The sequence below is a fragment of the Chelonia mydas genome, chromosome 22 (genome assembly GCF_015237465.2).
Source record: "Chelonia mydas isolate rCheMyd1 chromosome 22, rCheMyd1.pri.v2, whole genome shotgun sequence".
Taxonomy (NCBI): domain Eukaryota; kingdom Metazoa; phylum Chordata; order Testudines; family Cheloniidae; genus Chelonia; species Chelonia mydas.
In genome coordinates, this window is record NC_051262.2 from 7,532,768 (window position 1) to 7,604,699 (window position 71,932).

A 71,932-nucleotide genomic window follows, 5' to 3' on the forward strand; every position below is an offset into this window, starting at 1 on the left:
CGCCCAAAGGAATCCCGAATAGGTATCAATGGAAACATGTAAAAACGAATAGGGGCGGAATTGTGGCACGTGAGTGACATCCATTTGCCACAGCTGATTCGCTGCGGTACCTCTGGGGTTAACGGCATAAGAAAAGTTAGGGGGGGCAGCAGCGGCACAGTGTGGGCAGGAACGAACAATGGAACGGGCACGATCAGCAGGAATGTGAAACTGTCGGGCCAAAACAGAGGCAGACTGATGACAAAAGGAATAGCTTTCAATGGGGTCAGAAAAAAGGGAATTTACCTGACCACGTAACGCGCGATCGGCACGCGCATTGCCCTCAGTGAGTAGCCCAGGCAACAAAATAAGGGAAATTACGAGTGATGAGGAGATACTGTAAGGACAGAAACAGGCGGAGGAGGTCCGCATCGACCTGAGGGGTAATGAGGGCAAGGGGTAAATGATCAATTACCTGATAAACATAATGCGTGTCCACGATCAAATTAAAGGGACAATCAGCAAAAAATTGAAAGGCCAAAATAACAGCAGCTAATTCCAAGGACTAATAAAGCTCTCCAAGCGCTGTGCATGCAAATATTGTCGTACAAGTGAATGAAGCGCTTTCAGCTTTTCTAGAGGGAGGGGCCACTGGTCAATCCATACGGGCTCTAAGGATTGCCATACCAATGGTAATGCGGATGGCAAGGTGGGTGAGGGAGGATTTTGGGCCATTATATATTAATATCGAGGGTGGTGTCCAGCTTTGTAAGTAAATCACGGCCCCAAATATTGAGGTGGACAGGGAGCACAAAAGGGCGGATTGTAGCAAGGGCACGGCCTCCTGGTTTAGAGACCGTGACCCAAGACAAACTTTGGCGCCCGGGTTTGCTACCCCCGATCCCCCACAACTCTTTAGAAGGAACTGTTGGCCAACCGACCAGCCACTCCGGATCACGAATCACCGTAACGTCAGCTCCAGTGTCCACCAGCCCTGTAAAAGGAACATTATTTAAGAGAAGTGTTAACTGAGGTTTCGAGGGGCGGACCGACATTGTCAAAGCAACAAGTGGAGAGGACGTGTTGTGAGACGGCAAGTGAGACAGCGTTGATCCAAAGCCGCCTCCGCCCCGGGTTTGATCCTCTGCGGCTGGCACCTGATAGGGGACTAAAATCAATTGCGCAATTGACCGTCCACGCGGGAGCGACTGCGGAAGATGGGTCCACACCTGAACCTTAATAACGCCGGTGTAATCGGCGTCAATGACCCCTCGGATGACAAAAAAACCCTGTTTCCCAGCGTGTGAGCGAGGGAGAACCAGACCCACAAATCCAGCAGGGAGAGGTCCCGTCACCTGCGTAGGTATGGCGTAGACCTCCCCCGGCAACTGAAAATCAGCATCCTCCTGCATAATCAAATCAAGCCCTGCACTTCCAGCAGTCGCCGCCCTCATGGAGTCTACGGATTGTAAGGCAGAGGAACAGTTGTCTGAGTGGGAAACACCCCCGTTTGGCCCTGGGTGCGGGGGGGGGACCCGTCGTGCGGTTTCCCGACCCGCTACGACACTGATTAGCCCAGTGATAGCCCTTCCGACACTTGGGACACTTCTTTGAGGGGCGGGCGGGCGCCGTCGATGAGCGGCACTCCCGCTGAAAGTGACCCTCTTTACCACAGCGGTAACAACGCTTCCCCTCCTTCCCGGTTTTCCGCAGGGCGGCAGCCAGAACTCCAGCCTTATGGGCTTGTGTTCCAATGTTTTGGCACGCCCGCAGCATGTCCGACAGCTCTAGAATTCCAGAGGCTTGTGCCGCCTGGAGAGCACGGCGGCAATCCTCGTTCGCATTTTCAACCGCCATTTTTAACAGGATCTCCTGAGCTGCCGCAGGGCTATCCACCTGTCGGAGGATAGCCTCCTGCAATCTGTTGGTAAAATCCATAAAGGACTCTGATGCACCCTGACGGATACTCGCAAAGCTTTTGGTAGGCTTGCCTGAATCCGGGACCTTCCGGAAAGCATGCTGGGCGCAGGTGGAAATAATGGGGAAGACGGCCTGAGGGAGTTGAGACTGCAGCTGAACAGTAGCAAACTGGCCCTCCCCTGCCAATTGCTCATAAATGATACCTTGCTCTCTATAAACCTGGGCCTGGCGTTCCGCCATCTGCCGATACTCACTAAGCCAAATAACATACTGACTGGGTGTCAGCATCATGCGCAACAGCGCCTTCCAATCTTCAGGGATCAGGGTGTACCCAGTACCTAGCCCTTCAAGGAGACCACGCACATACATACTAGTGAGGCCGAACTCACGAATCGCTTTCTTTATCTCTCTGATCACCGAGTAAGGCAAACTGACCCAGTTTGCAACCTGGTTGCCCTGGCCATCATCCTGCCAGGTCACCGGACAAACTGAGACCAGATCAGCCAGCTCCTCTGCTGTAATATCTGAGCGAGTCTTCGCTGCGTGAACCATTTGTTGCACCAGCGAAAGCCCCTGAGCAGACGCGGACGACCCCCTGGGGGGCCCCGGAGCATGGGGCCCCACGGGCGGAGGGTGATCACACACCGGCTCCGGTGGGGAGGGCAAGGGAGGCGGTGGTAATAGAGGCACTGGGGGCGAAGCAGGGGGAGGGATGGCTGCAGGAGCAGACGGGGGTGGCGAGATCGGCATCCCCTCTGTTGGCGCGGGAGAGGGCCTTTCCGAGGCGACACACTGTGTCACATCGCTAGGAGGGGGGATGGCTGCAGGAGCGGACGGGCGTGGCGAGATCACCAGCCTCTTGAGGGAGGGCCTGTCCGAGGCGACACACTGTATCGCGTCGCGGCAGAGGTGCCAGGCATGTAAAGCCTGCACGGACGCCCGAGGCTCTTTGTGCAATGTCTGGCCCATCCGCTCCCAGTCCGCTAGCTTAAGGGTTCCGGCTTCAGGGTACCATGGGCACTGGGCACTCACCTCCTGTAGCAGGAGAGTGAGTTCTCGAGTGGGGCAGACATGCTGAGCCTTACGCAGCAAATACTGTAGCTCAGTGCGATGTTGCACTTGCAAAGCAGAGAGGGAGCTTCCCATACTTACCACAATGAAAAATACTCACCTGGATCCACGAAGCGGATGAGTGACGCATCTGAAACCCTTGCCGGGCGAGCTGAGTGCTGAGGGCCCCACGTTTGGGCGCCTGTTGTGGCGGTTCAATGACAAGACGGAACACAGCTTTTAGCGAGCAAGCGGCTCGTCTGCTAACAGGCTGCTGCCTGTCAGCTTTCCACCTTCCCCTTTATTCTCTCTCTCCCCCCGCGCATTACATTCTCCAACCGCAGAAGGCATCAACAAAGGAAATAATATGACTTTGATTAATATTCTTATTTACCAGCCTTTATCTACTACAATCCTAGTTCTCAGGCCTTGAGCCCAGGCCAAGGAAGCTTCCCACGGTTACTGTCCTTTAATTGACTTCCCATGGTCCATGTCCTTGGACAGAGCAATGTGTGCATTACTCCTACACAACAGTCAGGGTGTGCCCTGGCTGTTTCCAGGTGCATGAACGCTACATGAACCCTTCAGGGGAGGAGCCATTTAAGAATCTAGCCAGATAGAGATTCAACACCCTTCCTAAAGTTTAGGAGGTTGGCTTGAACGCTGTGCTATTCCTGGGGGAGCTATGGAGATGGCACAAATACCAATGGAATGGAAACACAACAGCCATAAGGGCTTATGCTGTGATCCTAGTGTGACCAAATAGCAAATGTGAAAAATCAGGACCAGGGTGGGGGCAGTAATAGGCACCTATATAAAACAAAGCCCCGAATATCAGGACTGTCCCTATAAAATCGGGACATCTGGTCACCCTATGTGATCCTGATGGATCTTGTAAACCAAGCAGGGTTAGGCGGCCAGGTCACGAGGTGGGTAGGAGACCCCTACAATGACACATCAGTGGTGCAAGGAGTGGCGTTTGTGATTTAGACCTAGATCCTCAGAGTTATCTGGGCAATTAAGTGCCATTGAAATCAATGGGAGTTAGGAACCTAAATTCCTTTTAGGATCTGGGCCTTAGATGCTGATCCAGCAAAGACACATTCACAGTGTGTAAAAATTAGATGTGTTTTTGCAGGATCTGGTCCTTCGTAGGCACATTTTCCCACTGAGTTGACTCTAAATCAGCTCCCCAGCATGCTCTTAGGGGGAGCTGTACTGGCATTCAGATGAACTATATAAAACAAGGCCCTAACTGTTGATCAGCTTTAAAAACGTCATGGTGCTTTACATTAAACAGCAGCGTTAACCCTGGTGCCTTAGCCAAATTCCTAGCTGGGTAATTACACTCTGCCTGCCTAAAGGTGGGCGCAGGGTTCCCAGGATTCAGGGACACCCCCAGAAACCAATAACAAATACTAATGAAACATAAACTGTTGTGCAGTGATGCTGTGCGGTGTTAAACAGCTGCTGAGTTTCACCCCAGAACTTGCCGCATGACGATGATGATGAGAAAAGGGAGGCCATTCCAAACCTGAGCGATCTCGCGGGTTTGGCATGTGGCTGAATGAATGTTTGTAAAGCACTGTGAGATCCCTGGATAACAGGCCCTGGAGCAGTGCCAAAGAAGAGCAAAGAAATTAAATTAGCCACATTATTAGTAGTCGTATGGGAATTCCTAGAGTGATTTGTACCCCAGCGTCCCAGGCACTGTGCAAACATAGAGTGAGCGATAGTGCCGGCCCAACACAGCTTACAATGCAAATAGAGGGTCAGTGTGGGGGAAGGATGGCTCAGTGGTTTGAGCATTGGCCTGCTAAACCCAGCGTTGGAAGCTCAATCCTCGAGGGGGCCATTTAGGGATCTAGGGCAAAAATTGGGGATTGGTCCTGCTTTGAGCAGGGGGTTGGACTAGATGACCTTCTGAGGTCCCTTCCAACCCTGATATTCTATGAAACTGAGGCACAGAGCAGGGAAGTGACTTGCCCAAGATCACACAGCAGGTCAAGTCAGAAACAGATCAGATCACATCGGCTCTCTTGAGTCACAGCCCAGTCCCCTAATCATTAGCCGCACTGCTTCCCAATTTGCTAGCAGATATTTCTTTTGAATAGACAGAATTGTCTCCTGCCTGCTGTCGGCCCACCGTTTTCCATTGTGCTGCAGAGCTCGGAGCCCACTCGCCAAAGCCAGGCCCTCAGCTGCTCCTAGCTAACATTTCAAGAGGGCACCTCTCTCACCTCCTGTGCATGTACGAGGAAGCAATTTATCAGAGCAATTTTTATCCTCATTAAGGCAAATTAAGCCCACAGAGCTGGCAACCGAGGGGGAGAGAAAAAATTGGCATTCATGAAATATTTATTAAAAACAGCCATTGTAATAAATATTTGAAACCCGGTTATTATCATTAAATCACACCAGTGTCAAGTGCACGTTCCACATCGTCTGTTCTGCTAATTGGGTGCAGGGGTCAGGAAGCCCCACTCTCAAAGCAGGTCACCCGGAGCGGGTTACCCAGCAGCTGTAATAGGCCTGGCGACGTATGAGCACTGGAGGGGTTCTAACAATGGTGCCTCTTTGCTGTCTGGGGAAAGGATGAGGTCTAGCGTTAAGGAGCAGAGTTAAAAAGAATCCAGAGGTTTGCAATAGAGATGGATCCAAATACAACAACCCTCTGCATGGGTCATGAGTAGAGCATGAATGCAGGACCAGCACAACTCAGACCTCTCCTGCTTAAGCGAAAGGGTTAACTCCATTAGCTGGTAATAGTCGTAGACCGTTATCTTCCATCAGAAGAGGGTACAGCACCTCTACAAGCACCCTGGACTTCAGGGAAGGGACCTCTTGCTTAGATGTGGAGGAAATTTGGGGTGAGGGAAAGAGAGAGTGGAGACCCCGTGTGTTCTGGAAGGGAGGACAGGTTTGCTAGATCCCTGTGTCTGCCTGTGAGAAGGGAACATCCCTGTGTTGTTTAAATGATCTCTGCTCCCTGGTAGCTGCTGCTACTGATTAGCCACCTGTGGCTCTTCCAATCTGTCCCAGCTGGGCTCAGCCTCTCCCCAGAATGTGCCCATTTGCTTCACCACCTCAGGCTGGGAATCCACTTTTTTCAGCCTTTTCCTCGGGGTTGACCTAGTGGCCCGGAGGGGACTTTGCCATTTTTGCCACTTCCTAAGAGCTCTGAACAGGCCACACCAAGCATGGACCTTGTTGCTACTAGGCATGAGGACATCTCAGATACAGGCCAGCCAGCCTACGCCCTCGGATGGGGCAATAACAGGGGAAGTGAAAGCAGGAGAGTCTTGCTGTACTATCAGAAAGGAGAGGTGAGTCCTGGCATTAGCCCATCACGTTCCTACCTGGGTGGGTTCCAGGGGAGCAGGGATGGGAATAAAAGGGGGAACAGCCTCTTCCTCTCCTCCTCAGGGCCTGGAATACCCAGCTCCCTCTGTAGGAATGCCACTCTCAGGCCCTGCAGACAGGGATGTGGCAAGAACTTCTCCTCCTTGCTCTAATTATCCCCTGGGAGTTGTTTTCTCACCATGACAAAGACCCAAAAGGCCAAGAAAAGAAGGAAGAGTTCTGTCCAGGATTGCCCATCCCAGGACAAAGGCTGAGAGCCATGGGGCCTGTACACCTGAGGGGTAGGGGCTGGCTACATGACAGACCTGGCCCCCAGATAGTAGATCTGCAGGGGGCCACATTGCTCCGGAGCCTTGGCTTTCTCCTGCAGCTCAGGAACCTGCAATTGCTCTGCTGTGCTCTGTAATAATAAACCAAACCACTTGGCTGCGGAGAGGTGGGAGGGAGGGAAGCCCAATGATTTCTCAGTGTAATATAAGCACCGTGATTTGCCACTGGGGCAAGATAATTACTCTGTGATGGGCTAAAACGAGGGCTTGTGCTATAAACCACAATCTGCACAAAAACAAGAAAATAGATTCCCAAATGGGGTAATAACGCAGATAGTAAAATCAATATTGATGATTGGGACAGGGGACAAGAAGGCAGTCAAAGCCTGAGAGCCAAAGGTGAGATCATGCCAAATGGCTGTCGTTTAGGTACTGAGTATGCTGCAGGAATAGGGCTCCGGGGTTCTGGAGTATTCTTGTCGGTAATGGCACTTCGCTTTCTTTTGTTCAGTGTGGTCTAATGGTTAGAGCAGGGAGATGGGACTCCTGATTTGGACAGTGACCCCTGTGATGTCAGGCAAGTCACTGCCCAGTGCTGTGCCTCAGTTTCCCCATTTGTAAGGGATAATCGATCTCTCCCAACCTGCTGTGGGGATAATGCAATAATCTGTAAAGTGTTTGTAGAGGTGACAGTCAGTAGCGTAAGCTGCGCTAGTTAGAGATCTGGAAACCCAAGAGAACAGCAAGATCTACCTGTATCCAGCAGCCTCCCTCTGTATTTGTGACAGATCGCCTCTCGGTAGCGGGGGACACTACAGAAGGCACAATAGGAAGCCAAAGCACTATTATAAGAATAGTGTGAGAAGTACAGTAATATCAAAACCTGAGACAGCTAGAATGCAGCACCATGCTGGCCTGAGAGAGGCTCCAGTTTAACCGAGATTTGTTAATTTCTTTGCTGTGCTTGCCAGCCTCCCACGCCTGCTTAGCCATCACTGCTGGAGGCAGTATCTCCCGTCAGTCACTGATAGGAATTGCTGCTTCTGGAACAGCTGACTCAGCACATGAGGGGGAGGGGGGAAGAAAAGGAAAACTATTCGCTATAGGCAGCTGAGGGAGCATTGCCTTTAAAGGGCTTTGTAGGAATTTAAATGGCAAGGGGCGGGGAAGGGAAGAGAGGGGGCAAGCTGGAGAGGTTTTGACTCCTGGGAAGATGCAGGTGCCTACAGACAGGGGCCTTAGTTGCTGATTCAGGTCCAGGCTGCAGGTCGTAGAGCTGTCTGCAGTAGCTCATCTCTGTCTGCAAAGCAAAGCAGCCTTTCTGAGCAGCCAACAGCAGGGCAATCCAGCATGTGATGGATAGGATCAGGGTATGCCCTATACCTTTGGCTCGCCAGAGCGAGGGCTCAGGGTAGGGGGGTGGGTAGACAAGGTGTTCTTATTCCTAGCCCTGAGCGGGTGGCATGGGAACTTGCCCGCCATTGTGTGAGTGGTGGGGGGCGGTGTCTATCTTGGAAAGCCAGGTGGATACTCACCGTCTTGCTGGATAAAACATAGAAATGATCAGATCAGACCAGAGAGGTCCATTTAGTTCAGTGTCCTGTCCTAACAGTGGACAGAACCAGCTGCTCAGAGGCAGGTGCAAGAAACCTCTAACAGCTGCTATTTACCCCTGGATCTGGGTACTTGCAAGTCAGTATTTACTCCATTCCCCATATGGAAGGCACGGTGTTTATCCCCTGTTCTGGAAAATTACCCCCTGCTTTAGCTAAGTGGAGTGTGGTATTTTTGGCACTTGTACAGGGTAGTTAGAGGACAGGGTAAATATCCACCCCAAGTAGTAGTGGTACTTACTGCTTGTCCTTGCAATGTGTCTCACAACATCCTCTTATGACTGGTCCGTTAGAGTGCAACTACCTGCTGCTGCTATCAGCGAATGGAGTTGCCCCGTTGGCTGTACTGGTAGAGATCTGTGCTGCTGTGCAGGAGAAATGCAGTGTTATCCCTAGATCTATTTCCATCCTCGAGCACTGTGGGAAGGATATAATCCCATACCAGCACTCTGTATTTTGACACAACAGTCACCGTCACATCTGCTGGAGATATAATTCTGTATCCTTGCTAATATGGCACCCTCTGGACACCCTAGTTTAGGGTCATGGCCCCATTATGCCAGGCATTGTACCTTGGGCATGTGCGGATGTTTGTTTCATTGTGGACTAGTGGTTAGAACAGGGAGACCGGACTCTTGGATTGTTTCCAATTTTGTACCTGACTTGCAGTGAGACCTCAGCCGAGTCACTTCCTAGTGCTGTGCTGCCTCAGTTTCCCCATGTATAAGGGAGAATTGGAATTTCCCTGCTTGCTGTGAGCTTTACTGCATTAATCTATAAATCATTTTGAGAGCTTCTGGTGGAGAAAGTTTGACAGTCAGCAGCATAGGCTGTGTTACTCAGTATGGCATCTGGAAGGCCAGAGAGAACCAAGGGTTGGTCTGTGACGAGCAGCTGAGTTCCTCTATATTCATCACAGCAGAGTCCTGCTTCTTCTCTACTATGAGGGACCCTATACAGGGACAAACTGTTCTGATTGTTACATGATAAATACTCGCAAAAAGGACAGGAGTACTTGTGGCACCTTAGAGACTGACAAATTTATTTGAGCATAAGCTTTCGTGAGCTACAGCTCACTTCATTGGATGCATCTGATGAAGTGGGTTTTAGCCCACAAAAGCTTATGCTCAAATAAATTTGTCAGTCTCTAAGGTGCCACAAGTACTCCTGTTCTTTTTGCGATTGCAGACTAACACGGCTGCTACTCTGAAACATGATAAATACTCTGTGTGTGAACTAGAGCTGTGTGAAATGTTTTGACCAGAACTTTTTTTGGCCAAAAAATGCAGATTTGGTGAGAGAACACCATTGTGAATTTGTGTCAATTCCACTGAATTGTTCTGCTGGGGGGAAGATTGCAAAAATAAAAACAATTCAGAATGATTCATTTCAACATTTTTGAAACAATGTTTTGTTTCTTCCGATTTGAAATGAAAAGTTTGTTTTAAAAGTCCCTTTAATTTAAGTTTAAAAATTAAAAAGTTTACAATCCAAACCAAAAATATTGTTGGATCAAACAAAATGTTTAATTTGACTTAAATTATTATTATTATTTATTATTGTTTAACTTTTAGATTCACTGAAAAATTTGAAAAATGTTTTTGGTTCATCCAGCAATGAATTGCCAAAAATATCTGTTGTTTGCCCTGCTCTAGTTTTTCACTCTTGTGGCCATGGACAATACACCACAAAAAGCTTATTTGAAGAAGCCATGTTAATTCTATGCCATTACCAACAACTTCACACCGTTTTTTCAAATGCCATTTAGAAAAATATATTTACCAACTAACCACTCTGAGCAATAAACTAGTAATTTAGACCAAGATTTGGCCAAGCCTCCCATAAAAGCTGATGTAAACCAGATTTACAACATCGCACTGAGATGCTTTTATGTGAAACTGAGCTTCAGAGGAGAAAACATCCATCAGGAGCTGGAGTGAATGAGATTTAAAAGGTGGCCTCTTCTTGTTCCATAATAGCTTACACACTTCAGAGTAAAGTGGGGAGGGAAGAATCAGAAAGTGTTAGAATGATATTTGTAATGGCAACATTACACACCTATTTTGGTTATCGGTTTTAAACACTTAAGAAGGAGAATCCTCTTATGTTTCGTGTGGTTTTCTCCCTTGTAAATGTATCAGTCAGGGATGACTGTGCTGAAGCGTGCTAGCAAACTGCCGTGGATTGGTAGGCCCAGGATCCTAATTAGTTTGGAGACCATGTGTTTCCACAGATCACAAATCTCCTCTAATAAACTGTTGCTAATTTCACTTTGCTTTGGGTTTTTTAAAACTCAGAATAGACGTAACACTGAGGATTAACCCTAGATATCTCTTCTCTTTCTCGACCACGCTCTGCATGGGCTATCGGAGTGCCAGCATGGGTCCCAGAGCTCTTTATACATTTAAACTGAAATCCAGATGATGTGCGCTCTTGTGCCATTAAAATGCAGCTGCTTCTGGGGTACAACACGGTAGCTGTTTAACAGCCCACAGGAAGTTTAGGAAAGGATGTGAAGAATAGTGTACCCAACTGAAACTGCAGGAGGATTTCGGAAAGCTGGCATTTAATGAGAGCCTGAGGTTAACCCCCTTGCTCTCGCAGAAAGTGCTGTGAGATCTTTAACACCCACAAATGATCAATGCCGCCATTTTATGTTGCATGCAAAAGGCGGCACCCAATAATATGCTGATGCATTGCTTTATAAGTGCCGTGAGGGAGGGGCGCCATCTAGTGAATTGCCAGCACCACCTCCTGTGGCAGGGGGTCTTTGGCAGTCTCCCATTCAATCCTGCCTTTTGCTTCTGGCAAAGCCTCCTCAACTGACTGCTGTAAAAAGGTGATTTATGTTGACCCTTTCCCGAAACTGGTTCTCTTGGCTTTCATAACTGGAGCCATAACAATAACAACAATTTCAATTTATATAGCTTCTTTCACCCTGATGGATCCCAAAGTGCTTTACAGACCACAGATGTAGGCATTGCTTCGTCACGTTGACTTGCAGCTACCTCTGGGATGGAGTGCAGCCGTCATTAGATGCCAGTAACGCTGCAGAGCGGTGTCACATGAGGGGTAGCTCATACCAATGCTAAAGGGGTAACTATTTAGATAGGCAGATGGCTTGGAATTTGGTTAGGCCACTGGGTTTAATAACCCTATCTGTGTGCAGATGACCCTGAGGTATTTTAGTCATTCAGCCCTCCACTTAATGTTCCACCGAGGAGATGGCACCTCCTATGACTACATTGGTTCAATATGGACTCAGAGAGAATTATTGAATTTCCAACACTGCTCCCGGCAATAAGTTGCTTTCCCTAGAGGTCTCCATTCCAACTTTCCTCTCAATCTAACCAGTGGGAAGTACTGACTGGTATGGTCATGCCATGCCCTCAGTGGCTGGCCCATGGAGCAAAGCTAAGCAATCGATTACTACTGCCAACAAAGAGAGATGCTTCTTTTAGCTCAGGATGGGTAGAGGTTTCTCCTAATCACCATTCTGTAATCCGTACGTAAGAAAAGGCCAGTTTGCTGTAGGGAGCTGTCTGCTATCCCTTTGTCCCATTAAGATTTCTGAGATCAAGGAAATAGAACCACTGAATAAGGGTAAACAAACTAGTGTGGGTAAAATAAAAACCTCTCTTTCCTGGAGCCTTCAGCCTAACATTTCAGTCAAGCCAAATGAAACCTGTATTGAAATCTGAAAAGGTTTAGCTCAAAACCTTTATCTTTCCCTTTTGCTGCCTTGACCTTCCAGGTTCTGGTCAGAAAACCAAGGTGCCAAAATACTCCTATCTGGCCATTCCTGTCCTCGTGATGTATTGAATCAGTCTCCCTTAAACAAGAGATGGAAGTTAAATAGCTATAACTTTAGGACAAAATTTCAACACAGCTTGAGTTCCAACTTTGCCTCTCTTGTTTACCGGGGACTACTCCCTCACTGGGACTACGTACTCACAGACGTCTAGTAGCTAAATAATATACTACAAGGAAACATGCCATGACATTTCCAGTAGGGTAGAGCAGGCTGGGTATCTTTAGATTGAACATCTTTTGTTGGAAAATGCCAATTTTTCAAGAAACAAAACTTTCCACGGAAACATGTCTCTGTCTCTCTCTGGGCAAACGACTATTTAATTATTTATACAAAGTGGAACAGCTCTAACTGGAGTGACTGAGAGAGCAAGACTCTGACTTTATATTCTGGTGGTTAGAGGACTCATCTGGGATACGCAGGAAGCAGTTTGCCTAATTCCAGGCAGGGACTTGAATGTGGGTCTGAATCTCCTCTAATAAATTGTTAATTTCACTTTGCTTTTCTTATTAAACTAATAAACATAACGAGTAATAATCCTAGAAATCGCTCCTCTCTCTCTCTCTATGTGCCATACGGGGTATCAGAGCATCTCCATGGCCCCCAGAGTTCTTCACAGATTTAAACTTCAATCCAGATGAGATTCAGGGATTGCTTCTTGCTCTGCTAAAATGCAGCCACTTCTGGAGCAGAATGTGGTAGCTGTTCTCCAATGTTACAGAATCGAGAGGTTCAAATAATTCACGTGTGCTTTGGAGAAGTATCTGAATTTTGAATGCATGTTTGAATCTAAGCCAAACCCTGAGCCGCCTGGAGTTTTGCCTTCTGCCTACACACACAGGTTCAAAGAGGAGGATGAGCTGCAAAGTCTGGATTCAGAGCCTTATTTGAATTGCCACAAAGTTCAGGGTGTTCTGATCGAGGATCTTGTCTTGGAGGCAGTGCATACATTTAAATTTAAATTATATTTATCTGAAAGGGTCTCATTAGCAATAACTCTCTGTGCTTTTCATCCATAGATCTCAAAGATCACTATCCCCATTTTACAGATGGGGAAGCAAAGGGCAGAGAGATGATCTAATTTCCCAACAAATCGCAGGCGGAGCTGGCCATTTTAACCACTGGACTGGGACTTGAGGAAATCTGGATTCAGTTCCTGGTTCTGCAAATCAGTTAGAAGCCAGACTTTCAGAGTTCTTTACAAAGGAGCTCAGCAGAGTGGGAACTGGGGTCTGGCAATTCTAGCCAGGAGTGTCACAATGGGGGCTGCTAAATGCTGAGCCCTTATGAAAATCCAGACCCAGTTTCCCCATCTATTAAATGGTGATGATCATTCCTTTCTCCCACTCTGTCTATTTAGATTGTAAGCTCCTTAGGGCCAGGAATGTCTCTTGTCAAGGCCTTGTCGGTGTCCAGCATGGTCCATTCCCCCACTTAACCTCTCTGCTCAGCTTCACCAGCAAGGCCTGCTCACTTACATCCCTGAGCCCTGCCTGTGCATTTGGTCAAGTGCCTGGCACAAGGGGGCCCTGATGTTGTGGTTGTTTGTTGTAGAGGCCTCCCTGTGCTGTGTTAATATAAATAATGGCCCTAGAGCTCAGGTCACCCGACCCCGTGCTCTAACCACTAGACCCAATCGCCCCCTCTGTGTGAAGCAACCTTTGTAATAATCTGTCAGAGTTGATGACAAACTAAGTATAGCGCTTAGCATTTGGCTGCTAGTCTAGCAGCCCAGCAAGCAGCTGCAGCCCTTGGTATATAACAAAGTTCAGGGAACAATTTATGCAGGGATGGGGTGGCACACAGGAGTAATTGCTCCTAGAAACACGCTGTGAAGAATTCCATTCATTTCTCCGCCTGACACAGCCCTGGTCCATGCCTCTGGCTCCTGGGGACTGCTCCCTCCGCAGCCTCTCCGCCTTTTGATGGATGCCAAGTCCTCCGCACAGAGCATTCGGTACTCCCACCAGGTGTCTGTCAGCTCTCTGGCTGCCACGTTGGCGCTGTATTTCTGGCGTGCTGATAGAGTGCATTGTTCATCTTCTGAAGGAGGGATGTGGGGGAGGATGATCCCATCTGAGCAAGCTGCTACTGGCCTGATCGCCTGTTTTCTTGGTAGCCGCACAGGGGGCTCGGCTCACTCCATCGCAGGGATGGCCTTGAGCTCCCCCTTCCTGTGACTGGGAGGCGCTAGCGCTGGGGCCTGCCCTGGCATTCCTGAGAGCTAGGATGGGGGCTGCTGGGCCAGGGGAAATAAGAACTGACCCAAATCTTGGGTCCGAACTCGCACCGAACCCACAATGGCCTGAAAAGCCCAGTCAAGTTCCCCTCCCCTGCCTCTCTGAGGGAGATGAGGAGACTCCTACCTGTTAACCAGGCCTTGCTGGTGAATCGGAGCAGAGGCTATGTGGGGGAACGGGCCACTTCCAGTGAGGCCAACAGGAGGGCAGCCTTAAGAACCTTGTTATCGCCTCTTCTCCTTGTTCAAGGCCACTGGGAGTGAAGGATGTGGGCCTCTCCATCCCCTGGGAGCCTTCCAGATGCAGACAGTGATGTCCCCTAGAGGCACCCCCTGGCGCCGAATGGGGAAAGGAGGCAGATATGGGGCATCACGCAGGCTAAGAAGAGGACCCTTCGCTCCATGCAGTAGGCACTGGAATTGGCCTGTGCAGCTTTAGCCGCTAGGGTCAGCAGGAGCCCTGTGGCTGAGTCATTGCAGCAAAGGGGTGGGGATCATCCATTTTTAAAGCCTCATGTTTGGAGCATGGTAGTCAGAGCTCTGGACGATTATTCTTATCCTCTAGCAGACATACCGTATCTCCTTCCTCCCCTGCATTCACGTAAAGGTGATTTGTAATTTCATTTGCGTTTGCTATGGGCCTTCTCCCCTGGTAATTCCAGCCTACCAGAGGGTCTCAGTGTAAAAATCATTGGATTTAATCTCTGCAGGGAAAGGGAGAGAGCGAGAGGAAGGGAGGGCCATTTAAAAAAATAAAAAAAGGACCAGATGAATGAGAGAATGTGGAAGAGGGAAAGTAGGAGTGCAAAGTAGACTGGGAGAGAATGCAAGACAGGCAGACAGCGCAATAGAGCCTGAGCGTGAAAGAACAAAGGAAAGGAGGAAGGGGATGAGCGACAGGTGAGTGAGAGAAGGCAGAGCACGGGTAATGGCTTGTGCTCTGAGCTGGGAGCCCACTGGGACCTCTCTGTTTGGTTGGCACTTCAAGCCACTGCCTCACTATGTTATGGTAGCAGAGCGGCTGCCGGTCAAGCCCCTAGAGCAGGCCTGAGCTCCACAGATGTTGACTTCAGCTGCTCCCGGGGCACGTGGGAAAGCCTCAAGCTTACCCGGAGGGTGGTGAAGTCCCAGCTCAGCTCCCTGTGTGGGTGGCAGCTGCAGCTTCCCATTGTGATCCTGCCTCAGTCGCGGGTGCCGAACTATGACCTCATGAGGCTGCCCTGGCTCAAGCATGCAGGTGGTGTCCGGTGCTGCAGCGGGGCTATTTCCCCACGGGCAGATACAAAGCAGGCCAGCGCACTTGGCTGGAGGAAGAGGTGGCCTCTGCGCTGGGGCTCAGGAGAGCTGGGTTCTGTTCCCTGTTCTGCCATGGACTTGCTGGGTGACCTTTTGTAAGTCCCTTGTCTCTATGTCTCAGTTCCCCATCTGTAGAAAGGGGTCTCTTTGGATTGTAAGCTCTTTGGGGCAGAGCTTTGTATCTGCATACCTCCCAGCACAACTGGGCCCTGAATTCAGCTGGAGCCCTTGGATGTTACTGTGCCGCTCCTTTGACTGGTGATCTGTTGGGGCCTCAGTCACCGCAGCTGTAAACCCTTGTATAAGCTGCACTGATCCAACAAACATGGCTAAAACTGGAGCTATTTATCCAGAGTCACAGCAGCACCCAGCTTTTTTGAGGTTGCATCCAAACAAGCTCTGGTTCAAACCATTCAGCGAGACTGCTCAGAACCCAAACCCAGCCTGCCGTGTCTTCCTCTGCTAATAAATGGATCTTGTATCAGCAGGTCTGTCTGTTATCCCAGCTGTCCTCCTCCTTCCCACATGGCAGTCTCAGCCCTTCAGAGGAACCTCATTGAAAATCAGCCAGATCCTCCATTGGCCAGAATAGCAACATGGATCTTTAATTAAACCAAACCTCAAGAACCCTGCCAAAACAAGATATTCCACTGCACGCATTGCTCCCCTGGGGAGAAGACAAAGACGTAACTAGAGCAAGGAAACCTTTTTGGTTTGAAAATGCTGATTTGTCAAAACTAAAACTTTTCTCAGAAGTGTATTGGTTTTTACAAAAATTTAGCTAGGAAAGTTTCAGGGCAGCTCCAGGATGAAATTTCGGGGCGAGGGGTGAAAGGACAAGACAGCGAGAAATGGGTGTCTCTCTCTCTCTTTTTTTTTTTTTTCCTCCAAAAATTTCAAAGCATTCCTTATTCTGATGAGGAATACAAAAAAATTCCAAAACCTCAGTCTTTTGCAACACAGAATTCTTGCTTTCCTACATGTGCCCGGTGTTAGTGATGTCACTTAACGCACTGCTGGAAGGTGCTTGGACACTCTGGTGAGGAGCGTGGTATAAGAACCTATCTAGAATTGTTCTCCTGTTGAAGATTTCTCTTGCCATGGAATTGGCTTCTTCAGAGACCAAAGGGATTCTTGTTTTAGATCAGAGGCACAGACCCTGGCAGCCTTGGGAATGAGCACTGAACGTTTAAAGGATATGATGTCAACCTTTATAAGTCCTCTCTGTATTGTGTCGTCTAATAAAGACATCAATTTAAACCGCTTTCAAGTGGCAATTACCTGACTAAAATGCAGTAAGGATCTTCAAACTTGGCATTAAAATTAACATGACTGGGTTTTAATTAATAGCCCAGGCCTGAAAGGATATTGTACCTTTTAAGCCAGAGGAGTGGCAGTACAATCACACATGCAGATAGGACAAGATTAGGGTAGTCAATTAGCCACTGAGGTATGGCTACACTGACTGCAGTTATGCCCCTCTCCCCGCAGCTGGCCCTTGTCAGGTGACTCGGGTTGACGGGGGGGGGGGGGGGGGGTGGGCTGTAAAATCGTAACACATGCAACCCGAGCCCGAATGTCTGCGCTGCAATTTTACAGCCCCACAAGCCCGAGTCAGCTGACATAGGCCAACTGCAGGGTTTAATTACAGTGTGGACATAACCGGGGGTAGCAGGGAGTTCCCAGCCTGCTGATGGGATGCAGGGCTCTCCGGGCTCAAAGCATTTTCTCTCTCTCAGGTGTTTTGGCTGGCTGGTTCTTGTTCACTTGCTCAGGGACTAACTGGTTGCTGTATCTGAGGTCAGGAAGGAATTTTCCCCCTGTGTCTGGTTGGCAGCGACCTTGGGGTATTTTTTGCTCTCCTCTGCAGCCTGTGCTGTGGGTCACTTGCTAGGATTATCTGGCTCTCTCTCGCCTAATCAATGCTCTGCCATTGTAGGGGCCTCAGGCACGGGTGTACCTCGGCTGCGCCTGTTCTGTGTGTGTGGCACGTCATCGTCTGGTCTCCTGCGGGCTGCAGTACTTTGGTTTGAGTGCCTGGTGGTTGGGCTCAGTGCAGAGGTGGCTGGGTGCAGTTGAAGAGGCTGCCATACACAGGAGGGCGGAACGGACTCTAACTGGAGCATTGCCCTGTAGAGACCTAACCCTCACGATGCGGCTCCCAGTTAAACAGGGGGCAGCCTCAGTCTGCCAGGGTGCCCGTGGCTTTGGAACCAGTGGGTGAACTCTGCGCTGACAGATGCGAGGCCTGTTGACCTGTCTATCGATGCCGAGCAAGGAACGTGGTGGAGAGCAGCAGTAAAAACCACCACCACCTGCTGCCCTCCTGGAGGGAATGGAGGGGTCTTTCTCTACACCATCTGCTTCGGGCCGAGCAGTGCCCATTGCAGCCGTGGCCCTGTCAAGAATTGAGCTGAGAACCCTCCATATCCCCTTTGGCAGGCCCTTTCCAGGCTTGGCTTAGATCATTTGTAGGTTCTCCTGGGAGCAGCCTGCAGGGCTCTTGCAAAGCTGGCTTGTCACACCACACGTCTTTCTCCTCGGTCCCCTATTCCCTGACTACTCAGCCTGCCCTCCTGTGCATGCATGGCTTGAGGCTTGCCGGCAAGCTGCTTTTCGGCAGCCGAGGAGCCAAGCGTCTGACCCCTATCTGGGAGTATGGCGTGTGGGGGGCGGGGGGACACTGCACTGGCAAAGACAAAGGATGCCTGGAGCATTTCTCAGGAGGGCATCTCCATCAGAGGCCGCCTGGAGGGAAAGCCACAAAGGTGTGGAGAGTGTCTTTCATCAGGAGTGGGGGAAGAGACACAGGCTGAGAGCAATTTACATTTAACCACGGCAAAACAAAATCCTGCATTCAACAAGAGCCAATTTCCCTTCAGACTGGGGCTGGGGGAAGAAAAAAATGCACTTCAAATTGGTGCTTCCGGTGCCAATTTTATTGACAAAATAAAATAAAAAGTCCCTTTTATTTTATGTATTTGTTATGGTTGGGAGGGAGGGAGGGAATAAAACGCCCTGTGGATTTTTATTCCGCAAACGGAGATGGCTGGGTAATGACAAGAATTCATAAACTCGCCAGGGCTTGTAAGACCCTTCGGTTTCTTGTGTAACCTCTTAGGGTAAGTTTACATTGCAGCTAGGAGGTGTCTTGCTTGGACAGATATACGGGCACTACCTCTGCTTGAGCTAGCACCAAAATTAGCAGTGGTCCCAGTGGCCGCTCAAGTCCAATCCCACCCAACCCTGTGTGTACAGGGAGAGCCCCCCACCCAGGCTTCCGCCACTCAACTGCTAATTTTAACCCCGCCCTCCAGCAGAGCCATCTACCGGAGCTACCCACGTCCCGCAGGGGATCGGCGTCGGAGCTGCAGTTAGAACTTTGGCCTCCCTGGTTGCCCGGCTGCTCTCTTCGCAGGTCTCCCCGCCCCTCGCCACCCCCTTTTCCAATGCTGCATTGGCAGACCGCGGAATCATAAAATCTGCAGTGGTACAGTGAAGGCAGCAGCCCTTCATAAAGTGTCACTGATGTGGAAATACAGGATCAAATGAGTAGCAATTCGTAAGTCATCGCTTGACAGAACAAAACCCTATACCGAGGAATTAAAACCATAAATATCCTACAGGGCCCTTTCCGGTTAACATGCTCCTGACATCTGGAATGGCAGCTCTCTGGAACCTATCTGCTATCAAAGAGCTGTTGCAATTAAGTCGTGCGTGCAAATGGGAGAAGGGGGAAAACAATTTTTTAAGTGACTTGGCAGGTGATGAAAAACCAGAATACCTTTTTTCTATTAACGCTGGCAAATTTACCTTAAAAGGACTGGGTTAGAAACGAAGTTAATTGTCGGAGTCGCTCAGCTGGCTCCTCTTCTCCTTGGGGGCAGAGTAGTGGTGGAAGTTCTATGGTTGAGTTCCCACTTAGCTTTCCTTCGAAGTTCTGCCACTGTAATATTTAACACTTTCCAGGGGCCCGCTTCACCCCAAAGTCCTTCGCAAGCTGTGGAGACAACACTAGAGCTGGGCAAATAGCTGTTTGTTGGGGTTTTTTGGGGGGGGGGGAGGGGGGTGTTCCACTGGCAAGTCCAAAGAATCAACAACATTTCGGCTTGACCACAATGTTTCATTTCCATTTTCAGCATTTTATTTTTTTTATTGTTTAATAAAATTGATGCAAATTTTGAAAGGAAAAGTTTCTAGTTGAATTGAAACATTTTGACTTTGAAACTTTTTTGGAGGGTGGGTGGGAGAGTTCATAGAATCATAGAATATCAGGGTTGGAAGGGACCTCAGAGGTTATCTAGTCTAACCCCCTGCTCAAAGCAGGACCAATCCCCAACTAAATCATCCCAGCCAGGGCTTTGTCAAGCCTGACCTTAAAAACTTCTAAGGAAGGAGATTCCACCACCTCCCCTAAGGTAACGCATTCCAGTGTTTCATCACCCTCCTAGTGAAAAAGTTTTTCCTAATATCCAACCTAAACCTCCCCCACTGTAACTTGAGACCATTACTCCTCATTCTGTCATCAGCTACCACTGAGAACAGTCTAGATCCATCCTCTTTGGAACCCCCTTTCAGGTAGTTGAAAGCAGCTATCAAATCCCCCCTCATTCTTCTCTTCCGCAGACTAAACAATCCCAGTTCCTTCAGCCTCTCCTCGTAAGTCATGTGTTCCTGTCCCCTAATCATTTTTGTTGCCCTCCGCTGGACGTTTTCCAATTTTTCCACAACTTCTTGTAGTGTGGGGCCCAAAACTGGACACAGTACTCCAGATGAGGCCTCACCAATGTCGAATAGAGGGGAACGATCACGTCCCTCGATCTGCTGGCAATGTTCCTACTTATACAGCCCCAAATGCCATTGGTCTTCTTGGCAACAAGGGCACACTGTTGACTCATATCCAGCTTCTCGTCCACTGTCACCCCTAGGTCCTTTTCTGCAGAACTGCTGCCGAGCCATTCAGTCCCCAGTCTGTAGTGGTGCATGGGATTCTTCCGTCCTAAGTGCAGGACTCTGCACTTGTCCTTGTTGAACCTCATCAGATTTCTTTTGGCCCAATCCTCCAATTTGTCTAGGTCCCTCTGTATCCTATCCCTACCCTCCAGCGTATCTACCTCTCCTCCCAGTTTAGTGTCATCTGCAAACTTGCTGAGGGTGCAATCCACACCATCCTCCAGATCATTAATGAAGATATTGAACAAAACCGGCCCGAGGACCGACCCTTGGGGCTCTCCACTTGATACCGGCTGCCAACTAGACGTGGAGCCATTGATCACTACCCGTTGATCCCGACTATCTAGCCAGCTTTCTATCCACCTTATAGTCCATTCATCCAGCCCATACTTCTTTAACTTGCTGGCAAGAATACTGTGGGAGACCGTGTCAAAAGCTTTGCTAAAGTCAAGGAACAACACATCCACCGCTTTCCCCTCATCCACAGAGCCAGTTATCTCGTCATAGAAGGCAATTATATTAGTCAGGCACGACTTGCCCTTGGTGAATCCATGCTGACTGTTAACGCAAACATTTTGGCAAAACCAGTATGACTCTGCAAAACAGTTTGGTGTCACCAAATCTGTATTTTTTTGCTGGAAAAAAAAATCACCCAACTCTATGCAACGCTACTGAAATGCAGCCATCTCTGGGGAGCAAACGAGACATTTGGCAAGGCACTGCAGGGATTTTGTGTTCATCCAGGAGGGACAGGACCTGGTTTGGCTTTTGTTTTACTTAGAAGTTTGTCTAAGAGATCCAGTGAGGGCACTTTCTGTTTTCTTATGCTGGAAAGATGAAGGATGGAGGCAGCCTCATCTGGATTTGAACCTGTGGACCCAAGACAAGTGGATATTTCCTACACTTGAAAATTAATGCAGATCAAGGTAGGGTGTGAATTTAAAGTGCTATGGCTGCTCCTAAATAACTCAGGAGTGTCCACACTTTGCTTCCTATTTATCGAAGCACGCTGTTATGCTGGAATAAGGCTGTCCGCCCATGGAATTAAGCAGGAACAACCCTATGTAGACAATTCTATCATGTACCAGAGGGGAAAGGACAGCACTTTAGTGATGTCAAATGTGGCCCTATCCAATAATGCAATGACAGAACTTCGTGCTCCCATCACCGCTTCCATCTGAGGGGTCTCCAAGTGCATGGCAGATGTTAACTTCTTCACAGAGGCATGGAGAAAGGAAGTGACTTGCCAAGGTTGTGCAGGAGGCCAGTGGCAGAGGAAAGAGCATAATCTAGAACATTTATTTCTGTGTGCTAGCTGCAGTTTCCCTCCTTCAAATCTGCTGGTATTCTCCACCGCTTGCCCAGGCTGGGAACTGGCAAAACAGCCTGCCCTCGAACCATCTCCCCTCTTCATCCGCCCCACCCCTTAACCTGAAGAATTCAGACACCTCCGTGAGCCATGGCTAACGGTGGTTCGGAGCTCTTTAAAATTCCACCTGCCCTGCAGCATGAATTCCATTGACTAACACTGAGCTCCTGTCTAAATGGAGAAAAGCATGCTTGAACATATGCCCACGCACTTCCTGCAGGGCAGGTGGAATTATAAGGCTACAGGACTGTAGACAGCGTCTGCATTTCCTCGACATAGGCAAGCTGATGATTTAATTGGGGATTGGTCCTGCTTTGAGCAGGGGGTAGGACTAGATGACCTCCTGAGGTCCCTTCCAACCCTGATATTCTATGACTCTATGATTCTAAGCGCTGCAGAAATGTTTGCAAACGTTCATTTGAATTCCTGTGTCTGTCTGGCGCTGTCATATCCGTTCTCCTTTCTTTGCTGTTCGCACGGGTGGCACGTGTCTCAATGCAATTTGGAATTTTTTTGATTTACTGGCAGTGGCTTCCATGTTACAGAGCAAAGAAACACACACTCTGTGCTCTTAAGGAGATGACTTCTGTTGTGGTGGGTTTTTTTGTTTTTTGTTTTTAATTTCCCCCCTTAATCTAAATGCAGAAGTCAGCCAGAATGAATGCTGTGCAAGTGGAGAAACAGAATTACGTGTGGGGGGGGGGGAGTTGTTTGCACCAATACTTGACTAGTTTCCATATGAATGTGTATTTTCAGCCAAATAATTGTATGTGGTGATTGCAATTCATTGTTCTCCTCAATCGTCTAATCGGAAGGCAGAAGTAATACCATGTGACTTAATTCAGGTTTCAGAGTAGCAGCCATGTTAGTCTGTATCTGTAAAAAGAAAAGGAGGATTTGTGGCACCTTAGAGACTAACAAATTTATTAGAGCCTAAGCTTTCGTGAGCTACAGCCCACTTCATCGGATGCACACCGATGAAGTGGGCTGTAGCTCACGAAAGCTTAGGCTCTAATAAATTTGTTAGTCTCTAAGGTGCCACAAGTCCTCCTTTTCTTTTTTCATGTGACTTAAGCAACCAATCAAATTCAGGAATGATGACTAGCAGACAGTCAATCTCTGCCCAAGATTTTCAAAAGTGCTTTAAGGACTTTGGGTGCCTCTGTGTTTGAGTGTCCAACCTGAGATGCCTTAAAGGGGCCTGATTTTCAGAGAGCAGGTGCTGAGCACTTCCTGCAAATTGGGTCCTTTTTCAAGGCAACCTAAGCAGGGCCCCCCAAAACCACTAGTCGCTTTTGGCCAAGATTTTTTTTTTTTAAGCGAATCATTTGCGATCCCACCAGCAGTGACTTCTTCATCCAGGCTGTTCAGTGAATCCTTATGAGTAATTTGCAAGAGTGGAAAGGATGGGCTAAATCCATGGGCTAACTTGCGGTGCCAAATCAGAGTCGCTCAAGGGTTTACTTCCCAGCCCATGTGCTATCTGTATGATAATACTGGCCCGCTCTTTTCTCTCGAGTCTAGCGGATTCCTGCTCTTAAGGGCCATTCCTGCTCACCTGGCCATGAGCACAGTCGGGGCCCGATGGTCTAAAGGCAGCCTCCCTTCCTGTCTCCTTGCTGTGAACTGACAGCGTCATTCAAGGAGAACCAAGGAGACTCCTGGTGCAGAGATAAAGGCAGTAACAGATGAGCCGTCGTTTCTGGCAGAGATGGGCATTTGGAGTCCACAAGATCATCATTCAGCATAAGAAATCTCTTGCCAGTGGCTTTATGGGTTTCTTGCAGCCCAGATAAGCCTGAGACCATCCTAGGAACAAATGAAGGGCTGCAGTATCGATCTGAATTCACACTGAGCTGGTTCTTTCCATTCCCATCGGGGGCAGCTCCCCCTGGCCTGTCTCCCCTCAGCCTTGCTTTCAGCAATGGAGAACTACAACCAAAATGCCTGGGGGGTGGGGAGGGTCAGCCATTTCCCCTGTTAGACTTAGCTAATCAGTTCTGCCTCTTTAAGGGAGGCTGCCGCAGCCTCTTCCTCCTGCCCAGGTTGCTACAGTAGATACCAAAACACATGAGCCTTTGCATAGGAAGCTTTCAGATGAAAGCCAAGTCCTGCCCAAGTCTCTCAGGTGCTTAGTGCTTTCCCCTTTGCAGATGGGGAAACTGAGGCACAGAAGTGGTTTGTCTGAGGTCACCTGACAAGATGCTGGCCAGGCAGGGAGTCAAACTCCGGAGTCCTGATTTTCAGCTTCTTGGCCTTGCCACTAGACCACCTGAAGCAGATGAGTGAAGTGTGCAGATATGGGGCCAGGAGTGTCCTTATTTATTGTAATGATATTAAAGCCCTGCTCAAGGATAGCAACACCACTAGCTAATACCCAAGCTGTTCCTCTGTGGCTGTGTCTCTGTGCTTCTCACAAGAACAAGTGCTAACCATCTACTGCACTCGGGCAGGATTTCGTTTCCTTTGTAAATACTAGTATGCTTCAGCATTGACAATAGCCCCACCTAGCTTGTCAAGGGTGTTAGTGTTCCGTTATTCTGGGTAACTGTTTTGTTTCTCTTTGGCCTGAAATCACTGACCAGGCTATCTGCAGAGGTGAGGTGGTGGGAGATGAGTTTGAATCCTAAACTCTGCCTGTAGCTCACTTCAGGTTGGAACCTCATGGGGGATGTTGCTCAGCTCACAGCAGGCAAAATTCCCCTAGCCCTTTCCACGTATCTTACTAGCCTGGGTGAGAGCATCCTACAGTGAGCTCTCAAGGAAGATCCATTCTGCTCTCCAAGCCAGTTGCAAGAAACCATCACCTCCAGATTTAGCAGGGACATCGGTGCTCACTTTGTAAATGAGCAAAGAGACCAACTCCACCTTCCAGTAAATGTCTGGGATCCCTTCTAGTCTAGAACCAAGCTTTGGCCAGCCATAGCATGTCAGAGGTTTTAATAGCTGTTAACAAGGAGACCGCCTTATTCGGGGATGGGATGACTTGAGCGAGGGGGCTACTGCTGTGTGTCACGAGAGTGGAATTTAATAGATTGAAGCCCTGCTTTTAGGTGAAGGTCCATCTGCTTTATGAAACTAACTGGTCCTCTCCCCAGCATTCCCCCAGTCCTGTCTCCCTAGTCTTGTGCAAAGCCTGTCCCAGGGCTTTCCCTCCCTCGCTTGTTTCAAAGCTCTGATCAGGAGTACCGAGGTGGACCTAGGAAGCTGCAGCAGTGATCGTGGTGCACGTGCCCATCCCGTGGAGATCCAGCTTGAAATGCTTGTGAGGCAAAAAACATTCCCACAACTTGACATACAGTTTGGGTCACCTCCTAGCCCCTCGGCGGTTTGCATTGCAGAGTGCAGCAGATCAAGAATTGGTAACCTCTGCAAAAGAACCCGGACTACAGTGGGTCAGGACTGAAATATCTTGGCAGAGCTATACCCTCATGTTTATTGCACTGTGCCTCGTTATTTATAGAGTGCTATAAATCTCTTACATGCTACTAAATGTACCCAATATTCCTTCTGAAAGTGACTGTTCAGCTGCATACCAGCACTCCCCACAAAGTACTGCCTGTCTGTCTACTATTCCTAAACATCGATTGTGGTAGATGGGAGGGGGGAAGGGATAGCTCAGTGGTTTGAGCATTGGCCTGCTAAACCCAGGGTTGTGAGTTCAATCCTTGAGGGGGCCATTTGGGATCTGGGGCAAAAATTGGGGATTGGTCCTGCTTTGAGCAGGGGGTTGGACTAGATGACCTCCTGAGGTCTCTTCCAACCCTGATATTCTATGATGGGAACAGCCAGGACCTGTAATTCTCCCCAGGTGTGGCTCCCACAGAAGTAGCCATGATGGAAGCCTTAGATAGGGCTCAGGAGGTATCTCACTATCATGACGTCTACCCTGCTCCAAGAGATCTCGAGCTTTCCTGTGCCAAGCTTCAAAATCCAAGGGCCCACCTCCGCTGAATGCTTTTCCTAAGAGCTCTTCTCAGATGCAGGGCCCTGGCTTTCGTGAGCAGGAAGCAGTGCGTGGGCTGCAAAAAAAGCTGCCCTCACGAGCTGTTGGTGGCGTGTCACATCTGGGAGCTCGCGCTCTCTCTCTCTCTCTCCAGGCTGCAGCTTAATATGTGCGAGAAGCTTCTGAACAGCAGCCGCATCTGTTCCTGGAAGTTTATGGGTGTCCTACAGCAAATGGGCTCCCCTGGGAAAGATGGCTGTGCAGATGGAGGCACTTTGGTTGGAATGACTGGAATACTGCGACAACAGTTATGATGAAAGGAATAAACAGCATTGATGGTTTTGTCTTATTTAATGCTGACATCCTGAGGTCAAATTGTTGATCTCCGAGGAATACGCAAAAGCATTAGTCAAATGCAGAATCTTCTGCCTTGTAGTTCTGCTGCATGATTTATAAACCACGGGGGTAAAAAAGAAGTTTTCTCTCCTCTCTAACTGCTAGAGAATATTTAGACCTCCTTTCTCACTGTGTTCCCCTGTGCATTTTAACTTGAGTTTTCTGTGAACATGAAAGCACTGATGCTTTGTCCACTTGGGGAGCAGAAGGACTGGGGGCTTTCTGAGCATTATGTAGGATTTGCCATGCTGCATCGTACCGTATCTGCTTGCTAGCTGTTCCAATAGTGTGGATGTGTTTACTTGCAATATATTACTCAGGCACTAGGTGTGTCTATGCAGCACGGAGTTCCAGGCAGGTAGTGGTCCCTGGTAAACAAAGCAGACCAAGCTGGAACTCAAACTGTGTGGAAGCCTATTTGTGTGCTTCTAGTTTCCATTATTCAGCATCTCCTGTTTGATAGACTGTGGTTCCATGTATTGTAACAAATACCTGATCTTTCATGAGAAAGATGGGAAAATACTTACGAGGGATCCAGTAAGTTGTGCAACACTACATAGGAGGCAAATATTCCTTCTTAAACCCACAAGGCAATCAGCTTAGCCTGAAGCATGAGCTTTGATTTTTTTTTCCCCCTCTCTCTTCCCTCACTACCCCACCTTTAACTTCCATGGCTACAATGTTGCTAGAGGTGGGACCATGTTGTCAAATTCAGATCTAGATTTTAAGCCTTCATTTCTGAAGGTGTGGGGTGTTTGGACCATTATAAGAGATCGAGGCTAATGCTGACATTCAGATACTGATCAAGGTTTGGATTTTGTATCCCCTGCTTCCGCATAGAGTTTGAAAGAGGTTTGGATGCAGCATTTTTAGTCAGGCCCATCTCCGTTATTGTCATGGAAATCTCCAGTCTTCTTAGAAATCCACATCATGGCAAGCTCTCCTCAAGCTCCCTCCCCACCTACTGTATACTCCCCATCGCCACATCTCTATCCCCCGCTTGGGCCACGTGCAGCCTGCCTGTCTGCCTTTGCCAGCTTACGGCCGAAGGAGTTCATGCAGCTCTCCGGTCCCCATTGAGCTGGTTTAGGACAGGGCAGCTGAGCAGTTACTCTTTGCTACAGCCTGCCGGGATCATAGTCTGACAGGACCAGAGACAGAGAATCTTTCAAAGGACTAAAGCTACCGCTGGCATTTGGAAGGGAGACTTGGATTGTCTTTCCCCACGGCGGCCAAACAACCAGGATCCAGAAGGGTGCAAGGTGCTGTAGCTAATATTGACATGTCCCATTTTCACTCAGCGACCTAACTTTGTTCACTGTGGTTGTATTGGGGAACATAGGCCAGTGTCGTTTACTGAAAGCCCAGTTTTTGGTAAATTATACAGCGTTGACAAATCTGAAATAGTGGTTTGTTTTTGTGTTTTTTTTTTTTTTTTAAGTACTACAGTTTTGTTTTCCCTCCTCCCAACCCATCCACTCCCAAGAAGAGAGGTGACCGACTGTGGCTTAGAGCATCTGTTTTTCCATGTGTGTACCGTGCTTAGTGCAATGAGGTCTTGTACCACGACTGGGATTTCCCTCTGCAATATTCCCCATGTAAATATTAATAAGCACAGTGTAAACTGCAAGGTGGCTTTCCAAGTGTGTAACAGTTGGGCAGACTCTGTTAGCCCTCTGTGTCCAGAACATTTTAAAATTCAGATTTAGCCCCATCCCCTTTGGAGAGAGAGCTTGACGTTTTGACTTTCCTGGGGCCTGAAATTAGGGTGACCAGACAGCAAATGTGAAAAATTGGGACAGGGGGTGGGGGTAATAGGAGCCTATATAAGAAAAAGACCCAAAAATCGGAACTGTCCCTATAACATCGGGACATCTGGTCACCCTACCTGTAATGATCCATGTGAGGCGTTATCTCTGGCTGAATCTTCGCTTAACACCCATCTTTGTGGTCGTTTGCTGCTGATGTCGCTCACAAGTTGTTAATGATCGAGAAGGGTTCAGGACTTTGTGTTCCCCACATGGTCTGGGCACCACACCTGTCGGCTTGGGCTTTTAAAAAATTCTTAATAATTTGTGATCAGGAGACCATTTCTTGCTCATAAAAGTCACTGACTGCACTGGCTGGCCACAGGCATCATGAGAGCATGTGCTAGGTACGTTTTCCTAATGCAGGGCTGCCAATGTACCTCTGATCTGCTCTTGAGTGCTCCTTGCCAGTGTATTCACAGCCCCTCTTCTACCCCCAAAACAGCTCTGCCAATGCAACTCAGTTCAGACCTGCAGTGTCCCCTGCTAGTCTAGTCCTGGGCTCCTCATGCAGTTCTACCAAGGCATTTAAATTGTATCTGTAGTATGATTCTCCCCCACTTCCCATCCAACCCTTGCTGAGGTGACTATGGAGCTGAATTTCAGGTGACCCTGGGCTTGCTTCTGGTTTTGGATGGGGACCAGACAAAGCCAAGAAACTTTGAACTGGAGACAGGTAAAACTCTCTTGTTTCAGCTGAGTGTCACTTATAATGTGGGGTTCCTTTGAACCCAGATTCAAAGTAAGGAACCTCATGCAAACTAGAACTTGGAGACAGGTTCATGGAGGTCCCTGACAACCTCGGCTGCTGAGTTTTATCTGGGTCTAACCAGCTGGTTTTTATGGACAGATAAAAGCAGGTAAATCTGTCTCACTCGATCCTCTTTTTTTTTTTACCTTCTGCTGCTGCCTAACTCCAGTCTTCGATGAGACAAAACTGTTTTATATTCAGTAATCAATCTCTTTTTGGAATGCGTTGTCCTTGATTTCCTTTGCAACCTGTTCTGTTTTGGACAAATGAAGCAGAAAACAGGTTTAAAAACTCGGAAATACAGCAGTTGCACAAGTTAATAATCCATAATATGCCAATGGAGGGCTTGAACCAAAACTCTGGTTCCAAATCCACCTAGGCCTGGGAAAAATTTGGATTGAGAACTGGGGAGGGGGGTGGTCTGAATTTTATGGCTTTCCTCTTTAACCACTATGGCTTAAGGGCAATGTTTATCTTAGTAAACATGTTTGCAGGTGTTTTTGCAAAGTGTTTCTCTTCCCTTTTGAATCTTGTTGGATTTAAGTTATACAATAGAACCCAGCAGCTCAGTCTGAGACAAGGGCCCATCTGCTCAGTGCCCTATGTATACAATTGGGTTTGTTTATACTACACTTTTTAAAAAAAAAACCCTACCAAATGTTTGTTCCAGGTTGCAAATAATTAAACAAGAGTCAAACTGGAAGAGAGACACTTTTGTAAGGACCTGCAAACCTTTTTATTAAGGAGGTGAGCACGTGGAGAGCTGACCTGGTGTTTTTCAGCAAAGAAACATCCCATTTTTTTCACCACAAATGCGGATTCATGAAACCGTTTGTTTGCAAAATAGGGTGGGTGTTGACAAATCTCCTGATGCAAGAAATTACTTGGCGGGAATTTAAATGTCCCTGGTTTTATGGTTTTGAACCAGAAATTGTCAGGGTTATTTGAGTCAAAACAACTTTTTTGTTTCAAAACTGAAGTAAAGTTAAACTAAAAACATTTTGAAACGTCAAATCAAAGCATTGGCCCAAATAAAAATATTTCACAAACCAACGGACTGGGAGGGCAAAAAGTGGGATTTAGACTTTTCAGCCCAATTTGAGATGGGGAATTTTTTTTTTTTAATTTTTATATTGAAAGTTCTTGGGGGCTGGGAAATCCATTTCCCAACCAGGCCTTCACCTGGCATGGACACTGGTGGAGTATCTGCCCATGAACTCAAAGTACTTTTCTGTCCTTCAACTCAAAGTACAAACTCGAGTCTAGATTAACTCACAGCTATGATCAGTCCCGGCAAATGGTGGGGAATTGAGGCAGAGAGAGACTACGGGATGTGCCCAGTGTCACACAGAAAATTGTGGCAGAGCTGGGATCTGACCCTGTCCCTTAACCACAGCGTGTTCCTTCCTCCACAATGGCTGCTATTGTCTTTTGCAGGACCCTCTCCAGTGCCTTTTTAAATGCCTTTAAATGTGTGTTAGTTTCCTGGCTTTGGTGTTGTCGGTTATAGGATGGCTGTAGTGATGGTTGGGGGTTTCCTTTTTATTCTGATTGTATTTTGAATAATCATATAGCTCCCAGAGGAGCACTTTATAACTGGAATATATTTATTATTTTATTGATAGTCTCAAACCAGGCACCCAGATCAGAAACTCCTTTTCTTCCCCTAACCCCTTGAATTTATTGGAAATTCAGATCTGGCTTCCTCTATACAACAGACATAGAGCAGATCAGCAAATCCCGGCAGCCCTAAGGTTTGAAGAACTCCATTTTCTGATCAGAAACTGGCTCTGAATTCTAATTATTATGATTATCAGTGTTTACATTCCTCTGCATTTTCTAGCATCCATCCACATTAAATGTCCCTTGCAAAGCTGACAACAAGGGTGTGGAAGATCTGACAGTTGCTTCCATTCAGTAACATAATAATCAGCTTCCCCGCCGTGCGAGATGCATCTCCTGCAGCGAAGGAAGCGACTGCAGGAACCCACACACAGCTGTGATGCCCTGGCATACAGCAGAGCCAGAGACAATGTGGGCAGGTGGGGGTGCCTAGCACAGAGTTGCGCTTGAGGGACAGGCCAGCTACTGAAGTGGTTTGGTAGAGCTGATCGGAAAAGGGAGCTTTCATGTGTTGAAAATGTCAACTTTTTATTACAAAAAGAGACTCCTTTTCTGTGGGAACTGAAAAAGTTGGGTTTTTTTTGTTTATTTGTTTTTTTCCCCTAACGAAAAACTGGAAATTGGTGAGAAATTTCTGCCAAAAGTTTCACTTGCTCGAAGCCCCCAACTTTCTGGTTTGGGGCAGTTTCAGCAGACTTTCCTGCCACTCCTAGAGTTCAGTCGGTTATGACCAGTCTGTTCTCATGGAAGATCCCTGGGACTCAGTTGTACGTTCTTAAAGATAACGCCTGGCCCTGCAAAGGAGGTTTAGGCCAAGCATATCCAAGTTATGGTGCTAATCCGACCCCTTGGAGCAAAAGGGAAATCCGATCTCCCTTCAGACACTCCAATTGTTATAATGGTTTGTGAGGCTGATTCAAAACTCGCTGAAGTTGATGGAAAGTGTTGGTTTGGATCAGGCCCTTAGTGAGATAGAAATGCACCAGAGCCCCACCAAACTCATTGCACACAAGTCACCTGGCAGCGGAGAGATGGTAATTCAGTCCCTAATAGGACTGACTCTGTATCGCCTCTGCCAGGCAGCCTCTCTCGAGCTCTGATCTCAATAACTTGCATTCAACACCAGCATTCCTTGTGTCTGTCACCTTCCACGTCCAATAATAATGTACTGCGCCGCTCGGGAAAATCCCAGCAGAACGATGGACTTTCTGCCCTGCTATGAGGCTTCATGGCTGGTCTGAACCCACTGGTGAAGGAATTCTCGGGGGGGGGGCGGCTATTGTCCAGAGGCTGGAAGTGGACAGCAGCAAGCAGGAAATCGAAAGCTGTATCCCAGAGGGAGGGTGAGCAGTAGGTACATGGGATCTGAAGGAGCAAGGATAGATTTCAGTGAAGTGCACACACTGACCTAGAGAGCAGTGGTTTTCAAACTGCGGGACACAACCCAGGACTGGGTCAAGGAATGGAAGGCACTGGGTCGCGGCAGCTCTAGTCAGCACCACCGACCAGGCCATTGGTGGTGCTGTCCAACTAAGGTAGGCTAGTCCCTACCTGTTCTGACCCCACGCTGCACCCCAGAAGTAGCCAGCAGCAGGTCCGGCTCCTAGGCCGGGGGGCCACAGGGCTCTGCTCGCTGCCCCCGCCCCAAGCACTGGCTCCACTCTGTGCTAGGACAGGTGGGAAGCCTGCCTCTGCACCTCGGCTGCACTGCTGACCGGGAACCGCCGGAGGTAAGCCCCTGCCGCAATCCCCTGCCCCAGCCCTGAGCCCTGCCCCCAAACCCAGAGCCCCTTCCTGCACCCCCAGCCCAGAGCCCTGACCCCCTCCTGCATCCCAAACTCCTGCCCCAGCCCAGAGCCCTGTCCCACACCCTTAACCCCTCATTCCCGGCCCCACCCCACCGCCCTCACCCCTGCAGCCCCACCCTCTGCCCCAGCCCTGAGCCCCTTCCACACCCCAAACCCCTCATCCCCAGCTCCGTTGGGTCACGGGCATCAACAATTTTCTTCAACTGGGTGCCAGAAAAAAAGTTTGAAAACCACTGGTCTAGAGGAAATGGTGCCATGTGTATGGAAAGTGGCTTAGAGCCAGGCAGGGCAGGGGTCGGAGTGGGGGAGGGACTTCAGGGGGATAAAGACAGAGATTTCCAGCCCTTCCAGGAGGGATGCCAGGGATCGAGGCCAGAAATCCAGGGAACAGGGCCAGGACAGGGTTATTGTAATCCCTTGAAGGATTCATTTGCCAGCTACAAAAGCGAAAGAAAGCAGCACCCTGAAATGGAGACTAGCTATTTTGAAGCAATTAGCTGTTGGTGCCGGCTTCTGCTGTTGGAGGCGATCCAAGGCAGAGCAGAGGCAGGGGGAGGACAGGCGCCCAGGTTGTTTCTGGGTAGGGTTGCTTCATCAGACATCGGAGCTGGAGTTCTCTGGGATTCATGCAGGATCTTCTCTGAATGCTGTCCAGGCCAGCAAATTCCCTGGGATGGAGGGGCCAGTTGTGTCTCATCTCTAATGCACCTAGTACAATGAATTGTTTGGTTGTTGCCTGCCTCAAGCATCGGGATCAGACCGCAGGTCCATCTAATCCACCTAGTGGTAGCCGTATCTTCCCAACGGGGCAGGGGGAGTGCATCCAAAATCAGAGGGACCCTGAAATAAATACACTGGATTGGCTTTAGTGAATGGGAGCTGCACAGTTTTGCATCCAGATCCAAAAGCCAAACATCCTTGGGGTGTGTGGGTCCTGGCCCATCTCCCGTCCTGCCCCGGAATGAAGTGGGCCCCCTGAGAAAAGCTGGGAGGTTCTTTGCATCTGTCCTTTGCTTGCGCCAAAGTCATGGCCAGGCCCATGGAGGAATTTGTCCCAGAATCATCACAATGAGGTCATGAGAAAATGACTGACATCCCGCCACTCATCCCTCTTCAGCTGCTTCTCCTCATGCCACCCGGCTGCAGAGCGGGAAGAGCCTTCCCAAGGGCTTAGTGGATCCTGCCAACCCGAGCAGCTTTAGTGACATGAATAGACAGAAACCACGGCAAGGGTGCCTGGCTTCAGCAGGGAGCAGCCACTGACCTGGTCTGCAAAGCCCCACTGAATTCTTTTTTTCCTTTGGTATCAAGGACATGAGAAACCTTGTGCAGTGCTGGCAGCCTTATTCCATGGCTGCTTAGGCCAGACCTGGCTTACTGAGGACCCCAGACACACTGAAGATTGGGCATTGGAGCTAGGGAGGACCACTGTGTCTCTCCAAATAACATTCACCCTTGGATTGGTGACTAGGACTAGGAGCATGTCTATCTGTGCATGTTTGGCTGTGTTTGCGTGTGCATCCATGTGCCTTGTATGGGGATGGGGGCAGGACGTGGCAGGTGAAGGGGAGGGTGATGTCTGGAGTCTCTTCTTTTACAGAAAGTGAAAAATCAATCCTTGACCTTTAAAGGAGTTTATGAATTCCTGGCTTAGGGATCGATGCTCATTGATTTTTTTTGTGTGTGTGTGTGTGTGTGTCTGCGTAGGCTCCCCATGTACACGATCAGGTGATGAAAGCGATGTTTGCTGAGCTCGGAGCAGGCAGAAGGAGGTGCCATTTCCAGCCAGCTGCCAGGAGTAAAAACCTGGGGGGGTTTCTCTCTTTCTGTTGCTCCCATGGCAGCCGTGAACTCTTGGGCCGAGGCCGGCTGGGCGGAACTGATGGAGTTGTAAAACCATCTGGGATTTTAAAAGGATCAACAAGTTTGGAATCTTTCGAAAGGGCAGCAGCAAGAATTACGTACGTGTGTGTTTGTGTGCTGCCCACCAGCATGCCCATCCCTTCCCACCTGTCTGTGTGCTAAAGTTGCTCTCCATCAGCTCACACAGGTTGTGCATGAGCTAAGCCTGCATCACTGGGCACTGTGGGATATTGACATCTGCCTCATAGGCACGGCTCATGGAAAAGGTGCGGGAGGGGGTTATAGACAGTGGATCAGTGCTTGGCTCTCTTCCTGTTCTGGGCAGTGTTGAAGGAATGGAGAGTACTGCCATTTTGCTCTAGCTTCATGCATGCAGTCCTGGGATGACACACACACACACACACACACACCCCGCCCACCCTCCCCAAGACCCTATGTGAACAGGGGTGTGATAACATGGAGCGCTCTCCATGCCTATAATTGGTTCTGCTCACGTGCATGTAACCATGACACATCCCCTACCACCTGTGACTAGGAATGTGATTCCTAAGCCACCCACTGATGACCGAGTCTAGTCGGCACGGCCTTCTAAGGGGAGCAGTAGGGGCAAAAAACCTAACTTGTTTCAGGACTGAGCTTGAACAGTTTATGGAGGCGATGGTGTGATGAGGTTGCCTAGAATGGCATATGGCCCGTCTGCGACTGCTAGCAGTGAATATCTCTAATGGCTGGTGATGGGACACTACATGGGGAGGGCTCTGAGTTACTACAAAAAATTCTTTCCCAGATGTCTGGTTGGTGGGTCTTGCCCACATGCTCAGGGTCTAACGGACTACCATATTTGGGGTCAGGCAAAAATTTCCCCCACAAGTTAGATTGGCAGAGACCCTGGAGGGTTTTCACCTTCCTCTGCAGTATGGGGCATGAGTCATTTGCTGGTCTGAAGTAGAGTAAATGGTGAATCCTCTGTAACTTGAAGTCTTAAAATCAAGAGGTGAGGAGTATTCAGTAACTCAGCCAGAGGTTAGGAGCCCATTACAAGAGTGGGTGGGGGAGGTTCTGTGGCCTGCAATGTGCAGGAGGTCAGACTAGATGATCATGATGGTCCTTCTGGCCTTCAAGTCTATGAGGATAGTGGATTAGAAGGCATGTGTGTGGATGGGCTGTAGGACCCCTCCAAACGCAGGGCCCTGTCCAGTCTCATAGACCTAAGGTCTCCACAGGCTGGGTGAATGGCCAGAGAGGGGAATCTGGTTAGGCCAAGTCAGTTATGACCAGGCCTACTCAACCTTACTATGGCAAGTCTGTTCCAGCAGATCTTCCAGACGTAGGCATCTTAGGTCATAGAATCATAGAATATCAGGATTGGAAGGGACGTCAGGAAGTCATCTAGTCCAACCCCATGCTCAAAGCAGGACCAATCCCCAGTTTTTGCCTCAGATCCCCAAATGGCCCCCTCAAGGATCAAACTCACAACCCTGGGTTCAGCAGGCCAATGCTCAAACCACTGAGCTATCCCTCCCCCCTCACCAACACAAGAGCATGGGTGGGCAGAGAATGGCTAATGCCAACTCCTTCTGGTGCTCTAGGATCCTTGTTGCAGGCTGGGGCGTGTAGGTGAAGGACATGGGCTTTGCCATGTGTCTGGGCTAGCAAAGTTCAACCCGGGAGTACAGAGAGTTCAAGATCAATGTCCGTCATTGTCCTGGCTTGAGAGAGGCAAAAATGGTACAGGTTGTCCCAGGCTGTCATGCCACCCAGGAATCTGTGACCATTTGGGGGAATAGCTAATTTCCCATTGAAAATGAGAAATTGCGGAGTCTTGGCATATTTTCCATTTCAGCTGCGAGAGGTTTTGAATGTCTGAATTGTTCAATGAATTGTAGCATAAACATCTGCAGCTCTGGCTCCTGCCAGGCTCAGAAATGCTGTAGGGAGAGTGAAAGGAAGGTTAGTCTTGGAGTAAAGGCATTCAACCGGGACTTGGGGGAGCCCAGGTCAGTTCCTAGCTAGGTCACAGACCCATTATCTGATCTTCGGCAAGCCAGCTGGGATTCAATTTTTCAGTGCTTAGCATGCAGCAGCTCCTGTGTTGCTGCTTAGGGCCAGATTTCCTAAAAAGCTCGATGCCTTGGACATTTCATTGGGGTTCGTTTGCATTGTCGCCCCCCGCACCTCCCCAAAAAAGTATGTTAGCCAACATGAGTTAACTTAGGGTGAAGACATGGCTCCTTGGGCTAGAAGCTCAAGTTAAAGCCTGTGGAGCCGCCTGAGGTTTAACCTGAGCTGCTCACCTCAATTCAAAACCAGGTTGCTGGGTCTTTATTACTGTTTTAACCTCTTAGCTGACCCGAGTTCAGAACACACCTTTTTCTGCAGCATAGATGTACTGTTGGTCTATCTGGCCTCAATTTCCCCCTCTGTTAAAACAGGGATAATAATAATTTCCTTTCTCTGGCCCTTTGTCTATTTAAACCATGAGCTCTTCAGGGTAGGGACAGCTCCATACCATGCTTATGTACTGCACCTAGCACAATGAGGCCCTGATTTTGATGATATCTAGGTGCTATTGAAATACAGATGATACAGAAAGACTGGTCTCCTGGCCCTGTTTCTACTCTAACTTACTTCAGTGCAATAAAATTGACTTGTAAAAGGCAGGAGTATCTCCAATGAAGTCAATGGGGTAGATGAGATTAGAATAATTTCCATTGCCTTTCTAACCAGAACTGAACCAGCGTGTTCCGCATTGACAAATCCACCCAAAAGCCCTCCCTTGAATTTCCCTAACCAAATTCTTTCAACTTATTAAGCAAAGTAAAGTTTTTCCAAAGAATGATGGAGCTAAAGGTGGTTTAGAAGCCAGCACATAGCTGTGCAAATAAGATATTTCAATTCTCTGGCAATTCTGAAAAATTTAAAGAAAATGGATTCAAGCGGAAGCAAAACCCAACATTTTGTGATTTGAAGTGTCAGCTTTTGTTCTGGGTCAAATGAAATTTTTTGTTTCAATTCTGAAAATTTAACTTTTTTTAAATCGAATTAAAGACTATTTTGAATTGCAGATATTTTGAAATGAAATGTTTTGGACATTTTTTTTTTTTCATTTCTTTTTTGACCAGAACAGTTTGGTGAAATCCACATGCCTTTGCAAAATATTTTGCTGTCACTGAATCTGCATTTCCCCCTCCCCCACCCCCGCACCAAAAATGTTTTGGTTGAAAAATTTCATCCAGTTTGACGTGCTTCCCATCGACAGCTTTCAAGCTGCTCTTCTGCGTAACTCCACTCACGCAGGTGCCATCTAGAACATGAGTTGCAACATTCTCTGGCGGGGGCATCCCATCAGCTCAGTGCCTATTGCCAGGGTAGTATGAGAGGGAAGCTTCCACTGTTGCTCGTCCTGCGGACTAACATAGCTCGTCTGTTTCCAAGGCTATAATTGCAGCCGGTACTGAAATGAAATGCTCAGTGGTAGCTTGACCTTGGCCGTGTGACATTTACCATTTACCCCACTTAAAGAGGGACTGAAGAATGCTGATGTCTTGGTCTGTCCCCGCTCCTAAGTCAAGTGGCACGTGAGGAAAAAGCAAGGCCCACCGAGTCTGTTTCTGTAGATACACCATGTATATTCATGTCCGCCCACTGCTCTCCCCAGCAGAAGTTGCTTTAGATGACAGTTGTGGAGTAGACGTAAGGTGCTGGGAACAGAAGGCTCTGAATGCTGCTCAGCTGTTGATAATGTGTGGGGGCTGGTAGCCATGAAATAGAAACGTTGTCATGTTAAAGGAGGTTGGAAAAGAAATGGCACTAGGTCTCTTGTCCCTGAGAGTGGAGGCTGGAGGTGGGCCTGACCCAGGACTCTGACTGGGCCCACACTTAACTTTGGGCCACTTGTTGCATCCCACAACTGGCCCAGTTTATCATGGGCTGGACCAGAGCTCGGCTCTACATAAGCCCTGTATTATGGTACTGCCTAGAGGCCCCAGCTGAGATGCAGACCCCATCCTGCTGGGCACTAGTACAAAGAGAGAGTCCTTTCCCTTAAGAGCTTACAATCTAAATCGACAAAGTAATTGAGAATGCAAGTGTTTCCTAATGAGTAGAGCACTTCGCTGGGATTCAGGCACCTGCGTTCGATCACTGGACTGCTGGGTGACCTGGGGCAAGTCATTTTGCCTCTCTGTGCCTCAGTTTCATAGAATCATAGAATATCAGGGTTGGAAGAGACCTCAGGAGGTCATCTAGTCCAATCCCCTGCTCAAAGCAGGACCGATCCCCAATTAAATCATCCCAGCCAGGGCTTTGTCAAGCCTGACCTTAAAACCTTCTAAGGAAGGAGATTCCACCACCTCCCTAGGTAACGCATTCCAGTGTTTCACCACCCTCCTAGTGAAAAAGTTTTTCCTAATATCCACCCTAAACCTCCCACACTGCAACTTGAGACCATTACTCCTTGTTCTGTCATCTGCCACCACTGAGAACAGTCTAGATCCATCCTCTTTGGAACCCCCTTTCAGGTAGTTGAAAGCAGCTATCAAATCCCCCTCGTTCTTCTCTTCCGCAGACTAAACAATCCCAGTTCCCTCAGCCTCTCCTTATAAGTCATCTGCTCCAGCCCCCTAATCATTTTTGTTGCCCTCCGCTGGACACTCTCCAATTTTTCCACATCCTTCTTGTAGTGTGGGGCCCAACTGCAAAAAGGGGGATAATGATACCGTCCTCCTTTGTAAAGTACTTTGTGAAAAATGCTGTCGAAGGGCTAGGCATTGCTCTAACGATCCATGGTTTTTACTGATGGGGAAGGGAAGCAAAGAGGAAGTGACTTGCCCAAGGAGTCTGTGGCAGGACAGGCAACGGAACCCAGGTCTCTAGTGTCCCCCTCAAGTGCTCTAACCACATGCTCGCCCTTTCTTTTTCCCCAACCTAATCTCCAAGTTCAGACATTGGCAGCACAGTGTAAACTGCACTCGCCTCCATTTGATTTGATTGGGAACCCACCTTTGCTCAGTGGTTGTTTCACTGGATGGGGGATTTTGCTTTGCTCCCCGTCCCTTGCGTAGCATGGCTGCCGTGAGCCATCTTCCGCACGTGTGACCCGCCAGTCGCTATCGAATCCAGGACTTGCTCCTGCCTCACAGCCCAGAGGTGGCTGCCTTCTGAGCTGTGGCGGAAGTCCAGTGACGCCCCCACAGACACACACATCTCGAGCCGGTAAAGTACTCTGTGATTTGTGACAGGCTCTCTAGAAATGAACAACAATTAGAATCCCACCTGTGAATTAAGTCATCCAGACAATAGACCTGAGTGACAGCTCACCTCTGCTTCCATTTCCACTCAAACAGCTGCCTCCTGATGGGGCTTCAGCAGCCCAGCTGATCTAAGGAGGAAAAAGGAGGAAGGTGGACATAAAGTAGGCTTTCCACTCAGGCCACATACCGACCACTGTCACATAGAACACACCCTTCCCCTCGGAGCCTGTCTCATGCTAGAGATGTAGGACGTGGTTGTAATGAATCGCAAAGGGCTTCTGTACTGAGGTTGCTTGATGCAGATAGATCCTGTGGGTTTCTCTAGCTTCCAGGCTGACACAGACACAGCTAGCTACTGTTGCTATAACAGGGACTCCCCGAATCCTGGTTTGGATTGCCCACTGCATTGCAGCCCGCTTCCTTCTCATCGACAAGCAGTTTGCTGGTGACTGCCACAAATCGTTGGAAAAGCTGCAGAAGCAGAGGGAGAGGCAGCGAGGGGGAAGAGGAGTAACGTAAGAGCAGAGAGGTGGAGACAAGAAGATCTCTGACCAGGGCATTGCACAATGGGCCCATTTGCAATGATGGAGCAACGGTTCCATCCCAAGGGCTCCGGCAACTTGATCTTAACCCTCCTAGTTATTGAGGGGGAAAAAACAGGGACATCTGATGGGATTATGGGCCTGGTGAGATGACGGCTCCAGGAATGCACACTCCAGGGGCACTGAGCAAAACCAACCCCTCAACCCAGTGCAAACTCTGACACTCATATGTAATTCAACAATGTATCCAGCCTCGCCTAATGTCTCTCCTTTTCCACTGCATGCATCCGATGAAGTGAGCTGTAGCTCCCGAAAGCTTATGCTCAAATAAATTGGTTCGTTTCTAAGGTGCCACAAGTCCTCCTGTTCTTTTTGTCTCTCTAATGTATTCATATTTGTTTGATCGCCTACAAACTTCCCCTCTCTGATCTTCTGATGAAATAATACATCTGGGGCTGTGGAAGATACTTCACGGCGGGAGAGTCTCCATGAAAACCTTTTTAAGCATTTAGAGTTCTTAAATGTGACCTCATTCTCCTCGAAGGATACCATATGTACCGTATTGTTCAGGCTGCTCCATGTAAAATATGAGTCTGTAAAAGCTTTTCACTTACAAGGCTCGATCAGCTACCGTGTATGTGGAAATCTCTCTTTCTCCTCTCCTCCCTTTCCTGAAACACTGCTTTATGATCAATGAATAGATGGAGGTGACATTTTTTTTCATTATTGGAAACCTGCATGCAGATTCATAACAGTGTAAATAAATACAGGCCCTGTGTGTATAATTTAGAGGCTGTGGGGAGAGGAGGGGAGGGCTGAGAGAAGGTATTGCTTTTTTCAAACAGGTGGCTATTGCAAAAAAGTCCATTATGGTATCGGACTGACAAAGTGCTGGACCAGAGAGCCATTTTCTGCCATTGCTTAGGTCAGTGGAAAGCTGCCCCCGAATAGACACTGGTTTGGAAGTGATGAGAGCCCTGTGACTCCCAAAATAAAACAAAAATTTACCAACAGCAGCAACATGGGAAGCTCTCTGACCCACCAGGTTGTCTTTAAAAGGAGATTGTTGGGTTTTCATTGTCACCACTCTCGCAGTGCCAGAGGGTCTCAGAATGGATAGAAATGATGTGTCAGGTCCCTTTTATTCTGCCAGAGAGGAGCATAGGAGCTGTAGTGTAAATGGGAATCAGGTTCTTGGACTTTGCTTGGGTTTAGACACTCAACGGTGGAAAGGAGAGGAATGGGAGATAAAGCAAAAGGCAAGAAGTTTTCTACTGCAGTTTCCCTTCTGCCTGCCATGTGCCGATGTGACTCGGAGCACCTCTGCCCCCCATTTATATAGAGTCAAAAGATGCCACTTTGGAGCCTGTTCCATGTCATTCCACTGAGGCTGCCAGACCGCGATCAGTAGAAGCACAGAGAAGTGATCCCAATTCTGACAGTGGAAGAGTTTCCCGGTACAGACAGCCAGGCAGGAATGAGCTATGGTAATCTGTCACTCCTCCCACAGCTCTTTCCAGTTGCATAGCTCTGGAATGGCTTCTCCTTCAGTCCACTGTTAGCATTTTGGAGCATTGTGCAGGGCTGCCCTTGAGTTCCAAGCATATCCCCAGGGTGCACGCACCCACTCTTGGAAGAAAACCAGCCATTTCCCCTTTATTTTAATGGTAATCACTATATTGGATATTGCACAGCGAAGGCCCGTTCTAAAGCTCAGGGCAGCCAATGGGCTTTGGCCTGCTGGAATTGCAAATCAGAGTGCCATCTGGTGGACATTTGGGCTGTGCCTCCAAAGGTCTGGGAGAACTGCACGACAGGTTTGCAACGAAACCATGCTTGAGTTGCTGGTGGCAGGGGCAGAAATAGAACCCAGGAGTCCTGACTCTCCATTCCATGCTGTGATCACGTTCGTTCTCTGTCTTCTATTTCTTTACAGTGAATAATGTTGTTTCCACCCATTTTGTATCCTCGGCCATTTCTGCTCTTCTTTGCAATGGATCCCTCCCATCCTCGGCTTCCTATTGGAACATCCTCCCCTCCTCCCGGAGCCCTTGGTTGAGTTAGTGTAGTTTGCATTTGGTGTTGATCAGGATGTGGCTCTCAAGAAGCCAGCAGATCAAAGACTTCTGGTATCAGTGGAATAAAGTCCCTCTACTTGGGTTGTTTATCTCTGTCCCCTTGAGCTGGGCAGAGAAAGGTTCTTCCATTTTGCAGAGGATTTAGATATTTTGAAATTTGGTTTCGTTCACATACAGCATGTAAACCACAAAATGTGAAATGCTCTGCCACAGGGAACCAGGCCTGAACCAGAGCCACCGGTCCCCAGAAGCCCTGGGGTCCCCTGGTCAGAGGCAGTCCAGCAGCCAAGGAACTATGTGGGTGAGTGGCAGGAAACCGCAGGTTTCCTTCAGAACCTAGTCAAAATCAAACAGTCTCCGTGAAGCATTTCAGTTTTGCTGAGCTGGCAAATATTGAAGGAAAAATGTTTCTTCAGCATATTTCTGACCCTCTGTAGTGACCATTGCCTCTGAATAGTAATATTGTAGCTCTTGCGGTGGGGGGGAGGGAGCTCTCCCTGTGCACAAAGCCTACAAGCCATATAACTCCCCCTTCAGCTCTATTTTTGTGCTGACTGGCTGCATGGGGGCACATCTTGCCCAGAGAGCCCTGTTCAGTGCCGGGTACTGCACAATATGAAATAACATTGGGTGGGATTATCAAAAGCCCCCAGGGGAGCTGGGTGCTGAATTCCCTACCCATTATCCCCATTTTACTGGTGGGGAAACGAACGCACACCGAGATTCACCCAAGCTCGCACAGCAGAGCTGAGAATGGGGCTTGAGCCACTGGCCCATGCTGCTTTCCAAGGGTGTTCATAAAGCCATGTATCAACTTCCCAGTCTCTGTCAGGACCAAGGACAGAGAATCTATTGTATGGGCTTGAAGGCCTCCCTGGCAATTGAGGGGAATCAGGTTACTCCTTCCTCGCTCAGGCCAAGCAGGAGGGCCCAAAGAGTTGGAAGAAGCTGTGGCTGACATTGGATATTCTGACTCAGAGGTACCAATATCATGCGGATACCCTCATGGTCTAAATATTGACCTGTTTGCCCAGCCCTGGTAACTGTACTGCTAGGGCGATTATCCATTAGTGACAGTCAAAACACTGGTGCTTACAGGAGTGATGCTGCAGCATTCTTGACTAGTGCTGGAATAGGGTTATAGCACGTGCTCTCTCTCTCTCTCTCTCTCTCTATATATATATCTATTCTATCTATCTAGATAGATAGATAGCTATTCATCTATTTAAGGGGCGGTAGATTGATCATCAAACCGAAATACTAACACTGTGTAAATCTGCAGCATGTTATTTATCCATGTTGGAGGACAGTGAAATGACCAACCCTGCTTGGCCAGGGTGGGTCCATTGATCTAGACACCAGGATCACCCAGCTAGAACTTCCCACGTGCTTGGGAGAAATAGAACTCCCTTGGTATCAGAACCAGTCTCCTGCCTTTTGAACTTAATGAGAACCACTGTTGACCTCCTGTACCTTGTGTCATCTTTGCAATCACTGGACAGCAACATAATTACGAGAGAGGTTTTTGTGAGCAAACAGCAGAGTGGGCATTGTGAGACCTGGATCCTATTGGTGGCTCTGTGGCTGACCTTGGGTGAGTCATTTTCCTTCTCTGTGCCTCAGTTTCCCCCATCAGTAAAATGATATGCCCTTTCTCTCAAGGGCTGAACTAACGAGTGTTTGCAAAGTGCTTCGAGACCTTCAGATGTATGTTGCTCCTAGAAGTGCAAAGTATTCATTGTATTATTTGCATTACTGTATCACTTAGAGAGCCCAACGGAGGCTGAGAGCATTGAGCCAGGCTTTGTGCAGACACAAACTCAGAGCCAGGTGCTACCCTGAGGAGCTTGCACTCGCAATAGAGAAGGGGTGTGAGGGGAAATGGTAGCACAGCAAAACGAAGTAGCTTGCCCAGGGTCACAGAACAGATCAGCAGCAGGACTAGGAATAAAATCCAAGTCCCTCGGACTCCCAGACCAGTGGCCAATTCACTAGCAGCAATGCTGCCTATAATTATCATTATATTTCCCCCCTCCCCACACACACACACACACACCCTTTTCCTTTTAAAATGTCAGCATCTCCCAGTTTATAGGCGTCTGCTGTCTCCAGTCAAATTTAATACTGGTAGGTTCCAAATATTCATCCAATCAAACACTGTGATTGCCTAAACATCCTTAAGTGATTTTTAAAATGAGGAGGAAAAAAACCCCCCACACCATGTGCTAGGAAGAAAATAATGAAGTTTTGTGGTTCAGCATTTTAAGCAGCTGTTTCAGTCTGGGCTGTGTGGTATACATAAATTAACTCCCCCTTTAGAATGCTTGCCAGCCAATTGGAAGGCTCCCTCAAGCCAAGCCATTTTATAATTAAGTAATAATTGTTTTTCCTGGGGAGAACATAAGAAAGATAAACAGCTTGAGGAATCAATAAGCATCAAGGTCATGGGCTGAGTTAGTTATTTACTGAATCATCTGCTATTTATCTCCCAACTTTTCTGTACAAGGGAAAACCAATTCTATTTCGCACCAGATTTAAAAGTACCTAGGTTAGCCTCAAGCCGTGTGGTGTTAGTGTTTCTGTTTGTTTGGTTTTTTTTTTTAAATCATGGATGATTTGGTGGCTTCACCGGAAAAATCTTCAACATTTGCAGGAGAGGATTTGGGGAACAGCCAGCACTGCTGGTACATGAGTTATCTATACATGTACATTTGCACTGGTTTAACTAGATTGATGCAAATTTTAGCTTAAAACTGTTCCTAATTATTTAAGCTAGGCCTGGTTTGAACTGTAATAAGAGCATCCACACAGCCTCTTGCATTGGTTTAATTAAATCCATTTCTAATGGCGTGTTATGTCTACACACTGGGTTGCACTCCTTTAACAAGTCCTTTGAAATGCAACTGATGCTGGGGACTGGTTGGCACAAGGGGATCAGCGAGAGAGTATGGCACTTTTCCTATTATAGGATCCTGCAACAGGACCTTCCTTATGCCTGCATGCAGTCCCATTGAGTTTTACAGAACTGTGTGTGAGCGGACCCTGTGGCTTCAATGGCTTCATCTCAGACCAGTGCGGAGAGACTCTGAAGTCATTGGGGCTCAGTGCAAGCGTCCTCTAGTCTGTATGCCCTTGTTTGCTCGTCAAGGACACTCTTTAAACCCAGCCAGCCTGGGACCTGAAGACCTGGATTCAAGTCAGCTCAAAGCGAGAGGCACTTTTGTTTCTTCTGCAAAACAATTATATTTAAGAAACCCCTTTTGCACCAAAAAAGGATTACTGGGGCCAGATCCTCAACTGGTATAAATCAATATATCCCCTACCCTGACATCAATGGAGCTGTGCTGATTTAGCCAATTTGGGGATCTGGCCCATTGTGTCCTAATAACAATGTGCCACCTATCATTGTTTAGTGGTTGCTTAATAAAAAACAGAGATGTGACCAAACGGCACAAACCCAAGACACAGATTTCAAACACTTCCAAATCTTGAGACCGCAGGGACTGAGATCTGTCTGAGGGGGCTGCCTCTGGTTAAAATGTTTTTTTTTCCCCTTGCTTGAGATCTGAAGGAATGTGTAATGTGGCACATCTCCTAGTGGGGCATCTGAGCCCCCCTGCTGGCTTGAATGACAATTAACGAGATCAGAATCAAGCTGTCAATGCGTCTGATGGCACAGAAAGGCCTTTGCCAATCTTGCAACTGCTATTGGTTCGCCTGCCGCTGTAATCTCTTCATGCCACACTCCATCTCTGTGCATCTCTCGGTATTGATTAAGTAATGTCAGTGCAAGGCTTGTTTTAGATAAAGTAGCTTTATAGAAAGCAAAGTGCCGAGTATATATACACTTCTGGCTATTATTGTGTTATCCTTGCAGAAGCAGGAGAGTGGCATAAATTGCAGAAGAAGTCAAGTTCTCATTTCTTAGCGGCTTCAGAGAGCGGAACCAGCCACCTTGGTTCAGATGCAGGCTTGGAAGCTTTCTGCACCATGTCAAATGGATCCCTGCTACAAGCAGCCATGGCGGGGAATTTATTACAGGCCTTTATCGTAGGAGGTTGAACCAGAACGGGGCTCCCCCGCACCATCTGCCAGTGAACTCCTACCTTCCAGCCCTGATACCCTGCATCCCTCTCCCTTGCTCCTCACTTCTGACCTACAGCATGGCTGCTTTTTCAACCCCGTCTCCACTCCCTCTATCAGCTCTGCTAATGAGTGCCTCAGTCACAGCCTGCAGCTTGCCCTACTCATCCAGGGACCTCCCTGCACACATGAGTACCTCTAGCCTGACCTGCAACCCCTTCTGCTGCTGTTGTAGTCCAAAGTGCTTTCTGTCTTTGTCCTAATCTGCTACATCTCCTGCTATCCTAGCTCCCCTGCTAAATGCTCGGTCCTCCATTGCTACTTCTGCTATTCCAGCCCTCAGCTCCACATAGATCTCTGCCAATGTGCTTTGCTTCTGACCTGCAGCCATCCACCGCTCACCCGGCCCCGGCCTCCTCCCACAACTCTGTCAAAGCACCTGTAACGCATTGTGCTGCTCCTCAGTGCTGGTCTGATAGTTTGGATGTGAAGAAACGCCCACTAGCAACTACCCTCGGACCCTCGTGCTCATTTCACTTGTCATTTGAGCCAGATTTACACTCCGACATGAAACATTTGTATATTAACTCAGCGAGCCACCTAAGTCCCGAGTACTTACACATGGAACCGGCAGGGTGTTCTGTACTAGCACAAATCCTATGACCTGCTGCCTTATAAAGAGTTACTTCCCAGTTCTCTGCAGGTGTTTTTCAGTTAGCATGGACATTGGATCAGAGCTCTACTTGCACCTGGAGCAGCATGATGCGTAGCTAGCTGTTGCAGATAAATGGCGTGACTAAACCCAGCCAGCCAGGGACCTGAAGACCTGGATTCAAAAGATTGGCCCTGACAAGCAAACAAGGGCATACAGGCTAGATAACCCTTGCAGTCCCTTCTAACCCAATGATTCTACAGTGCTGGTAAAGGGGTCAGACCATAATGCATTTAAAGGCTCTGGGATTACTTAACGGGACACTGTCAAAGGAAAGGCTTCCTGCGGGGTTGTCGGTGCTCGGATCCCAGCACCCCCACGGGGCGGCCAGCTAGCAGGAAATCTAGGGAGCAGCTGGGGTTTGTAAGGTAGCTCGTGTTGGGGCACCCAGGCCTGTGGTGTCCTGCACATGGCTTCAGGCCTGGTGGTGAGAGCACTGGATAGGGACTCGGGACACCTGGGTTCAATTCCTAGCCTCTGCCATTGTCTCCCTCTGTGACCTTGGACAAGTCTCTACAGGCCTCCATTCCACATCTCTAAAATGGGTCGAATAATAATTTCCTTCTCTAGGTCTTTGTCTGGTCTACTTGGATAGTTCCTGCTCCAAAGAGTTCACAGTTCTTCACTACATGCATGTACAGTGCCTAGCGCAATGGGGCCTCAGTCTTGGCTGGGCCCTGAGATGCTGCCTTAATACAAATAAGAACAAACAGCACAATCAGTAAAAGGGGTTGCTTTATAAGTGTGATGATGGTAGCTGGGGTGGTTATTATTATTGGTATGGAATTACTGTCCCGGAAGAGGGTACCTGAACCCTGCCTCTCGGACCAAATACACCTAGTCATCTGGATCAGCTCTCATTGCTGGTGTCACCTCGAACCACATCCCCATGAGTCTGCTATTCACACCACCAAATACTTTCTACATGCTGAGTTTGTCATCTGGGGGTCCCCTTAGCTACTGAATTGAGTATCTCAAGGGAGCAGTTCACACACCTAGTTATCTCTTCACAAGGGCTGAAGTGCGTTAGCCATCATGTTAAGGTCTGTCTACACTCCAATGAAACACCCACAGCTGGCCTCTGTCAGCTGCCTTGGATTCTCAGGGCGATAAAATGGCAGTGTAGATGTTTGAGCTGGGGCAGCCCCCCTTAGTCTCCAAGATTAGAACCTGGCATAGATCTTTAAAATGCATTTATATGGAGGTAGTGATCTTCAGCAAGTGAAATTCAAGAGAGGAGCTGTTGTGTTAATCTATAATGAAACAAGAACTAACCCTGAAGGGAAAGAAAAGTGAGTGTGAAAGGAGGTGTTATTGGAATGAACATTTCCCATGAAGTTCTCTCGCTCTTTCTTTCTGTTCCACTCCTTCTCTATTTCTTGTTTCTACTCTTTCTTCTTCTATCACCTTCATTCTTTTCTGGCAGTGTTCCCCCTCCTCCTCCATCCTTTGGGTTTTCAACCAGAACTGAAACAGAATCTCCAGCTCTTCTATTTATTTATTTAATTTATTTATTTATTTATTTATTTATTTTAATTTGCTCATGACCAGAAGAAATTTGAAATGAAGATGGTGTTTGCCAAATGAAAGCTGAGAGTTGGAAGATGACAACCTTATATTTATCAACTCTCTTTTTAGTTGAGTTTGACTGTAGTATTTGTACTTTTCTGAGGATTTTTAAAAAAAATAATTATGCTCCCACATTATGATTCGTATAATTTCCTAAAGCGTGAGTGCTCACGAAGTAGAGAAGTCTTTTCCCATTCTCTGTGCAGCTCTGTCATTAACTCTTTCTTTCCTTTACCTCACAGATTACACTGGTTTGAAGCTGGAGACTGAAATTTTCAAAGCTGCCTTAAGATGTTTGATTAGAGTGAGTTAAAAAATTGCAAATGGAAAATGCTGATTCAATGAAATTGAAACATAGTGGGAATGTATCGATTTTTGTCAGGGTGAAGCATTCCTTTTTGGTTTTAACATTATACTATAATATGCAGTCTAATATAACATACAAGTAGAAATGATAAAGTCAAAAGGAAGTGCTTCAATATGGTGGTTTTTAAAATTTCATAAATCATTTTTTTTAAATGTTGTATCATGTGAAACTTTGAAATTTTGACTTTTTATTCCAATGGGGGATGGAAGGAAATTTTGAGATGTTGGGAATTTTGCATCAAATGGAAACTTTGCTTGTTGTCTAGTTTTGACGCCCCGGTCCCATTAATATTTCCCGGGTTTCATCCTGGGTTTTGTGGGCTGCCTTCTCTGAGAGGAGAGCAGCTGTCATTGTGATTCATAGATTGACATTCAGTCCTTAATGTGTCTGGGTCTTGATCCATTCACTGTTTTGAAGATTAAGACCCAGGTCTGCAAGCAGCATCAGAATCTGACTGGGAGATAGTGGGGTCTACAAGGCTAATCTTCCTCACCTATCAGAATGTGGATGGAAATTTAATCGTTAATATTTCTAAAGGCCACCAGTCAATTGAAGGTGGTGGTGGCCGTGGCTGCAGCCTAGAAATCAGAACATGCAGAGCATAGAACCTGCCAGAGAACTGTGCATTTCAGACATGGTCTGTCAAACGGAATAGAAACTTTTTATTAAAGACACATGGAGGCACTGACATGCACACACTTTCCACCAGCATAAACTCCACTGCCATGGCTTTCTGGGGGCTGGGTGCATGCAGCTCCCATTGTGAATCTGAAAATGACTTCCCAAGTGCTAGGAGATTCCAGGCCTCCCGCTCTCTCCTAGCACAGTGGGATGGGACGTTCTCACTTCCTGCAAGAGAACCTACATTCCTAACCATTCCCCCCACCCCCCCAGCAGTTTACATGGAACTCCCCTCAAAGTCCTCCAGCATGGAACTTGCCTCTGCTCAGCTCAGGGGGACTATGTCTGGGCCTTCACTGCTTAACCACATACGGGTAGCCTCCTTCTATGCTTGTGTTGAATCACAACCGCCTTGGGTGAACGGTGATGAACTATGCAAAGAGTTGCAAGGTAGCCATAGTCATGGAGGAGGTAGCTTATTCTCTTTTTAAAACGATTACTGTAGCCTCTGTGGCAGTATCCCCTAGAGGTTCCAAACAGGGATCAGGGCCCCATTGTGCTAGATGCTGCATATACACCTACTAAGTAATAATCCCAGCCCCCAAGAGTCTACAATCTAAGTAGACAAGATAGATAATGGGTGAGAGGGAAAACAGGCAGATGATGTGTCGTGACCAGTCTCAAAATATGTCCCTGTCAGAGCTGGGAATTGAACGCAGGCGTCCTGAGTCCCGCTTCCATGTCCATCCTCTAGACCAGTGGTGGGCAAACTACAACCCAGGGGCCGCATCCGGCCCTTCAGATGTTCTAATCAGGCCCTCAAGCTCCAGCCAGGGAGCGGGGTTGGGGGCTTGCCCCGCTCTGCATGTGCCGTGGCTCCTGGAAGCAGCAGCATGTCCCCTCTCTGGCTTCTCCTCGTAGAGGCAGTCAGGGAGCTCCACACGCTGCCCCCAGCCCCACCCCAAGAGCCACCCCCGCAGCTCCCATTGGCCAGGAACCATGTGCAAAGGGAGCTGCAGGGGTGGCACCTGCAGACGGAGAAGCGCCCAGAGCCTCCTGGCCGCGACACCGTGTAGGAGCTGGAGGGGGGACAAGCCACTGCTTCTGGGAGCTGCTTGAGGTAAGCGCCTGGAACCTGCACCCCTGATCCCCCTCCTGCCCTCCGAACCCCTTGGTCCCAGCCAGGAGCACCCTCCTGCACCCCCAACCCCTCATCCCCAACCCCAGCCCAGACCCCCTCCCACATACTGAACTCCTCATTTCTAGCTCCACCCCAGAGCCTGCTCCCCCAGCCAGAGCCCTCCCCCCCTCGCACACCACAGCCCCTAATTTCGTGAGCATTCATGGCCCGCCATACAATGTCCATACCCAGATGTGGCCCTCGGGCCAAAAAGTTTGCCCACCCCTGCACTAGACCATGAAACTTCTTTTTAGTTTTACTGAATGGAACAGTGAAATCCCCTGGGCGAAGGGGTCAGTCTGTCTGGGGGGCTTTTCAATTTCCTGTTACTGGCAGGTGTGCTGAGGTCAGGATTTAGGACTTGGCCTAGTCATTTCTCCTTCTTCAGTTCCAATTAATCCCACACTGAGTAAATGCATTCCTTATGCTTTATCGCCCTGAAAAGACTCTCTAAAAAAGAAAACAAACAACCCCCAAATAAATTAAACACACACACACACACCAGTTCCTTCCTCAGAGTTAATTAATTGGAGCAGTACTTTCAAGAAAAGCACCCTCTTAAATCCCCTGTTGCTGAAGGCAATTTTCTCACCACAATCACTCAGTGTCCCTGACAGACAGGAACACGATCGCTCCTCAACAGAGAGCGAATGGCGCAGCACAGATGGAGTGAAAATAGACTTTTAACATTACTGCAAGCCTTGTAAATACCCAAGGAGCAAACATTCCTCCCCAGCTGGAAGTCCACCTTTGATGGAAACGCTGCTGGGCTTTGGCTCTTGCTTCCCTTGATGTCGGTAATTGACTTCTCTTGCTGGTATTTATAACATGGATAGCAACCTGCAAATGGCTTGGCTGTGCGTGTGACACACTACACCAGTTTGCCATTGAGCTTAAGACTGAGCCCATGTTGCTATTCCATGCCCCTTAGTGGCTAGTACTAGAATGGCATTGCAACCACCGAATTCACTGGGCTCAGCTGATAAGGATAGCCCAGCCCAGCCACCGTGTTTAGCTGCTGGCTGAAGAAGAGACCAGGTATAAAAAGGCAGCCAAGAATGGAGACCTCTTATTTCACATTCGGAGCAATGCAATTCCTCCTGCCCTGGCATGGGTGCAGGTGAGAAGGGCCCTTACATGAGGCTGGGCTGTGATTAGAGAATTTGAGTGTCTTAGTGACTACATCAGAATCTTTGCTGCAACATGAATTTTTGTATATGTGCAGGAGACGAAGTATTCCGATGTTATATGTTTATAGGTAGTGCCTTTGGTCCTGAAGGATTTCACAAACTATGGGCCGGATCCAAACTCCACTGCAGTCAACTGGCGTTTCCCTGTTAACTTCTTTGGGCTTTGGATCAGGTCCTAAACTGGTCTCTTATCACATGTAAATATCCCCCCTCAGCTACAGTAGTACCACCGAAACGCAGTCACTTCTGGAGTGGAATGTGACAGCTGTTAAATGGAGTAGAGCCACTGCAGAACACAGGACAGGAAGTGGGAAATGTATCCAGTCCTAACCTCACTGGAAATATAGGGAGGCAGAAAGTAATCCTCATCCATGCTGGAATTTGGTCAGGATACTGCAGTTATGCCTGCGAAAACACCATGAGTTCTTTAATGACCAGAGGCTGTACTGGCTCAAAGAGGAGAGCATCAGCCTTTGCCATGTCAGCTCTTCTTTGGAGGCCTTCTATCCAGGCCTGAGACGGTCCAACCCCTCCTAGCATGAGAGACCTAGGGCAATCACAGCCTGAGGGGATGGATGCCCAGTGTTTAGCAACCCGACTGTGAGTTCTAGAGTAGGATCACCAGTGACAACCTGGCAGAACCTCCTCTCTTTGCTACACCATGTAGGGCCTTCTCCAAAGTTTACTGAAGTCAAGCAGAGTCTCTCGATTTGGCTCTGGCTCGGTTCCCAAATCTTCAAGGCATTTTCTCCTTTTGCTGCTGGAACTGGAAAGTGACTCACCCTTCCTCTGTCTCCCGCAAAGTTAGTGGCTGTCAGGGTGTGAAATCCATATATCCAGGTACCTACAGCCCGGTTCCCCCTAGTATCAGTCTAGCCAGCAGTATGTGCCATGCCCAGCCAGCCAGACTCTGCTCTTCTGTGATGTGCCTTACTGTATCGCTGCTAACCTGACTTATCAAAGCAGAGTGCATTGCATATGGGAATGTGTGACACAAGTTTCCAAAAATGTAACTAGTTATTTAGAAGTAATGCATTTAAAATTAACTTTTTCCCTCCTGTTAATTTGAAAAATGAGAGGTAAATCTGGCCCAGTATAGATGAGGAATTGCGTTCTGGGTTGACCCCCCACACCTCTGCAAATGCACCTCAATCCTGCCCTGCTTTTCCAGTCTGCAGAGTCTTCTACAACTCTAATATACCTCACCCTTGCCCCACAAGCAAGTCTTCCTACTGCAGTCCTGCCCCCCTGCCTACTCTTGTTCCTGCCCTGCCACATCCACTATTTACCACTGGACCTTTCCCGGACAGAGCTAAATTATGTGGGGGGAAAACAGCTTGGATGAAACCCCAGATTAATTTCACTTGCAGCCAAAGTAGTCTTCAACTGGCAGATTGCTGATCATATCCTTGATTCTTAACCTGCCCTATAAATATCAGCTTTTCCCTACATAGACCTAGTCAGCCAGGGCAGATCCCAGGAGCCAGGGCTATTTAACTGCTAATTCTTGCAGACAATACTAATAATTTTAACTGTGTTTATAATATCAGTCAGTGCCCATGTCAAATCCATTGTTGCATGATGTGACCAAATCCATTACTGCACACGTGGAAATCAATTACTGCACATTAGGGAACATTTAACACTTTAGTGCAGCCTTTTCCACAGCATTGTTTGCACAACGTGGCTGGATGAATCATTATCTGCTGCTCTGGAAATAGATTTTTACAGCTGTAACAAATGCACGCAGGTGCAAAGCAAAACACGCACACACTGGTAATGGCTTTAAACAGGAAAGCTAGGCAGCTCTGGGGCTGGGGAGTTAACTCTGGCAATAACTCATCACAAGGGCTGGGCAGGGAATGGGGTTGTGTTGCTGTTCCAGAAAATTACCCCAGTTTGTGGGCCCTACGTGTTTCCTTTCAGATATTACAGCACATCTCTCTCTCTCTCTTATGCCTGTCACACCCTACCCCACACATGTTCGCTGACCCAGATTCTGAGCGGTATCATCCGTTTCCTTCATCCTCGACGTCTACGATGGAAGGGGATGTGTGACGGTGAGAGGACAGCACCCGGAGAAGCTGTGGTAGATGAGTGTGCTGGGGACATGAGAGAGGGACTTGGTGTTGTGTTGCGAACAGGAGGAGCATGTGGGGGAGAGAGACCGTGTGGGGTCTGGCGCACAAGAGCAGCTGGATTTAGGCCAGCTTTGCACCGCTGGGGTTCACCATGCAACTGTCCGGCAGCTCAGAATGGCCAGAGCACGATGCACCCAGCCTGTCCCTCCAGCATAGGCCTATGCCAGGGACTGCAAGAGCGGGTGGAGAAATCTGTCACAGCAGTCCTGGGGAATCAGTATGCACGCATCCCTCCCCTTACAGACCACACCCTTAGACACTCACCCATGCATAACCTCTCCTGAATCTCTCCCATATATACCACTCACTCTCACAACCGTCGCACCCCTCCCATACACAACACACCCTCTGTCCTGTCTCCAGCACACTTGCCTAATGCCCATTCTCTGTTCCCCGTTGTTCCTCTGTCATACACACACACACACACACACACACACACACACACACACACACACAGAGAAACGTGCACGCATAAAGATGAAGGAAATGGATGAAGGTTAATTTTTTTGGTCCCCTTTTGTAATGACTCATCCACAACAATTTCGATTGGTTATATTTCCTTGTGTGACAGAAACAATTTACTGCGTTTCTGCAAAGCCTATTTTCTCTGCGTGATCAGCTTGTGTGGAGGTTTGGGGAAGTTGTTTACAGATATTTTTTGCCTCAGAATAGCTTGCAAAGACAAAAGGGTCCTGTTGCCACTAAGATGCACTCCTCACGGGCTAGAAAAATGTTTAAAAATCCGAATACTTTATTACAGTCACTCAAAGTTAAGTTCCAAATCATATGCTCCTGGATGAAGTGCCCCCCCACCCCGTCACCTGTGAAAATGTGCATGGATGAGGGTGTGGGGGTCTTGGGTTCCCACTGCATTGTTGGATGAGGGGTTAGGCTTTAAAGCTTACTGCTGAGGGCCAGAACCTCACCAGGTGCAAATCAGTATTGACGTCAAGGAGCTGCTCTGAGTTACACCAGCTGCGGAGTTGGCCCTGCTGGAAAGGACACGTTTCAGCCCCATTGTATAAGGCCCCAGCCCTGCGACGAGATACGTGTGGGGGCGCCCCTGCCCGGAGGTGCATCAAAGTCAGCGCTCTGCCCTGCGTGTGTGCAGGATCTGAGTCTGTGGTCGTAGTCAGGAGACCATCAAGAATTAGAGGCTCATGATAGGGGGTGGACAGGCATTTTAGGCATCTAGAAAATCACTGAAACAAAAATGGGACCCACAAAGGCTGAGTTAAGCACCGAGGCTCCTACACTGTATATGGGGGGAGAGAGGCGCCGAAGAATGCAATTCACAAAGCCAGCATGGTAGGAAGAGAACCACCTAAGCTAGCTAGTGGTCTGTCTGAAGCCCCCTTCCTTTCCATGTTCAGCACCTAAATCTGGTGCAGGGAGGTACCTATCTCTGCCAGCAATCCATGGCCGGGATCCCCTTGTCTGTAGTCAGGGGGCTTAGGTCATTTCTTGGGAGACAGAATTAGGTGCCTTCCCAGCTCCATGCACAATGGAGGGGAGTCTACTTGTCTCATAACCTTTATCCCAGTGGTTAGGTCCTCACCCAGTCTGGGGGCGACCCCTGGTTCAATCCCCACTCTGCCTGAGGGGAAGGAACATGAACAGGGATCTGCCACCTCTCAGGTGAGCGTCCTAAGCACTGGGATAAAGGTTGAAGGAGTCATCCTCCTTTTCCTCTCCCCTTACCCCGCCCCCCCCGCCCGCCCCCGCCCCCAGCCATTTTGTTTGGAGTTAGGTGAGCACAACTACTGAATCAGGCCCAGCACATGAGATGGGCTCTCCTCTGCCTGTCTTCCCCCGTTCGTGGATTGCTTGGGGGCGTCAGCGGGACATAGGCATCTGGACGCCGAGAGGGAGGCAGCAGCATGTGCGCCCAGAAGCGGAAACATAGGTGTCTAGGGAACTTTTACCCTGAAAATTTAGGTGCCGAGTGAGTTTAGGCCCCTACAGGGTTAGGCGGCAGCTCTGGGCTCTGGATCTTTGAATCTGGGGTTTAGGCACCTAAGCGCCTTTGTGACTCTGGGCCTGCATCTTTAAGCGTTGGATGTTCTGGGCCAGATCCTCAGCTAGTGTAAGCAGAGGATCCTGGGTGGCAGGATTCAGAATTGCTGACAGCATGCAGCTGGAGCGGTGTCGTGGGCTGTCCCGAGGAATGGAGTGAGGTTGGATGTAATTTGTACCACCAGGACCCAGTCGCTGTGCTAACCTAATTGTTCTGTGGATGCTTTATTATGCTGGGGTTTGTTGTTATTCCAGTCTGCTGACATCCAGCATAACAGGCTGACTGGATGTTGGAAAGCAGAAATATTCCAGTCTCCTCTCATGCTGTGGGACAGGAGAGCCAGAAAGGACGTTATGTGAAGGACGTGGGAGCTCCATGCGGCTCAAGGTGCAGCTGAGCTAAACTCCTAAACTGTTTTATAAGTACATTGCCACCAACAAATACTGGAGAAACTGGAAAAAAGAAAAGGAGGACTTGTGGCACCTTAGAGACTAACACATTTATTTGAGCATAAGCTTTCGTGAGCTACAGCTCACTTCATCGTTGCAGATACAGACTAACACGGCTGCTACTCTGAAACCTGGAGAAACTGGAAAATTCCAAACCAGTATAATCCTGAGAGTCCAGGATGGGCTCCCAGATTAGGACCCGGGCATTCTGGGTTTAGTTACTGCTTCTACCACAGACTCCCTGTGTGATCTTCCCCAAGTCACTTGGGCCCAGATCCTCAAAGGTATTTAGGTTCCTATTGAAATCCATCATAGTTGGGTGCCTAAAAACCTTGCAGATCTTGGCCTTAATCTCTCTGTTCCCCATCTCTAAACTGGGGCTAATTGTGCTCCCTTTATTTGTCTTGTCCCTTTAGAGATTGTAAACTCGTGGGACTACCTTTCACTATGTGTATATGCAACACCTAGCACAATGGGGCCCTTTTCATACAAACAATATCATGTTCTGTGATATTCCTGGTCTATAGCAATCGCCTGCTGTCTGCACTAGCCGACATGTGCGAAAATGCTCAGGTAATGGGTAAAATGTCAAGGGAAAAATAAAATGACCATTTCATTTGGAGCCATTTTGCGTCTTGGACATTTACTCCTTTTTGCCAAAACATCACAGAATGGCTGGTTTTGTATCAACAAACTTGCCAATTAAAACGCAGAGATCTTTTTCCAGATGAAACTTCAAATTCTGAAAAGTCGTGATTGCAGCTGCTTGAAAAACAGTGACTCCCTCCCCCCCGCCCCCCGCCCCGCAGGACAAATGTTAGAAATTTTGTAAATTTTGCCAAAGTTTTAAACATGTTGACTAAAATCTTAGTTTTCCCATTTTAACTAAAAAAAAGGCCTGTTTTCAAATAAAAATTACCATGAACATTTTGCAGAATTTTTGGGTGTGAAATCAACACACACTTTCACATATTTGCTAGAAGCCAAGGGAATTTGAGTTCTTCAAGAGTAACTTCAAGAGTTCTTCTGATCTGTTGTGAATATTCTGTGCAGTCTCACACAGCAACATATTCTTCCTTCATCCCCATGCAGGGGGATAACACCATGCTTATGCACTTTAAATGTGAAGCAAAGCTCTCAAAATAAGCTTTAACTGGTACATAAACCTTGTGTTGGCTCTCCTGCAGAGGAGTGGATTTTATCCTGAGACCCCTTTTGATGGACCCAGGTGCCTCCAATTAGTCGCCTTTACGATATCTATCTGCAACTATGCAGGAGAGCACGGCCCCCGAGCGGGCGTGCAGAACCGTGGTGCAGAACTTGCCAAACTGAGCCCCTAAAGAGCAGCATCGGACTGTGAGGCTCCTGCACTAATTGGAAATGAGGTGAGCAACGGCAAATTGAGTTTCAAGGGCAACAGAGACAACTTGTCAATTTAGCCTAGGCTCCTCTATGTCAGTAGAATCCTTAGTAGCTGGATTTGAAGGCTTGTTTACAGCAGTTTATAGAGCAGCTACAGTCCCAAGGTAGATTAGGTAATTTCTTCGTTTAGAACTTTCCAAATTGTAGGGTATGGAGAGGTTTTTCTTCACCTTTTCAAGGGCAAACACTCACTGCCGTTGGGGGTCTCTCTCTTCCCCCTGTTCCCCTCTATTGCTTTTGTCAATAATTTATTTGAAGACCATGAAGGAAGGAGGAGTTTTGGGGAGAGGATATGGTCACCTACCTTTTATGGCATTGGAGTCCTTATTGAAATATAGGGCCTGACCCATTGAACCTGCTGGAGTTTTTCCATCAGCTTTGTTTTGGTTTTGGATTAGGCTCATAGTCCCAGGGTCTAGTGTGTGGTGGTCATTGATCTCTCAGGCCTAGCTTGTAAAAGGTTTTTAGTCATTGCTGGGCTCAGCAGCGTAGTGCCTAACTAATTTAGGAGCCTAAATCTCCTTTTCAAAAGGGATTTGAGCACTTTGAGCTAAGTAACACCTAAATACTTTTCAAAATCTGGACCTCAGTGCTTAAAGTGCTTGCAAGAGCTCTGCTTTATTCTATGTCCAGTTCCAACTGGTTGTGCTTAACAGGAGCTTCAAAGCATCCATGCCCTAACTTTTGGCTGGGAAGCTCAGCCCTTAAAGCCCTTACAGGTAGTGGGTAGAGCATTGGACTGGGACTCAGGAGACCTGGGGTCTATTCCAGGGTCCACTACTGGCCTCCTGGGTGACCTTGGGCAAGTCACTTCACTGATCTGTGCCTCAATTTCCCCATCTGCAAAATGCAGCTAAAGATCCTGACCTCCTTTGTAAAGTGCTATGAGATCTACTGATGAAAAGTATAGGATCAGAGCTAGGTATTATTATTTATTATCACCATGGTGTACAAAATGTGCTAGGCACTTTCCAAACACAGATGTAGACCCAGTCCCAGCCCTGAAGAGCTTATAATCAAATATCAGCCCATAAAGCAACAAAGGAAGAAACAGAAGGCTGAGAGAGGATTTGATTGATATCTATAAATACATCAGGGGGCTACCCACCAGGGTTAGAGAAGAGTTGTTGAAGCTCAAGGCACAAGAACAAATGGGGAGAAACTGGCCATGAAGAAACTGCGGCTGGAAATTAGAAGCAGGTTTCTAATGATCATAGAATCATAGAACTGGAAGGGACCTCGAGAGGTCATCTAGTCCAGTCCCCTGCACTCAAAACAGGACTAAATATTATCTAGACCTAGTATTACCTAGAAGGGAGGTTCTGGCACAGCCTCCCAATAGGAGCAGGGAGGGCAAGGAACCAAACTGGCTTTATGATGCATCTTGAGAAGTTTATGAACAGGATGATATCCCGGGGTTACCGGTGATAGCAGGGACCTGGACCCTCTGACCCAGGCGGTCCCTTCCAGTGCTGTCTCCTTTGTTAATTAAAACAGCCGGGGTGTTAGTAAAATAAGCCATGAACTGAATGTGGAGACCCTTCACTGGATGGGTTGTCAGCAGGGGATGACCCTGAGATCTCTTGATCTGAAAGGATGAGACGCTGCTGTTTGAACTAAGGGGCTGTGTCCTGAGTTTAGAATCCGTCGCTAACTTATTAACTTCTTACATGGATCAGCCACTGGAGGGGAATATAGACCCTCACTGTGTCCATGTGTCTCATTGGCTCTCCATGGATGAGGGCTAAAGATTCTCCGTTAGAGCTGGTACAAGGGCCCCAAAGAGCCAGCATGAGGGTATGAACCAATTCCCTCTGGGATTCTTGCACCTCAAGGACGGGGTCCAGTGAGCATGGTGGCTGAACACCTTGCCTCTCTAAAACACAGGGGCGGGGGGGGGGGGGGGGGGGGGGGCGGGGGTCTTGCAGATTGCTTAGTTCCTGAGCGCTTCTTAGTGGTGGCCTGTTCCTGGGAAGGCTACTGACATCTGTCAATATGGTGCAGAACAGCTGGTGCCACGTGTAAGGGAAGGGAGGGTGGGTCTGTGGAGTTTAAAATATGGGAGGGAGGTAGAGAACCCGATGATCCGTCCCCCCAGCCCCCAACTCATATTGGCCTTTGTCGGGGGATCACCGGAACACAGGACCAGATTTTCAAAGGGACTTAGCTGCCTAAAAATGCAGACAGGCTCTTAGATATTTTCAACAAAGCCTAAGCAGATTAAGTGCCTAACTCCCCTTGGCTTCAATAGAAGTTAGGCCCCTAACCTCCCTAGGCTCTTCTGCAAATCCCTCTCGGCTCCTATCTGCATCAGTAGGTGCTTAAACCCCTTTGAAAATGTGGCCTGGGGGAGTTGCCATGCCGCACTGGACCCATGGTGCACCGAGCCCAATTTCCTGCCTCTGGCAGGAGCGAACCGAGAGGCTTGGGGGGAAGGTGAAAGAAATAGGTTTCCTTGTGTGATGCCATTAACTGGGAGACAAGGGGAAGGGGGTTCTCCACGTGGATGTCGAAGCTCCTTCCGTGGGGGTGGGGAATGGAACTTTCTTCTTTTTAAATTTAAAAGCAAGCTGAAAGCTTTCACAGCAGGGGTGACATCCTCGCTCACCTCCCCACTCCGCCTGCATTTGATACCCTGACTGATTGTCTCACTAGCATTAATGTGCACAGCTGTATGTAGTACACAGATAATGCCTAATGACTGCTTGAGCTGGCGTACTTCCTAAGTGAGTCTGGCATGTGGGAGCACTGTAAAGGAGTGTGGGACTGACAGTCTGTGGAAAGTGATAGAGGAGAGAGATGCCAGAGCAGTGAATTTCTCTCTCTCTCACCCCCCCCCATCCCCCAAATGAATGCATTGTTGGTGAAATGGCGCTGCACTGACATCACTAGAGACTCGGCTCTTCCAGCTATTGTAGGGGACTGTGCCTTCAAGAGACCCCAGATAGTGGCTAGGGATGTTGCACCTTTGGGAGCGATTTGTCTTTACTGACTTTCTCCATGTGCTTCTGCCATGATCTGAGGGGGGAGGGTCCTGCTCAGTTCTTGGCATCTCTGCTGATGCTGCCAACCGGGGCCTCCAACTCCATTTTTATGCCATGAGGGACTGAGCTCCAGACATGCCAAACCCGCAAAAAAAAAAAAAAAAGCAGAAATTGGGCTCATTTTTGGCTTAAATGGCTTGTGAGTTGCTTATTGGCTAGTTTTTTGGCATGTAGCTTCTTTGGCTTGTAGCTTGTTGCTTCTTATTTTTGATTGGCTCCTAGCAAGCAGGGGAAAGGGGCAAGGTGGGGGGAGAGAGTCAGGGGTGCACAGCGGGCCCACCACAGGCCCAGACTGCACGCCGGGGGGATCTAGTCACATAGAGTGTTGGGGTTCTTAGGGATTGGCTTATTTTGAAATGGGATTAGCTTGATTTTTGGCTGATTGTGAAAGTCGGGGTGCTTATTTACCTTGTGAAAGTTGGCAACTGCTGAGCTCCAGCAGGTCATTTCATAGAGGATGCACCAAGCTGTTGTCCCATTGTAATAACATTTAGTTCCCACTGAGCAGGTAACCATAGAGATGGAAGGGCTCAGCCCCAGTTCCTCGAGCCATCCAGTCTGTCCCCTTCCCAAGCCCCAGAGCACAGAGGAGAAATGAATGTCTTTCTCTGCTGGGATTGCGTTTCTAGGAGCAAGGACCTGATCCAGTGCTCCTGGAAATCCATGAGAGTCTTAGCACGAACGTCAGTGGGGTTTGGATCAGGACTAAATTCACAAAGTGTCCTGTGGCACTGGAAACTGACTAGCACAGATGCCACAAGTCTGCCACACCGCATAGGTTATAAACCAGATTTCCCTTCCATCCTCCAGTTCCTGTGGTTTCCCTGACCTATGCTTCTGACCGTTAGGAAAGTAAAATTCTGCTCAAAATATTTTTAAACCAAATGGTGAATGCACGGGTTGCTTTAATTGCTGTCATATTGTAAAGTGTCTTAATAGGCCTGATTTTGTTTTTCAAATACACTTCATATGCGGTTGCTCAGATGGTCAATCAGCAGCATGAGCTATAACCAGTCCCAGCCATGCAGGGAGAACTTTGTAGAAGCCTTGTCAAAGAAATAACCCTCTTTGTGGAAAAGGGAGTCAAGTACTAGCTGAGGTGGGGGTGGTAATGGGCTAGATTGATCTCTTTTTTTTTTTTAAAAAAAACCTCAAGGACACTGGTTCAAATCCAGGTTAAGGGGCTATTCCTAAGAGGTACTGACCATTATCAACATCTCTCTGTGAAACCTCCCTTCCCCCCCAGCACTGCACAATGCTAGTTCCCATCTGTGTGGAATTAGTTGATGGCACTCAGTCTAGTTCATGCTTGGATGGGGGTTGATATAATGCAGAAACTGTGATAGCAATTAGCAGGAACTGGGCACCTTAGCAAGAGAGGACTGAATGGGCTGTGGAGATGCTTAGTTTCTCACTTTTCCAGCTGGTCCCTCTGGCTCAAGGTCAAGGTACCTTTGCAGGGCAGCGCAGGCCAGATCCAAAGTCCACTGTACTCTTTAAACAGATGCCTATTGACTTCAAAGGGCTTTCCTAGATTGTGGAAATTTGCCCTCTCACAGGTGGCTTCAGCATCAGGGCTATTATATTCAGAGACAGGTCTAAGCTGCGGCTACCTCTGCCTTTTCCCCAGTGCCTCAGCATAAATTGTACCAGGTGATGCCTCCTTAGACCTACTTGTTGGCATGCAACTTACACATCCCCACTGAATTTGGCCCTCGGCTTCCAGGGCTGTCATCCAGCAACATTCGCTAACTCTAAAACCTGCTTAACACCGAGAGGCAGTATCCATTCCCAGTTACAGCTGGTGGGAGAATTTTCATCAAAACAATCGTGCATTGGAAAATTACCCTTTAGAAGAAAACTTTTTGGGGGGTCACAAAATCAGATCCATTTTGACAGTTTCCCATGAGGGGAGATTTTAATAAAGGAAAGCAAAAGAAATATCTATTTTTTTTGCATATATTGCATATTTTTCCAAAACAAAAAGTATTTTCTTGGATTGGGGGGGAAAAAATCATAATGTCGGACCAAAACCAAACGTGTTTCAAATGTTTATTTTTTTCATTTAAATATTTTATGATTTTGTGCATTATTTCGTGACATGTCAGCGGTATGAGTGAGTACTGTGACGTGTCTTAGCCTGTCAAGTCCTGGCATAATATGATTCTGATGTCAAAATTTCCCAGGCCACAGCAATTCTGAGTTTTCCCTTACTCTACTCCCGACTTCTCATGCAGCCTTTGTGACAAAGAAAGGCTATTTCTCATCCTTCTATAGGAGGGGGAATGATTAGTTTGCTCTCAGCCATAACAGACTTTGTCTCACCCTTAATTTTGGGGCTGCCGGAACTGAAATGCAGCAAATGAAATCAAATAGGCCCACAAAAACCGCCCACAAAAGCACCCAAACTTATGCCAGTAATGCATAAAGCACTGGAATAAATATAATTAGTGTGGCTTCAGCAGCAATAAAAAGATTAATTTGCTATTATGAGGGGAAAAAAACAACACCTAGTGTTTGTGCTAAAAATTACTGCCAAGAATTGCGTTTCATCTAATGCATTCTGCTTTGTTGGTTTTTAGCCTTTTCCTCCCACTTTTCAGATATCTGAATAGCTGCATAAGGAGATTTCAAGGATCTGATCTATTGGTAGGATATTCTTCAGACGCCTCGCATGTGTCCCTCTGGGTTTCTGAGGCTCGGTATTTTATTTTATTTATTTATTTACCCAAAGATGCTGATTTGCCACCGGGCTGATCGAGGAGGGTTATACGCACTAGACTGGCAACATCTGATCTATGGCCACATTCGCAGCCCCAGACTTCATCAGCCTTAATAACATTCTTCCTTACAAAGTGCTTTCTGTTAAATATTTATGAGCCGATGCAAGAACAACCACTGCCATTGTCTGTGAGCGCGCAAGCAACAGTTCTCCCTGCAGTTTAAGGGGGCTGTGCTGTAGAAGGGAGATGGGGAAGCCTACCTTTATTATTTATGGCAAGCCAGGGGCTGCTCTAGCCATGACATACCTTTGCTAATTTCCAGTTCAGTGGTCGAATACCTGGGTAACTGGATTTACTTGCCCAGGGCAGGTGATGGTCTGGAAGCTGGAGGTTTTGTTTAAGGACTCCCCGGGTACGTCTACATTGCAGCTGGGAGCAGGAAGACGACTCATGCTAACGCTAAATGCTGTAGGGCTGCACTAAAAATACCAGTGTGGACGTTGCAGCTCGGATTCTCAAGCCCGCCCGACCCCAGGGTCTGAGCTCGGGTGGCTAGCCTGGATCTCTGCTAGAGCCACAGTAGCCGCGCTGCTATTTATGGTGTGCGAGCTCAAGGGCCGCTGGCGTGAGTCTGTCTACCCAGGATGGGAGGATCACGCCTAGAGCCAGAAGAGCATGAGGGTGCTGCAGGTCGGGATTGTGGTGTGTCAGGTGTATTGGTCTGGAGAGCCAGGAATCTGGAGGGTGATGTGGATTAGGATTCAAATACTTTGCCTGCTTCGGAGTAGACTGCAGGAAGCAGTTGAAATTGAGATTCCCTGCAATGGGAGTTAATATGCTCTGTAGGGGGGGTTTGGAGCATTTTTTCCCCCTCTCTATTTCTAAATCATGTGGGGTGGGGGGTCAGGTTTTGTGCATTGCTGTGGCATTTCCATGATGCATTGGAAAGCAAATTCTGGCGATAAAGGAGCTCTGTCTCATGCAAACAAACCACACAAATGAGGGAACTAAAGCAAGAAAGCCCATATGTTCCAAGTGCCGAGGGGTTTCCCTTGCACAGTCACTGAAGTTCAGTTCTGCTACTTTTTTCTCACCTTCCATTAATGCCTATCCCAGGCTCTCCAATATAGCTGCATATTTGGCCTGTGGGAAACTTGTAGTTTTGGTTGGTGTTTGTGCTGGATACATGTCCCCTGAGCCATTCAAACAAACAAAAACACCTAGCAAAATTGAGCCAAATCTGGCATGTTCCTAACTTGGGATCAAACTCTTACACTGAATGCTGGCCCATCCAAAACTCTACCTGGAAGGAGGTCTGTGAGCCTTCAAGGCTCTTTGGTAGCATGATCTGGAAGCAGATGAAATTCAGCATTCACACTCTTTCACCCTTCATCTGACCTTTGTTTCAGTTTCTCTTCGGAGGGATTCGCCCATGAGCAGCGCAGTAATACAGCGGTTCTCAGCCCGGGGTCCTGAATATACCTCTGTGTGTGTGTGTCTGTCTCTTGCAGCCCTACAGAGAGAATAAAAGCCCTACTGAAACAGCCAGCTAACTAAGATTTGCCTTTACCCTAAGTGCTAGAAGAATATGTTTTGGGAACCACGAACCCTGGGTTCTGTTCCTAACGTTAGCTAGTGATTGCATCGTCATTGTGTACGGCTTCATTAAAGTGCATCTCATGTCCCAGTCAACAACTGCCCAAACTCAAAAGGTTCTACAGTGTGCATCCGATGAAGTGAGCTGTAGCTCACGAAAGCTCATGCTCAAATAAATTGGTTAGTCTCTAAGGTGCCACAAGTACTCCTTTTCTTTTTTCAAAAGGTTCAAACTCTCAAGCTTATTTGAACCGAATCTCAGCTATCCGGATCTAGAAATGAGGGTGGACATCTCACAAAGATAGGCTTTCTCATCAGGATCTCTGAACCTCCCACTTTGGGTTGTGCAATAAACACCATAGTAAAAATACTTAGCTCTTATATAGCACTTTCCAGCCATAGATCTACAAAAAGGCTGGCAGGATTGACCCCGTTTTGATTTGCCCACGGTTACCCCCCAGGCCAATGCTAGAGTTAGGAATAGATTCCTCAGTCAGAACAACCCATCACCCGGCTTTTTGGCACTGCCGCTGCAGGTGCCAGCCAAACCCCACAAAGTGCCGAGACTCATGAAATAGAGAGACTCTTTCACTTCTGTCGACTTTTTAAAATGTTGGCTTTTTTTATTTTTAACCTTCAGAAAGGGATTTGGTTTGGTGCCAGCCGGAGAGGATGGCTTCAGTTGGCTCTCCTTTTATCTAAATGCTTAGGGCTGGTGCAAAGCGTTCAGAGCCTATAATTTAGAACGCTGCCTCAGCATCCTGCAACTTAAAATATTCTGTTCTCCAGGCACGTCTGTCCGATACAGGGAGCAAACTCTCAACAGCCTGGCAGAGTTAGTTACCCGGGGCTTGCTTCTCACTTACCCTCAGGCCTCTTTGCGCCTCTCCAACAGTGGAAGAGGGCAGCTGTGCCCTGAGAATTCTCCCCTGCACAGAGGAAGTTCTCCAGTGGTGTAGAGCTGATGTACATGAGCCCCGCTACTCCCCAGTGCAAGGGGTGCACAGCTGAAGCACATTGTACAATAGTTATTCTCTGTTCCCAAGTGCCCACTGGGGAACCTGGGAAGCGGAGCAGGTGCCAGATGCAGTGTTGCCAATTCTTGTGATTTTAAGACAACTCTCATGACATTTGGTGTCTGTATTGTAGTCCCAGCTCCTGGAATCATGTGAATACGAGAAAATCGCATTTTTCATTAAAAATGTCTGGTTTTAACACTTCTAGTTCCAGAGAAAAGCTTGAAAACATGCACGCTTAAGGCTCAGTAAACAAAAGCTGGACAAATGGGTACTTTTGGTTATTTTAAAATATTTTCATGATTTTTAAGACAATCTTGTGATTTTTGGGGGGCCTGACTTTTTGTTTTGTTGTTGTTGTTGTTTTTTTAATGCTTAGGGTTGGTAATACTGCATACGAGGAGTGCAAAGACATCTTTGCCTCCCTGCTTCTCTGCCCTGGTGCAAGTTCAGGAGGAGAATACCTTGCACTTGGGTCCTGTGGGTAGATATTAATATAAGGACATGGAACTGTAAGTGACCCCCTTGGTCACTGAATCCAGTTGCCTGCTCTCACCACCAGCCCAGTCATGTAATCGCGTGAGAGAGAAAGGGATGAAAAGCCAGCCTCTGAAATCCCACAGAGCTGCAGGGTACTAGAGACTGCAAACGTGAATTTTGTTGCTGTGCGTTTGAAACGTTCCTTGCCAGTTGATTTCTTGTTGGTGGAGCGAGCGCCAAGGATGTGCATGTGGAGCTGAAAATGGGACACATAAACAGTGGTAATAATTTCATAGACAGCTCTGCATATTTCTCGAGCGAGAAGAGACACTTGTCCTCTTCCGCGTGGCACCCTTTATGGTTTAATCTCCCATTGAGATTCAGGGCAGAGCTCTGCTAATTAAAACGGCAAATGCCGGAGGAAGGATCTCTTTGTAGGGCTAGCGGGTATCTGCATGCACAGACCGCTTCAGGAAAAGGACCCTTGAGTTGTCCCCACCCCAGCACCCACAGTCTCACCAAGGGAGGAAGGAAACACACACATGTAAATCAGAGGGGAAATCCTAGCCCCATTGAAGTCAACAGCAAAACTCCCACACCCCCTGGGAGCTGATTTCCAGCGCAAGTGTCCCCAGGCACCTTCCCAGCATCCCTTGCTGCACTTCTGTGTTGGAAGCCAATGGCAAAGCCATTGCTACTGTCCTGGGGTTTTACTATTTCACCTGTCCTATCCAAGGGGAACGTCTTTGGTTTCTGCAGGAGCTCAGTGTTCAATGGCATTCACCATGCAGGGCAGAAGGAAGGTCAAGGCTCCAGATGTGCGGGTGCCCGGGCTGACAATACCATACTTACGTCCTGTTGGGAGAGCCTCATTCCTGGAGCTGTGACTTCAGAGGTCAGCCCAATATGATTGAAGCGCCAGCTCTCCCCAGTTAAGCATGGTGCAGCCAGGTTGGGATGGGACAACTCCCAGGAAAGCCAAGATTGCAGCAGGGCATTGTGTGGCTAACTAGCTCTTCCATTTGAGCCATTGGCCCAGTGTGATGCCATGGGACACAGTGGTCCTGAGGGGCCAGCATGTGATAATCCCTCCTAGTCAGTGCTAAACCAGCTCTGCAATGTGGGAAAAGACGCTGCATGGCAGGGAGATGGTGTTGGTGACTCAGGAGGGGGCGCTCTTCCTTGGGGTGGCTTTAGGGGCTGCTGGCAGTGCCATTGTCTGGAGGAGAAAGCCGAGGAGCAATCTGCTGTGATCTGGTGATGTGTTTTGCAAGGGTAGTGGTGCTGACCCACCCCCCATGTCCTGTCCAGTCAAGCTATAAGAATCTCCGTGATTTTGGTAAAAGCTTTACATCCTCACATCCCGCTTTGAAATTGTCTGAGCCATCTCAGACACATCAATTATTTTTTCCTATCCTATCCTTAGCAGGCACATCACATCTACGTGCACTTTTAAACAGCTGCCACACTGTTTCCCAGAGGTGGCTGCGTTTCAGTGGCAGGTGACATGTCTCTTTCTTAGATGAGGGGAAAAAAGACATAATCCAAATCTTTCTGGACCAAGTTGAAGTGCCCCAGGGCAGAATGCAGTGAGCACGAGGGTGAATTCTCTGTTTAGCCTGACCAAGTGCCACCCGAGGCTGGTATGTCAGTTGCCCACCAGTGTCTTGCCTTGAACGCCTTATATTTCAATTATCAAGTAGGCAGGAAAAAATAAGAGATCTGATGGGCTCCGTTAGCCAATAACATCCTTGCTTGAGGACACAGCCACAGGGCTGGATTCCCATTCACTGGGAGGCCCTGGGAGCAGATGTATATTCTGGGGGATTATAGGTAAAGGACATGAATGAGCAAGTGCACTAGGATTGTTCACATGATGGATTGAAAAGTCTCTGTCATACACTGTCACCGAAGCCGAGCTTTAAATAGGAGCTTGCTAGAGAGTGTTGTGTAACCGGCGTTCTAACAATAGCTGCTGCACAGAGCAGGGAGGCTGTATGGAGAAATGGGACTGTTACAGAGAGCAAGATGCTTATTGTGTTAATATATTTGCCGCCTCCAGTGTGTCCGTACACAAGCTTTGCAGTGGATCGGACATGCACCTGATGAGCACTCATGCAAAGGGGTGTGTGTAATGGGTTTGGTCACAGAGATCCCCTTGGGACTGTCACCTGATGTGCTGAGATTACCTCTGAGCCCGTTCTCCCTGCCAGCCTGGGACTCCAGCACCCTGCCTTGTTGAGCCAGACAGGCTAGCCAGCTGCAAACACAGACCCAGGTCTGGTCCACACCCCCCAAAGCTGCAGACTTTAACCAAAAACTGCTCAGCGGGTCACCTATCTTCAGCGCCCAGATACCCAGCTCCCAATGGGATCCAAACCCCGAATAAATCCGTTTTACTCTGTATAAAGCTTATACAGGGTAAACTCATAAATTCTCCACCCTTTATAACGCTGATAGAGAGAGATGCACAGCTGTTTGCTCCCCCAGGTATTAATCACTGACTGGGTTAATTAATAAACAAAAGTGATTTTTATTAAGTATAGAAAGTAGGATTTAAGTGGTTCCAAGTAATAACAGACTGAACAAAGTAAGTTACCAAGCAAAATAGAACAAAACATGCAAGTCTAAGCCTAATACATTAAGAAACTGTATACAGGTAAATCTCATCCTCAGAGACGTTCCAATAAGCTTCTGGGCCCAATCCTTTCCCATGGTACAGACCTTCTTAGTTCCAGCAGGCATCTTAGGTGAAAAGCAGGGGATTCAACATGACTGGGACCCTTTCATAGAATATCAGGGTTGGAAGGGACCTTAGGAGGTCATCTGGTCCAACCCCTTGCTCAGAGCAGGACCAATCCCCAATTTTTGCCCGAGATCCCTAAATGGTCCCCTCAGAAATTGAACTCACAATCCTGGGTTTAGCAGGCCAATGTTCAAACCACTGAGCAATCCCTCTCCCAGCTTTGTTCTGTTCCACCCCCCTTTTATAGCTTTGGCACAAGGGGGAATCCTTTGTGTCTCTCTGCGTTCCCACCCCCCTTCTAAATGGAGAAGCACCAGGTTTAAGATGGATTCCAGAATCATGACATGCTCACATGTCCTGTGAGACCCGTAGTCTCCATCCTTCTAAGGCTGGGTGGCATGTACCCAGGAAGTTTTGCAAGTAAACAGATTTCAGAGTAACAGCCGTGTTAGTCTGTATTCGTAAAAAGAAAAGGAGTACTTGTGGCACCTTAGAGACTAACCAGTTTATTTGAGCATGAGCTTTCGTGAGCTACAGCTCACTTGCATCCGATGAAGTGAGCTGTAGCTCACGAAAGCTCATGCTCAAATAAACTGGTTAGTCTCTAAGGTGCCACAAGTACTCCTTTTCTTTTTACAAGTAAACAGAGCCATTCACAACCAATTGTTCTAGTTAATGGGAGCTATCAAGATTCCAAGCCACCATTAATGGCCCATAGTTTGCATAATTATAATAGGACTTCAGAGTAATGCTTCAAATTTCTAGTTTTAGATACAAGAATGATACATACATACAAATAGGATGAACACGCTGAGTAGATCATAAGCTTTGTGACAATACCTTACAAGAGACTTTTTGCATAAAGCATATTCCAGTTACATCATATTCACATGTATAAACATATTTTTATAAAGCATATGGAGGGCAACAGCATGATGGGCGCTCAGGCAAAGGGGCGAGTATGCCCATGGAATTCAGTCTGCTGTGCAAAGGGGTAGCTCTCACCTATTTACACTGTTGCCCTAATTAAATTCAGTTTTTCGTGGGTGCAGGTACATTTCTGAGGGCAGGCTATATGCTCCTTCTTTCAAAACCTGCCACCAAATATCTAAGCGGAGGCGAGCTTGTGCTGTGGTGAATTTAGGAGGTAGGGTTGTCTCTATTGTTTAGGGACTAAGAATAACTGGGTTCTGTTCCAGATTCTGAAGTTGACTTGGAGTTACCAGAAGCAAGACTGTTCCCCACTCTGTGCCTCAGTTTCCCCTAATAGTGTTCTGCTGGAAGGAGTTAATGGCTGCCATCAAGTGGGTCTTTGATCTATAGACAGTCACAGATGCAGGTAAAGCGGATGGGTATGCTAAACATCCTTCTTTCAGGCTAAATGGAAGGAGCAATTAAATGCCCCTTTATGCAGTGATAGCTGAAAACAATAGGAGTCTACTACCCAAGGCACGGAGCTTGGCTAAACCATGTGGTTTCTCTGGGACTAGTGGCAAACATGGGCTATAGGAGCCTATTTGGCAAGCTATATATGTGTGAGAGGCAGAAAGCCAGCAGACTGTGAGAGAAGTAGTTGTGAGCATGACCGTGAGACGGAGCGGGGAGACACAGCTCCTTGGGCACAGAACTAACTTGAGGCGCAAACTTGGAAATAGCAAGCACAGAAACTGCCTGCAGTTGCTTGTTCCTTGTGTGTCCAGGGGAATAGGACTTTGTGTACAGTCATAGTAAATAAACAGAATTGCACCAAAGAATAGACCTGGCTCATATCATCTGTTTCTCTGCCTGATGGGCATGGCCTTGAATATTGGCTATCCAGGCTAAAGAGGCAGAAATAGCTACCCGCCTCTGCTCTGCTCCCCTTAAATTTAAGGGGCTGTGTCCGTGGGTAGCGTTGCTGTTCCTTGAAGTAAAAAAGAGACAAAAGCCAACCATGTGGTGGAAACCCAAAGTGCCTCATCCTACGAGCTGCAAAAGCAGCTTCCTCTCCCTGCCCTGACTCGTCAGGGCCAGGCAGATGTTCTTGCGGTGTCGTAACCAAGCTCAACAATAGGCTCTGTGGCTTGCCATGACAGGCGGCCATTGTTCTGGAGGGGAAGGGAAGTGCCTGCTGTCATTCACAATTGTTGCTTGTTGTGACAAGATGGCTTTTGTCCCTGCGCTGGCCCTTAGGGATCTCAGCTTGAGCGGGGCCTTTTTCTGTCAGCCCGTAATTCATGTCACCCATTTTCCGGGTGCTCCCTTAGCACCTCTTTGTGCTCATCCGCCATGTGCGTGCTGAGCCACCACCAGCGGACCCCCCCCCATGTCAATCAAACTCTGACTTCACTCAAGCCCCCCCATATTCCCTGACCCTCCATTCTCCCCCTAGATCCAGAGGCAGAGCTGATGCCTCGGCTGCTCCCTGACTTGGCTGGTCAGTGATCTTTACCTGCTCAGAGAGAGACTTCGGCTCAGCCCCAGGTCCTTCCTTCCTCACAGTGGCATGGCTGGAAGTGCCTCTGCGGCAAACAAGCCCATTTCCACCCCTTTCTTCAGCCACAGGGAGCGGTCATGGCTCTGGGGGAGAGTTGCCTTCTCCTTTAGAAGGAGGGTGGCCTCGATGCACTATGAGGTAATAGCAAAGATGCTTCCATAGCACCTTTTG

The 71,932-nt window shown here is 48.1% G+C and overlaps 1 long non-coding RNA gene across 1 annotated transcript; it reads left to right on the forward strand.

Moving 5' to 3' along the window:
• Positions 1–5,504: 5,504 nt before the first annotated feature.
• Positions 5,505–53,914, forward strand: LOC122463533. Its single transcript, XR_006286982.1, has 4 exons — positions 5,505–6,275; positions 33,902–34,155; positions 48,536–48,597; positions 53,648–53,914. It is a non-coding gene; the product is annotated as an uncharacterized LOC122463533 (long non-coding RNA).
• Positions 53,915–71,932: the final 18,018 nt, after the last annotated feature.